Source organism: Onychomys torridus, chromosome 11 (assembly GCF_903995425.1).
Source record: "Onychomys torridus chromosome 11, mOncTor1.1, whole genome shotgun sequence".
Lineage (NCBI taxonomy): Eukaryota > Metazoa > Chordata > Mammalia > Rodentia > Cricetidae > Onychomys > Onychomys torridus.
The window spans coordinates 41,032,029-41,084,991 of NC_050453.1; the positions used below are offsets into that span (position 1 = coordinate 41,032,029).

The following is a 52,963-nucleotide window of genomic DNA, read 5'->3' on the forward strand; positions in this document are numbered from 1 at the left end:
TCAGGAAACTGAAATTGAGGCCTAATCTCTGAGAAAAGACTGAGCAGCCTGTTATAGCATCTGCCTGGTCCTTTCAGCCCAGCATACAGAAAAGGGAGCCCTGGGTTCAATCCCCGGCACTGATAAATCTGGGTGTGGTAGTACATGCTTGCAATCCCAGCACTTGGGAGACAGAGACAGCACGATCAGAAGGTCATTGCCATCTTCAGGGATATGGCGAGTTCAAGACCAGCCTGGGCTATAAGAAATCTTGTCTTGACTTTTTTCCCTTAATTTTGAAGAGGTAAGCATGCCCCCGTGTTGACTAAAGTGAGGTCTCACCGATCACCTCTGGGCTCTCGGAACACAAGCCTTTGGACGTGCTGTGTTGTGTTTTCACTGAGCCAATGTAAAAATGAAAAGTGAGATGGGCAGGCGAAAACAGAAAGTTACCAGCTAGAAGAGGTTGAAACATGCATATTTTAAGACACTATATTAGTCAAAATCTAGGAAATGGAAGATGCCACATCATAGGATGAGAAAGTAATGTGGTTTAGTTTTGCAATTTTCCAGAGAAAGGCCCCTTTCAGGACAGCACTAGATAAAGTTCCTGGAAAAGAAGACTGCTTTGTTCTCATTTTAGAAATGGAAAATCCCCTGGGCCCAAAATTCCAAAGTCCTCTACACTTGTTTTCTGACCTGCACCCCTCACCCCTTATCCCAATAATCCAATCCTCCACACAACTCTAGGCAGAGCCTAACTGGGCCTAGTTAGGGGTGATCTCCATCTCAGACTCAGGCCTTTGATGGGATGTCACAAGGAAGAGTTTCTTTCTTTTTATTTTTATTATTTGTGATTAGATATCTTTATCATTCCTGTATCGGTCAGTGGCCGTGTAGGAGACTGGATGGTACATTTATAGCAGAGCGCTTAATAAAGAGACTTAGGGGGTATGTATTGGAAGGCCAGAGGACAATCTGGGTTGTTCCCAGCTTTTGTGGATTCTGGGGACTGAACTCAGGTCCTCACAAGAGCAAGGAAAGCATTTCACCAACTGTGACATTTCCCTTGCCTTACGAAGAGTTCTTTTCTGGTTGTATAGTCTCTAAATTAAGGGTAACAATCTATCCAAGATAAACATTAAAAAGACGTCACAATCTTTGAGACTTTGTTTCGGCACATCTCATTTTTTTTTTTTTTTTTAAGTGTTCTAGAAGTCTTAAAAACTGATCTATGCCGGGGGCTTCCCACCCCCTCTGATGCTAAAACATCACATTGTCCAAGCCTTAGAGGATGCTTTTCTCCCAAACAGCTCCAACAAGGATGTGAACTCATGGAAAGAAAGCAAGGCTTCCACTAACAGGAAAAATTTATAATTCAAAGGAGAAGGAAATGGTGCCTCTCACGACAGCCTTGGGTTCAGCATTTACTGGACCCAAGAGGTCTTTGGTTCTCACCCACCCAGCTCTTCAGTCTGAAATCCTCCTTCCAGAACACCCCACACTAACACTGCTCACTGAATGGCAAGGCAAATTGAGACCACCCCAATTTTGAAAAGTAAAAATAAATAAATTAGGGACACAAAGGATTTGGGGGTATATTCTAATACAAAGTAAACCATGAGGTACTAGAGAGATGGCTCAGTGATTAAGAGCACTGGCTGCTCTTCCAGAGGACCCCAGTTTGATTCCCAGCACCCACGTGGTGGCTCACAACCGTCTGTAACTCCAGTCCCACAGAATCTGATGCCCTCTTCTGGCCTCTGCAGACCCTGCATGCATATGATCCACAGACACACATGCCAACAAAGCACCCATACACAAAAAATAAGACGAAAAACAAACAACAGCCACGGTGGTGGTGGCGTATGTCTTTAATCCCAGCACTCAGGAGGCAGAGGCAGGTGGATCTCTGTGAGTTCCAGGACAGTAAGAGCTACATAAAGAAACCCTGTCTAAAAAAAAAAAAAAAAAAAAAAGCAGAAGAAGAAGAAGAAAGAAAAGAAAACAAACAAACAAAGGTAACCATGAGTCTTGGGAAACACTTGGAAATTTCACAAAGAAACAGAAATCAGATATAACCTTACCATTTAGATATGCTGCTGCCCATGAAATATGTATTAGCAAAAATGGAGTCATGTTTTACAAGATTTTGAAATCATCTTCACTTCTTTATATATGGTAAACATTAGTCTACCTCATTAATTCTTACTCCCTAGGTAGCCTGGGGACAACCCTGAACTTAGATTCTTCTGCCTCCACCTCCCCAGAGTTGATATTCCAGGCATGAGCAATCACACCAGGTTATATATACCACTGGGGATCAAACCCAGGGCTCCTGTGTATAGACAAACACTCTGCCAACCGAACATATCCCCAGACCCCATTATTTATTAGTAGCATTTTAGTGATTATACACTGTACACTATAAATACAGGTCAGTTTATTTCAAGAGTCTTTTATTTGGGGACATTTCTGTTGTCTCCAATTTCTATTAACCATGATAATTATCATCACAGAAAAGTTAATTATTACATCCTCCAGACAAACTCCCTGAAGTAAAAACTGGTAAGCTGGCCAGGCAGTGGTGGCACACTCCTTTAATTCCAGCACTTGGGAGGCAGAGGCAGGCAGATCTTTGTGAGTTTGAGGCCAGCCTGGTCTACAAAGCAAGATCCAGGAAAAGCACAAAGCTACACAGAGAAACCCTGTCTCAAAAAAAAAAAACAAAAACAAAAAAAAAACAACAACAACAAAAAAAAACTGGTAAGCTGCAGGTTGTGTACCTTGTCATGATTTGAGGTCTATGTTCCTGAACAAAATGTCTATCAATGCCACCAGTTCCTTATGAAAGTACCTACCTAAAACCTGCTTCAAGGAATAAAAAGAATATACTTACTATTTGCCTTGAAGTATCATGTATAATGATAAATTAGTAAACAACATTGGTGTGCCAGGTGGTGGTGGCTCACGCCTTTTATCCCAGCACTCAGGAGGCAGAGCCAGGCAGATCTCTGTGAGTTCAAGGCCAGCCTGGTCTACAGAACAAGATCCAGGACAGGCACCAAAACTACACAGAGAAACCCTGTCTTGAAAAAACAAACAAACAAAAAAAAAAATTGGTGCAAAAGCAGTTTTTATTTTATTAAAAGCTTGCAACACTGCTACTTTAAACAAGGATACTTTTTGGCACATTCATGACATTATTCAGTTTAAAATATGATTTGAAATCTGCCCTGGTGGCACACACCTTTGATCCTAGCACTTGGAGGCAGAGGCAGGGAAATCTCTGTATATTTGAGGCCAGCCTAGTCTATATATTTAAAAATAAACATTTAAAAATTAGAATGGGGGACTGAAGATATGAGTCAATGGTTAAAGTGTTTTAATAAATAAATTAAGTTAAATATTATTGGGGGGACTAGGGTGATGGCTCCGTCTGTAAAGAACTTGCCACTCAACCTTGAGGACGTGAATTTGGATTCCCAGCAGCCACAAAGAGAATCCAAACACACGGCTCTCATGCTTGCGACCCCAGCACTACCAAGGCAATGACAAGAGGACCCTTGGGGCTTGCAGGTCACCCACATAGCTGAATCGGCAAGACCCTGCCTCAAAAACTAAGATGGGGAAGCTGGAGAATTGGCTCAGCAGTTAAGAGCACTGGCTGCTCTTCCAGGGTACCCAGGTTCGATTCCCAGAACTCATATGGAAGCTCTAGCCATCTGTAACTCCAGTTCCAGGAGATCTGACATCCTCTTCTGGCCTCCCTGGACACCAGGCATCCACATGGTGCACAGACATACAGGCAGGCAAAACACTCCTAAACACAAAAATAATAAAAGAACAAATAAAGAGAAGGTAGAAAATATGCAATTTTGACCTCTCACCTCCACATCCTTGCACGTGTACACACACATGAACACATATATATGCACACATAGGCCAAAAAATAATAAGATAAAATGTGATTTTAAGTTTCTGCAGAAATTTTTCTGTGGCATAACTAATATAGAACCAGTACAGAAATAAGCTTTCTCTATGTTTGGTTTCCTTTTCCTAGTGAATGCCAAGTCTCAAAGGACTCTCGTTCTGCCCTCTCTTGAGAAGAGCCATGCCAGCAACAGCAACATTCTCCTGAACTGAATCCATCTTCTACTTCATATTCCATTTCCCATCATGCCCTGGGTGAACACGGCAGGACTGACATGATGAGAAGCCTTCCCTGAAGACTGCAGCCCACACTCACCCATCCCTTCCCTGAACTCCTATTATACTTATTGTCTGTACCACACAATTAGCACTTTATTATATACTGTCTTGTTCTCTAATTGTCTGTACCACACAATTTAGCACTTTTATTACATTCTGTCAGATTCTGTAACTGTGTCATGTATTTTTGTCCTAGCTCTCTGCCTGGATTACAAGCACAGGGTGGCAGGCAGGGTCCACATCTGGCCCTGCCTTGCCATTCCCCACAGCACAGTTGCTGTGCCAGACACAAGCAAGCAGACCCCCAACACGCCCTGGCTGGTGGGAGATGAGGAGGTTGGAAGGTTGGTTGATTGACTTTCTGGTCGACTTTAAACAGATTGAGTTATCTAAACTCAGGAAACAAATGAGACATTAGGTAACAAGGGGGTCACCATTGTCACGCCAGCCTGGTCCTTCTGTCCCATCTGCCTGCCCTGAGGCTTACTAGTCATTTATTTCCTGGTTTTCTATGTATACAGAACAGGAACACCAAAAAGTATGACAATACATATGTTCCATCCAACAATTCCCCAGTATAGCATTCTCCAGATGGGGAGGTACCGCCATGAACAGGAAAAGAGATTGTTCTTGGAAGTTAGAGAGACTTCAAATCCATTGTGTGGCTGTTGAATCTTTTCCTTTGTCCCTCTGAAGGGACACTGACTCCTCATCCTGAAATGATTCCAGTGTCTGTGATTACACTTGGTGTTGCAGCGTGTCTGTAGCCTGCTGGAGTATTCCTACTTTTCTCAATTTCTGCTACAGTAATGCCTTGAAGTAAATACGAAGACTTATTATAAACAAAACAAGTACAGTTAATGCTTCTGTTTGCCTCGCACACCCCTTGAACAGTGTCTGCCTTTTCTGTGATTCACAAGTGTGTCCCACAGTAAGTGTAGAAAAGAAAGTCAGACAGAGTTATGCAATTCATTTCTCTTCCCAGCTGAGGTTGTTTCTATTTAATGGTCTGCCACATGACATCAGAGTTACTTCTAAAGTAACAGGACAGGGAACACCCCACCTCCAGAACTCACAAATCCCTGCCATAGCCTGCCTCTCGGCCTCTGCTATAAACACTTAGATGAATTGACCCTTTACCGTTTACCATGTTTCTCTGACTTGGGATGATGCAAAAAAGGTTCTGTCCCCGAGTGCCACCTGCTTTCCCCCTTTCCAATCAACATGTTTTGCCACACCACATCCTTTCATGGTTTTGTTCTTTTTCTTTTTCAACTATTTGGTACACAATAAAACCCATCAACTAGGACAATGGTGCAACACGTGATTCTTTCAGGACTGGAGAATGAAGCCAGTCCAGGAAGTGCTTTCATGGAGGGGCTTTCCCATCCCCAGTGGTCTAAGCTGACCTCTTAGGCTCTTTAGTGAGACAGAGGACCTGCTTAAGAACATTCTCCTTTGCCATGCTGTGGGTTTCCCTCTCATGAAGCTACCTGTTGCCTTTGCTCTCTATGCCAGCTGTCCGGGTTTGTTTGTTCTTTCAGAAGTGTTATGTAGGCCAGCCGTGTCACAGGCAGGGTATTGCATGCTGCAGATAGAAAAATAAACACTACCCAGCCAGAAGCTCATATTCCAGGAAGGTTCAAGCTAATGGAAGCAGACCTCCCAGTAGACAGTTCCCACACAGGAGATCACTACGAATAGAACTCAGGTTCCGGTTGAGCAGGCCTTCCACCAAGTCAACTCTGTTGGATAAGATCTAAGGGGAGGGTTGACTTGACTGTAGGTGCTGACTTTGACCCAAGAGGAAGGGATTGCTTGGAAGCTATTTTATGGTGGTCTCAGGTGAAGAGAAGGAGCGCCCTTGGTGAGGAGATGCTTGTCTCCAGCCTTGGTTCCCCACCCTAGCTCTGTAGACTTATGTCTGGACCCAGCAGGTAACCTGTAGAAGAATGATGATAAACAGGCATTAGCTGCTTTGGAATGCACGTGGAAAACAGTGGGATGCAAGTGACAAGGCTCCTCTCTGTGGTGATATATTATGCACCCCAATAAAACTTATCTGGGGATCAGAGGACAGAGCCAGCCACTAGATTAGACATAGAGGCCAGACAGTGATGGCACACACCCTTATTCCTATCATCGGGAGGTAGAGATCTCTGTGAGTTCAAGGCCACACTGGGAACAGAGCCAGGTGTGGAGGCACACACCTTTAATCCCAGCACTAGGAAGGAAGGAAGACAGCAGGGCCCAGAAAGGTATATAAGGCGTGAGTAAACAGGAAGTCTCTCTTGAGGCTGAGGATTTCATAGAGGTAAGAATGTGTCTGGCTTGTTCTGTTTCTCTGATCCTTCAGCTTTCACCCCAATATCTAGTTCCGGGATTTTTTTTTTTTATTAATAAGACCGTTTAGCAATTCATATAACACCTCTCTCCCCAGGTTTAGAGGAGGTGAGCTCCATGGCCCTAAGAGCACAGGAAGTCACCTGGGCTAAGTGGCTGAAATGAGACATTGCCCCCCAGTGGGAGGGGACATCAACCAAGAGCCCAGAGTTGAAGAACTGGAAAAGAATAGCAGACTGCTTTAGATGTACAGCATAATGAAAGGACGGTAAACAGTGCTGGAAAGGTCACGCGTCACGGTCATGACAGAACCCAGTGTTGGTTTTTAAAGAGAAAGTGCAGAAGGGGAGGGGGGAATGGAGAGAGAGGATGGTGGTGGTGGGGAAGAGAGCAGAGTAGAGAAGGGAACAGAGAGAGGGTGAGGTCTGCATCCAGCTTGTTTGTTTGTTTGTTTGTTTGTTTTTCGAGACAGGGTTTCCCTGTGTAGCTTTGCGCCTTTCCTGGAACTCACTTGGTAGCCCAGGCTGGCCTCGAACTCACAGAGATCTGCCTGGCTCTGCCTCTAGGGTGCTGGGATTAAAGGCGTGCGCCACTAACGCCCGACACTGCGTCCAGCTTTTTAAGGTGCAGATTTTGTGACCACGCCATGCATATGTAGTCACCAGCACCCCCAATGATGTAAAACGCAAGAGCCTGAGCTGTGCGTGTGCAAGAATGAGGGCAGGATCCGAACACATAAACCAGCTGGGAGAGCTGCAAGAGAGCCAAGTTCTGCCCTGGGCAGGTCCAGGCACAGCTAACACAGTGGGAGCCATGTGGGTCCCACCCAGGCCGCACAGAGAAAACCAATGACACAGAGGTTCTACGCACAGAACTCAGGTTCTGGTCAGGAGCTCAGGCAAAGTAACACCTTCTTCCCTGGTAATAATGAAATTGAGGTCAGGTAGTGAAAAAACAGGAGGCCCAAGATAAACAAGAGAAAGAGACAACTGTGGGCACTGAGTGAGGAGAGAGAGTTTAGGTAGGCCCCTCCATCCCTGGAGAAATAAAGGTGCTCAAGCACCCAGTGGAGGCTGGAGACAGGCTGACTAGGCCGACGTCAGATAAGCTGACAGAAAAGATCAGAACTAAATTCTGGCAAACAAAAACAAAAACAAAAACAAAAAACAAGATATCCTAAGCCAAATGAAATAAAATTCTGCCTACATACACAAGAAATATTTTGAACAATATTAAAATATACATTCTGCTGGGTGTGGTAGCCTGTGCCTTTAATCCCAATATTTGGGAGACAGAGGGAGATGGATCTCTGTGAGTTTGAGACCAGCCTAGCCTATAAAGCAAGTTCCAGGACAGCCAAGGCTACAAAGAAAAACCCCTGTCTCAAACAAACAAGCAAATGCATACATTCTGCCTCTAGCCCCTTTCCCAGAGAAACAGTGTTAAAAACTAGATTGCCCCCACCCAGGTCCCCACAGGGGATTAACACAGCTTGCTACTTCCCCACAGCTGTTTCAAGCCCTAGAATGCAGCCCCCAGAACCTCCAGCATCATTAAAGGGTCAAAGCAGAGATATCAAGGACCTCCAGAAATGCCCAGCTCTCAGATCAGCATCCAGGTATTTGCTAATGTGAGTGTTTTGAACATTACTCTTGACCTCCTAGACATATCAATGCATGTAGCTATATCCTGGCACCTGGCATTTTCCTTTTAGCACAGACCGGAAGACTAAATAAATACTGCTCTGTGTTTGGCTTTTCCCTGCCTTCCTGGTCCACCTTTAAACACGTCAAATATTGAATTAGGCTTTTCTTTCAGAGGAAACACAATTTAGCCTGTAGCAAGATGTCTAACCTGAGAAATGGACCACAGGGGTAAAGAGGAAGACTCTGGAATATTCTGGGAGCTTGCCACTGGCCCAGATGGACCTGGCCACAGGAGGCAGTGCCAACAGTTCTGAGAGCTGGGATCTAGTGTGCCCACTGGCTGCAGGCTGACAGTAGCTAAAGAATAGGGAAGAAGGTCAGAAGCAGGATCAACTCCATTCCCTGAAGGCCTAGGGGAGGCCTGCACGCTCCGATCCTGCAAAGTTAGCACTCAGCTGGGAACAAGGGCCAGGCCAAAGGAGCAAATTATACTTCAAATTTCACCCACTTCATACAATTCTCAGGAAAGTCTTTTGTCAGAGGCATAAAAAAGGAAATTCCTCGTAAAAATGCTAAAATATTTTTCTCCTGTCTTTTCCTTTATTGTAAATGATGAAGGATGGCATCTCTTGTTCATTTCCTGCTTCCTTCCCTCTCTCCAAGCCCTCCCATGTACCCCTCCTTACTCTTTCAGATTCGTGACCTCTGATGCACAGTGCCTACCTCATAAAACACACACACACACACACACACACACACACACACACACATACAACACACACACAAACTAAAACAAGCTTTTTACTACAAATATATGTGTGTGTGTGTGTGTGTGTGTGTGCGTGTGCACACGCACGCGAGTGTGCATGCCATGGAACTTGGAGGTTAGAGGACAGCTTGGGGGAAGTTGGTTCCTTTCTTCCACCCCTTGGGTCCTGGGGATTGGACTCGGGTCATCAGGTTCGGTGGCAGGCTTCTTTGCCCTTGAAGTCTTCCTGGCCCATAAAACATGATCATCAAAGCTGGACGGTGGTGGCACACGCCTTTAATCCCAGCACTTGGGAGGCAGAGCCAGGCGGATCTCTGTGAGTTCAAGGCCAGCCTGGTCTGCAAAGCGAGTTCCAGGAAAGGCACAAAACTACACAGAGAAACCCTGTCTTGAAAAAACAAAAAACAAACAAACAAACAAACAAACAAAAAAACCACATGATCATCAATTATCTCCTGCCTCAAGACCACTGGGGATGCTGTTTGAAGTGTTTTGTTTTGAGACGGGATCTCATGTAGTCCAGGCTTACCCGGATCTTGATGTCCTTGAACTTCTGCTCCTCCTGTTTATAGATCACAAGCACTGGGGTTGTGGGTGTTCGACATCACACCAGACACAACTTCCCTCTGTTGCATTTTAATTTGGGCTATCCTGGAGGTCCCAGCCACGGCTTTGCACACACTGGGATGTCCTTTTACCACTGAGCTATATCCTCATCCCTTGTATTCTCATCAGAATTATCTGTCTCATCTTCGTGCTCAAAACTCAGAGAGCCAGTGCTTCGGGGGAAATGTTTTATGTTATTTTATTCCTGTAGGTATTTTGCCTGCATGTATGCCTCTGCACAGGTGCTTGCCTGGTGCCTGCAGCAAACGGATTGTAAGATGCCTGCCATGGGTGTGCTGGGGATTGAACCTGGGTCCTCTGGAAGAGCAGCAGTGCTTTTAACCACGAAGCCATCTCTCCAGTCCTAATATTTTCATTAGTTGCTAAAGTTTCTTGGGAAACTTGCAGTCTATAAAAGAAAAAGCAATTTCTGCTGGTAGATTGCCATCTAGTGGTAGGTTTCTGTAATACAGTGTTGGTAATAGCCGGTGCCTAGTATGCTTTTAGAAGCTGCGGCAAACAGACTGTACCTCACCCAGCAGCCCAATGTGTGTTTCCCAGCAGCCCAATGTCCACACACACAACAGCTAGCACAAACTGAGCATCCTTCAAAAGAAACTTTTGTCTCTGTGTTTACTTGAATATTATCAAATAACCCCTGCTAATCAAAATTAATATTAACTTTCTCTTAACAACCAGTAGTATGTTGATAGTTTCCCATGCTGATGTTCAAATCAGGCCTGCATTTTCAAAGGTTTTCCCTGCTACTAGATTAGCGCCAAACAATGTATGTGACCAGTTGTCACATATGCCAAAAGGTGTTGTGAATGAATCAGAAGTCCCAGGCACAGCAGTGAAGCAAGGTTCTCCTGATCTAATCCCTGATAGGGGCTTCCCTTTTTGCTCTAAGTGTGACAGTCCTCAGAGTCCTCAAAGCTGTTAGCTTTCCCACTTAGCCACCTTTTTGTTGTGTTAACACCTTACAGGGAGTCATCCTTCTCCCACCAAGCTAACAGCTATTCTGGGAACACAGACTGCCACGTGGTCTGTTAGCCATGTCTAGTCTGCTTTCCATACCAATCCATACCAACTCAACCATGTATGGAGGGTAGGGACCCAAGTGTCCCAACAATCAGAAAAGACCAAACACACTGAGGTGTGCTCAGAAGAGAAGGTGCTGGCTGTTAGGGAGGGAAGGCAGCGCCCGATGTGGAACAAGAGCCCTCTTGCATCAGGATGAGAAGTCAGTGGGATGGAAAGCTTCCTGGGTGCTTGGAAACCCCCAACCTTGGCAAGAATTTGGGATCTAAAGAGAGGCCAGCATTTTATAAGCTAATCTACTGAATAAAGATACAACAGCATTCAGAAGGAAGAAGCAAAGCATTTGGAGAGATGGCTCACCCACTAAGAGTACTTGCTACTCTTACAGAAGACCTGGGTGTGATGGTTCACAATCATCTGTGGCTCCAGTTCCAAGAGTTCTGATGCTGTCCTCTGACATAACCAAGCACACACCTGGTGCCCATACATACATATAGGAAGAACACTCATACCCATAAGAGATTAAATGGACACTTTCAAAAAAATTTAAACCGGGCAGTGGTTGTGCACACCTTTGATCCATGCATGCACTTGGGAGGCAGAGGCAGGTGGATCTCTGTGAGTTTGAGGCCAGCCTGATCTACAGAGTGAGTTCCAGGACAGCCAAGACTACACAGAGAAACCCTGTCTCAAAAAAGAAATTTAAGACAGGAGCAAAATTACCTAATAAGTTGATGGCTATCCAGGGCTATACAACAAGACACTATCTCAAAAACAAACCACAAGGTCAGTGAGATGGCTCAGCGTGATGATCTGAGAAGTATCTCCAGAACTTCGCAAGTTGTCCACAAAATTCTAGGAGGCTTAAAATTAGCAGCCACAACAGCCATAGTAACCAAAATAGAAACAACCTAAATCCGTGGACTAACGAATGGAGAGACACCATATGGTGTATCCATATGGTAGAAAATAATCAACCATAAAGAAGAATGAAGTATGGCATACAATATGGACAACTCTTGGAAGTACTATGGGCATGGAGCTCTGTTGGCAGAGTGCTTAGTTGGTGAGTGCTCACCCAGCATGTACACACCCCAACCAACAACTCTAGAGGTGTCCCGCCTCTGGCACTGGGCTTTGCATTTGGCTTCTGGGAAGAGCATTATCCCTCTTATGGGGTATAAGGTAATTAAATCATAAATGCACACATATACATTCTCATACATGTATATCATTGTACTTTATTGATATTTCCATACACACATACCACCATAATCCCCAACCCTCCTGGTCCCTTCTCTCTCCTTTTATATTATTAAATGTAGATTCAAAATAAAATCTTGATTCCTCGTGTGAGAGATGTTCTTCTTTGTCCTTACTTTCTCTTGTTCCCTTCCCCTCCACCCCTCCAAAGCTCCTCTTCTCCCACTGTAGCCCCTTCTACCTCCATGTCACGTACATATATTACATACTAGAACACATATATATGTATCTGTATGATTCTGTAAATTAAAGGAATGTGTCTTTGTGAATCTGGTTTATTTCTTTTAACGTGGTGCTCTCCAGTTCGACCCATTTTCCCATACGTACCACAACTTCATTCTTCTTTATGGCTGAATAAATGCATCGTGTTTTCTTTACCCATGTGCCTGCTGACGTCAGAGCCTTGTCCGTAGCTTGGCTATGGTGAGGAGTCGAGCAGTAAACATGGATATGCCTGTGTCTCTGTGGCACAGTCCCAGGACTGGTACAATCGGATCATGATAGGTTTTATTTGTTTGTTTGCTTTTCAGGGGGAAGTGCAACGAGGTCTTATGTAACGTAGGCTGACCTCGAACTCATCCTCCTACCTCTACTTCCCAAGTGCTGGGATTACAGGCATGCGGCACCGCATCTGTCTGGTATTCTGTATTTAGTATACTGAGGAACTTCCATACTGATTTCACACACAATGGCTGCACCAGGATCATCCTTCTCTTAACACATCCTCAATAGCATTTGGAGTGTGTGTGTGTGTGTGTGTGTGTGTGTGTGTGTGTGTGTGTTTAAAACGCGCAAACACTTTATTTTATTTTATTTCATTTTATTTTATTATGGGTATGGAATTTCCGTGCACCGTATGCATGCAGTGTCCATAGAGGCCAGAAGAGGGCATTGCATACCCTGGTACTGGAGTTACTAAAAGTTGTCACCTGTGGGTGCTGGGAATGGAGCCTAAGTCCTCTGAAAGAGCAGTCAGTGAGTGCTCTTAACCACAGAGCCATCTCTCCAGCCCCCAATTTTTTTTTAACACTTATCAGACGTGTGTGTGTGTGTGTGTGTGTGTGTGTGTGTGTGTGTGTGTGTGTATCACATATGTCGCTGTGGGCATATGGAAGCCAAAGAACAAATTATGAGGATCAATTCTCTTCTTCCACCATGTGGGTCCTGGGGACTGAACTCAAACTGTCAGGCTTTGTCACTGAACCAGCTTGTAGAGTGTTTGCCTGGCACTTACAAAGCCCTGAGTTCCACCCCAGAACCACTTCAAACTGGTCATTGTGTCACACATATGCCTGTGACAGAGGCCAACCCAGGATATACGCGTGACCCTTTCAAAAAATCAAACAGGGCCGGGCAGTGGTGTCACACGTCTTTAATCCCAGCACTCGAAGGCATGGTCTACAGAGTCCCAGGGTAGGCAGAGCTACGCTGTGAGATCCTATTTAAAAAAAAAAAAATCCTCTCAATGTACAAGGTTGTGCTGGCTCATCTTGTTAGTCTTGTGTCAACTAAACTAGAGTTACCTGAAAGGAGAGAAACTTAATTGAAGAAATGCTTTTGTAAGATCTGGCTGTAGGACATTTTTCTAATTAGTGATTGATTGGGGAGGGCCCAACCCATCGTGAGTGATGCCATCTCTGGTTTGGTGGTCCTGGGTTCTATCAGAAAGCAGGCTGAGCAAGCCATTAGGAGCAAGCCAGTAAGCAGCACACCTTGATGGCCTCTGCATCAGCTCCAACCTCCGGGTTCCTGCCCTGTTTGGGTTCCTGTCCTGACTTCCTTCAGTGATGAACAGTGATGTGGAAGTGTAAGCCGAATAAACCCTTTCCTCCCCAACTTGCTTTTGGTCATGGTGTTTCATCACAGGAGTACAAATCCTAACTAAGACAAAGGCCTTGGGTTTGACACTCAGACTTCAGTGGGAGAGACTAAAAGACCACAAACTTCCAGACCAATGAAATTAAATTACAACACAACTACTCAACGTTTCCTGTAATGTTTGACCTTCCTTAAGTTCTTTCAGCCTCAGCTTCTGTGCCACAAAATGGAATGATTCTTCGTCAATAGAACACAAATTGTTTTTAAAGTACACACAGAACCGGATGTGGTAGCACACACCTTTAATCCCAGCCAGAGATATATTCTGAGATACTGTCTTTAAAAAAAATAAGTATGCACAGGGCCTGGAGAAATGGCTCAGAGGTTAAGAGGATTGGCTGCTGTATCTAAGGACCTGGGTTCAAGCCCCAACACTCACCTGGTAGCTAACTACCGTCTGTAACTCCAGTCCCAGAGCATCTGCACCCTCTTCTGACTTCCTTGGGTACCAGGCACACGTGTGATGCACATACATATACATGCAGACAAAACACTCCTACAAATAAAATAAATAAATCGTGTTTTGTTTTTTTTTAAGGAGGTGGGTGGGCATGGTGGTGCATGACTTTATTTGTTTGTTTGTTTGTTTGTTTGTTTTCCCGGAGCTGGGGACCAAACCCAGGGCCTTGCTCGTGCTAGGCAAGTGCTCTACCACTGAGCTAAATCCCCAACCCCATAAATCATTTTTGTTTTTAAAGGTTTTCTTTTTAAGTCCACACCACATGGGTTTGTTTTATAAATTAAATGTTAAATAGCCGGAATAGGCAGGCAAAGAAAGCGCTTGACAGAGTGTTTGATTATTGGTTATAATCCCTGGAGCTCCACGCGCACACATGCCGGGAACTACAATGGAGTCAAAAGCACTTTGCAAACGAGAAGGACGTTTGGAAAACATATTTTCCCTAAATAAAATAATAAGCATCAGCCGTGGCCTTTCATGGAATATACATGTATATTTGTATACATGTATTTGTATACAGCTGTGCTCTTAATTCCTGAGCGAAGAGCGTGGTACTGATTAAAGACTTGAAGAACCAGGCATGGGTGGGGAAATGTAGCTCCAATCGTCGGTGTACATTCTCTAGCTTGCACAAGGCCCTGGGTGTGATCCCAGGCAAGCGGCACACACCTGGAATCCCAGTGTTAGATGAGTGGAGGCAGGGGAATAGGGAGTTTAAATTTACTAGACAGAATTCGAGGCTAAACTGAGCTTCAGACAACTCTAAAAAAGGCTTGATGATCCCCAAAGTAGAGATGTAGGGGTGTTTTGATTAAAAATACTTGTTTCCCTTTCAAAAGTCTTTCCATTGTTCTCCAGAACTGGGCAGAACAGCTCCTGTCTGTGTTTACAGCTAACTCTTTGTTTGTGTCTGAGTGTATGCAGGAAGCATTGGATCCCCTAGAACTGAAGTTAACCGTAGTGTGAGACACCTTATGGAAGCTGGGGATTGATACTGGGTGTGCCTGCCGGGGATTGAACCCAGATCTTCTCCAAGAGCAGGAAGCCCTTTTAATCACTGAGCCATAATTCTTCACTCTAGCCCCTAATTCTTTTCTGTTTTGTTTTGTGCTTGTTTTTTCAAGACAGGGTTGTACAACCAGAGGACTGGTTGCCCTGTGTATATAGTCCTGGCTGTCCTGGAACTTGTAGATCAGGCCACTTTGGTCTCGAATTCAGCAGATCGCGTGCACAACCACCGATGGCCTATAATCCACTCTTTGTTTGTTTTGTTTTGTTGAGACGGGGGTTTCTCTTTGTGTCTTCCTGACTGTCCTAAAACTCGCTCTTTAGACCAGGCTGGCTTTGCACCCACAGAGATCCGTCTGTCTCTGGCTCCCGAATTAAAGGCGTGCGTCACGTCACCACCGCCCGTAATAATCCACTCTTAAAATCCTCTCATTTCTCTTTTTTTCTGGGAGTGAAGGTCCGGGCATCAGCATCAGCCTAGAGAGAGCGGAATGCCCGCTGAGCAGCCACCATGCTTCACGTGCTTGTGACTCAAGGTCTCCAACCTCATATGCAAGGCCACCACCAACGCCCTTTCTTGCAGGTCCTGGTCAGGAAGAACTCTAAGAGTAGCGGGGTGGGTGCTCACGAGGTGCAGCAGCCCGCGCCTTCCCAGGCGGCGCAGGCTCAGGCCACACCCAGTCTCGGAACTCAAGCGGTGTCTGCGGGGCCCGATGTGAAACTACAACCCCCAGGTTCCCCTCGCGGCCGCACGTGGTCCCGCAGCCCCTGAAATAAAAGCGCAACGGCGCGGCTCAGCAGAGACTGAGTCCCCAGTGCACAGGAGCGACAGGGTGAGCGCGAGCAAAGGCAGGTACGTTGGACGGGGGAGCTCGGGGACTGTGAGGGTGACCTCTATCGCCTGTTTCCAGTGACACTCGGGGATTCTTTGCAGACTAGAGTAGCCCGGCTTCCAGGAACCCTTGTCTGAATCTGTCATTTAGCCTTTGAACATAAGGGGATTTAGCCACTGACTCTAATACACCTACCACTTATTTTAGGAGAGGCTGCCTTTTTTTTTTTTTTTTTTTTTTTTTTTGCTTCTTGTCTTGTGTTTCTCCATATCCGATTTTCTAGTTTGCCAAGTATTTCTCAAGTCATTCTCCTTGTTCAGAGCTACACCAAATTCTCCCGGTCCCTTCTTAAACTTTGAGGCTTTAAAAAGAACTTTGGCACCAGGCGGTGGTGGTGCAGGCCTTTTAATTCCAGCACTCATTGGGAGGCAGAGGCAGGCTATGTCTGTGAGTTCGAGGCCAGCCTGGTCTACAAAGCTAGTTCCAGGACAGCTAGGGGTATTTGCACAGAGAAACCCTGTCTTCTGGGGCGGGCAGGGGTGGGAGGGAACAACACACACACACACACACACACACACACACACAGAACTTTGGCTTCTGTGCTCTGTTGTTCTTATGTGTGGATGCAGGTGTGAGGTTTGCAGGGAATTTTCCCTCCACAGCGTTTCAACAAGAACATTCCAAAGTCACTTGAAGTCATGGGTGTGAGAATATTGTGATCATTTGCTCTTACTTCAAACTATAAAGGATTTCAAAGCATGACACTCCCAAGTTGATTTTAAAATTTGTATTTTAAAAATATTGATTATGTTTTTGTTTTGTTGGAGGTTGTTTTTTTTTTTGGGGGGGGGGCACTTGAGACAGGATCACTCTATGTAGCCCTGGTTGTCCTAGAACTTTTTATGTAGACCAGGCTGGCCTTGAACTCACAAAGATCTGCCTGCCTGCGCCTCTGAGTGCTGGGACTAATGGCACCAGCGGCTCCACCAGCTTGTGTTTTGTTTCCTTGGAACAGTCTCTTGTGTCTCAAGGCGAGGTGGTTTTGTTTTTGTTTTACGAGATGGGTTTGTCTGTGTAGCCCTGGCTGTCCTGGAATTTTCTTGATTGACCAAAGCTGGCCTCAAACTCACAGAGATCCACCTGCCTCTGCCTCCCAAGTGCTAGGACTAAAGACGTGCGCCACCATGCCCGGCTTCTGTGAGGTTTTTAATGCAAAACAGCTCTTCAGGGGAAATTCTGAAGTTAAATAATTTTCAGTTTGGAGGACCAAGGAGTCTTTATATATATATATATATATAAACATAAGGTTTCTCTATTATGTAGCCCTCCCAACTGTTGGGACCAAAGGTGTGAATCCCTGCTGAATCCTCTGATTTTTGTTTCGATTTTATGTCCTTGGAACTGGGTCTTTCATAACCCAGGCTGGTCTCCATTCACTGTGGAGCCACAGATGGGTTTGAACTCCTGACCCTCCTTGTCTCCACCTCCCAGGTGCTGGTCCTTGAAAAGAGAGCTACTCCGAAGGGATTGGAGTGGGAGACAGATCCCATGGAGCAAAGACCAGCCCCGGGGAAGGGCAGGAGGCAGCCCCAGGAATGGGTTCGAACAGTAGGGCTGGTACACTGCAGGCATGAAGAAACCTTCCAGGCAGGCCAGGACGTTGACATCTTCAGAACAGGACAGAGACAAGATCAGAAGTGTGGGGGTTCTGGGGGTTCCACGGCGATGCCCAGCCCTCCTCCCCTTCTCCCACAGGCCCCACATTTTTAACTACTCAAACTGAATCCGAGTGGTTATTAATTTCATAGCTCTCAGACACATAAGAGCACCAGTCAGGACTTACAGAATGTTGTTACTACACGTGAAATCAGCACAGCCCAAAGCACAAGAACAGGAACGTCTGTGTGGCCGGAGCAGACCTTTTGATCTAGGATGCTTAAAGGGGACTGGCTCTCTTTGTAATGCTCTTGTACCGTGAAGGTCCTCTTGGACCTGGGTCGATGACCACTGATGCAGATAAAAGGTAGCACGGGGTAAGTCATGAGAAGGGCGGGAGAGGGGAAGGCCATCCCAGGTAAGAAGACGGCGGAGTTTAATGACTCAGGACCTCAAGAAACAAGAATGCTGAGTGTGAGCAGGAGGTGTTGGGGGGAGGAGGCACTAGCATGCCTAGACAGGACTTCACGGAGACCATGTGCCTGGCCCATCGAGCATGCTCTGTCGATTCACTTATTTTGCCCTGTGAAATATGGTTACTATTACCCCATTACAGAGGGATAAAGAAGCATAGAGAGAGAAATGGTAGAGGTGAGATGCAGGCCCATGAAGTCAGAGCTACCCTCTGTCTTCTCTCTTGTAAGGAAAGGGAAGAACTCAAGAGGCTAAGATGGCCGGTTCACTCTGGGTGTCTTGAGTTAAGATCATTTTCCTATGAGTGCTGGATGGAGATCCGCGGCAGGCATTGTGATCCTGGCTCTTTCCCAGGCTGCTCATTTCCTCGGCTCGGACTGCATTAGTATGGGCAGGTGCACTCTGTCCATCAGTTCCAGATGAATGAATGAAATAAGGTCGCCCGTGCCAACAGTGAGTGCCAGTCAGGGAATCACCATTAGGTGCCATCCGAATACCCCATTCAGTTTCCCACGTAGTCATCATACATGAATTAAAACCAAGTGTTGGCTGGGGTGTAGCTTAACTGGTTAAGTGCCTACCATGCACAAAAACCTGGGTATCCTGAACGCCGTGCCCCCCCCCACAAAAAATAAGTGTGATGGCATATGCCTGTAATGTACAGTTCACAAGAAGAGATTGGGTATGGTGATGCATGCCAGTAATCCCCGAGAGACAGGAAGAGCAGGAGTTCAAGATCACCCTTGGCTACATGGTGAATTGGAGACCAGCATGGCTTACAAAGACTCTGCCTCAAAAAAAAAAAAAGCAAAGGTTCAGCAGCTTGCTGCCAAACCTGACAAACCAGAGTTCGATTCTTGGAGTCCACGAGGTGAAAGGAAAGAACTAATTCTCAACAAGTTGTCCTCTGGCCTCTGCACCTGTGCTGTGGTGTGTATGATACACTTAGACACGTACACAATAAACATGTGTTAAAAAGAGACCAAAAAAAAAAAAAGCCTAGAGAAGCTGCAAAATAAATAAATTTAGGATATCAGAGGTCACGTAGGTTAGTTGGATGATAGTTGTATGGTTCATTGAAACCTTAAGTGCTGGGTTTGGGTGGGATTTGAGCTTAGGAGATGGAGAAGAGAATGCCTTCTTCTGACTCTATTAGGTTTAAGTAAGAGCAATTCCTCGTGTGTCTGAGGCCCCTGAGTGAAGTTTGCAGCTCCGGTCCTGCTGGCCTTCACTCCTACTCTTGAGGCCTGTGGCTTCCCCAGCTCTCTAAGTAGCTAAAGTGGAAGACCTTTCAGATCGTGTTCACCCAGGTCCACCCTCCCTGTCGCAAAGTCTCCCCACCAACGAAATTCACCTCTGAGTTTTTACATTCTTCTGCTTGCTCTGGGTGCGTTTTATCACACTAACCTGGGATTGAACTTTGGCCTGGGAGTCTGGTCATTAATTGACATTCCTTGAAGAAAGAGTAATGACACAGTGTATTTTCCAGTCCAGCAGCTCGATGGCCTTCCCTAAGAAGAAACTCCGGGGTCTCGTCGCTGCCACCATCACTCCGATGACTGAGAATGGGTAACTATGGGGGGGGGGCAGGCAGAGAGGGACCCGTTCCCATTCAGGGGGAAGGTCAGAAGCTCCAGGAGTGACTGCACCTCTGGGGTGGTCTTACCAAACGTAGCTTCTGCAGTGTGCCTGACTTCCTAAGTCAGAAAGGGCTAGCCATCATGGTGGCGGAAAAGGGGGGGGGGGCGGAGAGATGGCTCAGTGGTTAAGAGCACTGGCTGCTCTTCCAGAGGACCCGAGTTCAATTCCCAGCAACCACATGGCAGCTCATAGCTGTCTGCAACTCCAGCTCCAGGAAACCAACACCCTCACAGACACTCATCAGGCAAAACACCAATGCACATAAAATAAAAATTAAAACAAAAAAATAGAACATTTTTTAAAAAAGAAAAAGGAGGGAGAAGGGACTTTTGCCAGTGCCTTTAGCCCAGACTGGGCCCTTGGAATTAGAGGAGAATCCTACCTTAGCGTGACTACTGTCTTTATCCCTCTAAGGATTCTGTCACTTTGGATGTCTGCAGTGTGGCTCGCTGTCGAGTCTGTGCTTGGGTTTGACCCCTTGAAACTCATCCCAAGAAAGTGGCGAGAGGGTACTGAAAAGATGGCTTAGCTAGGAAAGTGCTTGCTGCATAAACGTGGGAACCTGGGTGCAGATCACCAACAGCCATGTAAATGTCGGGCCCATGTCCCAGTATTGCAGAGGTAGAGACAGATGGGTCTCTGGGGCTTGGTGACAAGCCAGACTATCTGAATCACTGAGCTTCAGGTCCGGTTCAGATATTGCCTCAAAAAAATAACAATAACAAGGTGGAGAGCAATTGAGGAAGACACATGAAGTCAGTTTCCAGGCTCCATCTATTTGTCTACACATGTAAACATGTACCCATAGACTCAAAAACACATCCACACCACAGTACACACATCCATCAACATACACACACAGTACAAAGAAAACAAAGCATGTTCATAGATGTTATCTTAGTTAGGATATAGGTGTGATAAAACCATGACCAAAGTAAGTTGAGGAATTTGTTTGTTTACACGTCACAGATCATCATCAAAGGCAGTCAGGGCAGGAACTCAAACAGGGCTGGAGCTGATGCAAATATCATGGAGTTGGGGAGGGGAGTACTGTTTACTGACTTAATTCCCCCTGGCCTGCTCAGCCTGCTTTCTTGCAGCACCCCAGGACCACCAGCCCAGGGATGACAGCACCCACCATGAGCTGGTCCTCCCCACAGCAATCAGCAATTATGAAACTGCCCTACAGACTTGCCTCTAGGCAAATCTTTTGGGTTTTGTTTGATTTTTGTTTTTGATTTTTTTTATTTGTTTATTTGTTTTATTTTGTTGGTTTTTCAAGACATGGTTTCCCTGGGTAACCTCTGATGTCCTGGAACTTGCTCTGTAGACCAGGCAGGCTAACCTTGAACTCAAAGAGATCCACTTGCTTCTGCCTCCCAAATGCTGGGATCAAAGGTGTGCACCACCACCACCCAGCTAGGTTTTGTTTGTTTGTTTGTTTTGTTTTGTTTTGTTTTGTTTTGTTTTAAGACAGGATCTCTCAACATAACCCTAACTGTCCTAGAACTCACTATGTAGACCAGGCTGGCCTCTACCTCTGCCTCCCAAGTGCTGGGATTAAAGACCCAGCTATGTTCTAGGCAATCTTATGGAGGCTTTTTATTTATTCATTTTGAGTCCTTCTTCCCAAATGACTCTAGCTTGTAACAAGCTGACAGACATCTGGGACTGATGATTTGGAAGGACCCTATGCCATGGAAAAGGGGCCAGCATCAGCAAGGTGGACTCCTCAGGCATCTTCTCGGTCTCATTTAGAAGCTGATTAAACGTTGGGAGGCAGGGGCAGAGGAGGGAGGGGAGACAGCAGAGAGAACAATTGATGATTGCTGTTTTCTCAGTAGTTTCTGAGGCAGGTGCCTTGACTTCAGACGGAGGCGGGGCAGCCACTTTGCCTGCATGGTCAAATAGTGGCCTTGCACTATACATGACTTTGTACATCTGTACACCTCCCTGGACACGTGACACAAGGGGAGCAGGCATTTCCTCGAGTATTGACCCATCAGAGGTGAATTCTGGCACCTCTAAGCTACTTCCTCCTGTAAGATAAAAATACCCCACACCTACAGTGCAGAATGGTGATCACTAAAGCAGCTAATCCTTGCAACAGCGGTTGGTCACTGCACTCAGGGCGCCAGGTTTGAGTCGGTACTGTGGCAAGAGACAAGGTTAAGAGGAAGATGAGCTAACTTGTACTCTTTCTCAAAAGGCCTTTTTGCGGGGAGTTTTATTTCTGAATTTGTAAACCTTTTTAGAACTTCGAATCCTCCTTCATAGGTGGCCACATCACAGCTCCCTTAGATATTTGGAGCCCACGACGGTATGAAAAACTCCCATCCTTCCTGGAAGTGAACTTGCTGACAGATTATTTAGATCACTCTGTTGGCTAATAGTCTTTTTTTTTTTTTTTTTTTTTTTTTTTTTTTCCTGCTACTTCTCCTTTTCCACAACTTCTGGGAAAGCCTGAAGTCAGCTGTTTCTCAGTTTCAGGTTGGATAGATAAGCAAGAGACATGTGACTACATGAGCGGGCTGGATTTACTTCCGGCTACAGAGTGCAATCCTGGCTGTCACCCAGCTCAGCACATTCCATCTTGTCCTTGCTGGGTGAGCCTCTGAAGTGGCTTTGCCAAGCAGCCTTACTTTTCATCTGGGACACGCTGAGAGCAGCCGTGTGTGTTTCCTCATTCTGTTCTTTTCTGGAAGCACAAACCCAAAGCGTTAGAGGTAACGAACAGGCCTCTGAAAACTCACACAACTGCAAACTCACCACTTGGGAGGGAGAGGCAAGAAAATCCGTTGAAGGCCACCCTTAACTGATGAGTGTAGGGCCAGCCTGAGCTACATTAACTCTCTTTTTTCTCATCCCTTGCTCCATCAAAATAGTCTTATCGAGACTGGAGAGATGGCTCAGTGGTCAAGGGCACTTGCAGCCCAGTCCTACATGTTGACTTCCAACAGTCCTTAATTCCTGACTCCAGTTCCAGGGGATCCGGTGCTCCCTTCTGGTCTCCTCAGGTGTTCACACACCTAAGATGAAAAATAAATCTAAAACAAAAACTGGGCCAGCAAAATGGCCCAGTGGGCAAAGAGCTTAAATCCCCAGGACCCACATAAAAAACAGACATGGTAGCACTCGTCTGTAATCCCTGAGCAGCAGATAGAGCCAGAGGAATCCTGGGATGTTCTGGGGCTAGCCAGCCTGGATTACCCAGCAGCAGACAAAAGACCCTGTCTCAACCAAGGTACAAAGTAAGGACAGCTAGCTGAGATTGTCCTCTGACCTGCACCGCATGCACCCTTACACACATGAACATACCCAAGTGCAAGGACACACACAAAAGATAAAAACAAGCTGTCCTTCACACCTTGTAAAGGAAGACTTCAGCCATCTCATCTCTGTGGTGTCTGAGTGTCTCCAGCCCTCTGCTTTTAGGCTGTTAGCAACTTTGTGAGTTCCTCATCTCATCTCTGTGGTGTCTGAGTGTCTCCAGCCCTCTGCTCTTAGGCTGTTAGCAACTTTGTGAGTTCCTCAATGTAGTGAGACTTTTTAAAGTACCTGCCACACCAGTCCATCTCCACCCTGCAGCCTAGTGAGCATCCTCGTAAGTCAGTCTGACAGATCATTCTCCTTTACTGGAGTCTCTCGACTCTCCTCTCCCAAAGCCTTGCTTGTCGCTGCGTGGTCCTTAGACCAGTTATCTGGGACCACATGGGAACTTGATAGGGATGCAGGCCTCAGGCCCTATCACATACTACGAGTCAGAACCTGCCTCCGAACAGTGGTCCAGGAAAGCCTGAGATGAACTAACCTGAAGGTGAAAGCGAAACTCCCAGAGACAGTGTAGGAAGGAAGTCCTGCACAATCTACCTTTTCTTTCTGGCACTTCCGTTTGTTTCCCCAAACATCACATCCTGTCTTTCTTTCCAGGCTCTGTACCTTGCCTCATTCTGTTTTCCACTCTCACTTTCTCCTTTAACATTTCTACTTACCCATGAAAACATTTGCAGGAGTGGAGGGGACGTTCTCCCCCCCTGGCCCGCCCCCCCTCGGAAGAGTTCACCTTCCCATCTGCTGAAACACTCTGACGATGGGTGCGTGAAGAGCATCCAGCACTCATTTGCCAGGCCTGGGAACGGCAACCATATAAAACACGACACTTAGAGAGACAGCATGGTTTTAGGCTTAAGTACTCTCTTTAGCGAGTGGGGCCGGAGGGCTGTGGGCGCTTTTAGAGGAGCGTGAGTGAGCCAGGAGTAAACAGTAGTTTGTGAAGGGCTCTCTAGAAAGATTGTCTTGCTGTGGTGACATTCCCAGTCACCACAGGTGATTACCTCTAGGTAAGGTTTCCAGAGGACGTAGGACAGCAGTTGTTCCTCTGGAGGGATGTCCAGTAAGAGAACTTCAAAGAGTGTTCCACCTGCACCCAGGAGGTGCACCAGCAGGTCAGAAAGTTCCGGATTCTGAGGATTGTTAACTCTTTATTTAGTTCCAAGCTCTCGGTGTGCTAAGCATCATAAATGAGTCTCATTTCCCAAGCCCCAACTCATCCTTTGGCAATTCTTCCCCATTTCTTCTTTAAAAAAAAAAAAAAAAGGCTAGAGGCTCCCTCCTATGTGACCCCCATGGCACCCTGTGTATACCTTTTTACATTGCATCAAATTTATCTGTTTTATGATGTCTATCATCGTAACTTTTCATTTATGTTATATCTGTGTGGGAGCACGCATGCCACAGTACATACATGAAGGTCAGAAGACAGCTCATGGGAGTTAGTTCCCCCCTCCTACCATGTGGATCCCAGGGATTGAACTCGGCTTGCCAGGCTTGGCTTCAAGTGCCTTTACCCACTGAACTACCTTGCCAGCCCATGGTAACATTTTTGTTAATGCCTGCATCTTCCAGCAAGCGTTAGGCTGTTTTTACTGAGGGTGGGCAACATACAAGGACCAAGTGTGTCTTCTTTATCTTTACACCTTCAGCATCTCACAGAGTTGACTTGTCATTTTTTATCAGGAACTGTACCACAGGGATGACTAATGTGGCAGTCATGAGGAGAAAGGAGATTAGAGTCTGGCTGAATAAATACTGCATGCCAGTCATCATGATGGGCATTTGATCTGTACAGTCCAATTTCAGCTTGACAACTCCACCAGGGACCTGCAGCTCTATTTCATAGCTGGAGAAATTTTAAGAAGTCTGTTTTATCTGGACACAGAAACACGTACCTTATAGTCTCAGCGCCTCAGGAGCTCAGACAAGAAGATCATTTCAAACTGAGCAACACAGCAAATGAGAGAGAGAGAGAGAGAAAGAGAGAGAGAGAGAGAGAACAGAATAGTTGGAAGGAGGAAAAATGTCAAGAAAAATTGTATTTACTCTGTCAAATGCCATTCACTGTGGCAGTGCCTTTTCCTGCTGAGCCACCGTACAGGCCCCGGGTCTATTTGTGAGTGAACTGCTGAGTGTCTCGGTCAAGAGCTGCAAACTTAACCACCTATAGCAAGTGTCAGGCAGGGATCTGAAAGCCTGAGGTGGCTGGAAGGACATGGGACCTTTAAGAGTGCAGATGCTGGGGGCGCTGGAAAGATAGCTCAGAGGTTGAGAGCACAGACTGCTCTTGCAGAGGTCCTGAGTTCAATTCCCAGCACCCACATGGTGGCTCACAGCCATCTGCAATGAGACCTGGTGTCCTCTTCTGGCATGTAGCCAGAACACCGTATGCATAATAAATCAATTAATCTTTAAAAATTTTAATTTAAAAAATAAATAAAAGAGTATGGGCACTGGTCTTCCTGTTTGAGAAATTAGCCTTAGCCAGGTGTGGCGCCCCACGCCTTTAATCTCAGCACACTAGAAGAGTCTACATAGTGAGTTCCAGGAGAGCCAGAGCTATATAGAGACCCTGTCTAGGAAGTCAGGGCTACATAGTCAGACCCTGTCTCAAGAAAAAGGAAAAAAAAAAAAAAAGCCTTGTTAGATATCTAGCTTTTCAGTCATTTGTAGGGGTTCATGGTCACGTGTGTGTGCATGCAGAAGGCAGAGAACAACCCTCAAAATATTGTTCCTCACTGCCATCCACCTTATAGTGGCTTGGAACTCCCCAAGTAGGGCTAGGCTGGCTGGCCAGGGAGCCCCAGGGACCTCTGCCTCCCCGTGGATATTTTTTGGTATATTTTTACATTAGTTCTGTACATCAGACTCAGGTCCCTATGCTCGCATGGTAAATATGTCACCAAAGTCCCCAGCCCAAAAGTCTTGTCCTATGTGAAAGAAGTGTTCACATATTGAAACTCAGAAGTTGTTCTAAAGGTAGCCCCTTTTCAGCCTGGGCTGTAGCGCCAAAGGGGCACAGGCTGAGAACCTTTTCTAGATGATTCTTCCACTGCCCTAGAAATTCTAGCATTGGTGCCATTCCTAAAGGCATTTCTTAAAAAGATAGATAATGCATCTCCTGTGAGCCCGAGGAGAATTATTAGCCAGTGTAGCCTGAAGGACTGTGGCAGGGAAGCGGGAGAGCGTAGGTGGCACCCCTTTCCACTGAGGCAAACCAAAATAAAACAAAACACATGAAGTCCTCTGAGGAGGAGGAGAAGCTTGAGTTTCACCTTCCTACATCTGCCTAAGGGTACAGCCAGCTCCTTAGAAAGAGGTGTGTGCCCAGACAGAACCGGACAGAACCAGACTGAAGGCAGCTGCTTGAAGCATGGGAGGAACTGAGGAGGCAGGGCGTTACACTCCCCACCCCCACCCCACCCCATCATCCCTCCAAGCCTCAAGACTTCTTCCCAGCCTCTCGGGATTTATCCTTCGCATTCTTTTTTTGTTTTGTTTCATTTTTTTGTTTTTTCGAGACAGGGTTTCTCTGTGTAGCTTTGGAGCCTTTCCTGGAACTCGGTTTGTAGACCAGGCTGGCCTCGAACTCACAGAGATCCGCCTGGCTCTGCCTCCTGAGTGCTGGGATCAAAGGCGTGCGCCACTACCACCGCCCTTAATTCTTAATTTAGTCATAGCTTTCAGGTTTTGGTTAATTATGTACACAGCCTCCTAATGTGATGGTGAAGTTACAAAATATCACTGGCCTGAAGGCAGAGTTGACGTAGGTGCCCACCCACATCAATATGTCTTTGTGGTCTTTTGTGGGGCAGAGAGCGGGCAGAGTTAGGATGTTGGGGCCCAAGCCACAGTAGAAAGAGCCTTCCCGGGGTTGGGGATTTAGCTCAGTGGTAGAGCGCTTGCCTAGCAAGCACAAGGCCCTAGGTTCGATCCTCAGCTGCACACACACACACACACACACACACACACACACACAAGAAAAAGAAAGAGCCTTCCCCTCATGGCCTTAAAACTCCCCTAAGGGCTGGAGAGATGGCTCAGCGCCCCTTCTCCCGACTGCAGACCAAGCTGTGTCTTCCCTCACCTTGTGGGCAATTACTATGTCTGCTGCCTTTGCTTTTAATATCTTTGCCTTTCATCTCGAAATCGGCCGGCTTCTTCTTTTCTCTCTTTGCTTCTATGCCCTTGGCTGAAATACCCTTTGATGTCTGTTTTCTCGATGTATCGGATTTTTTTTCATGTTGTTTCAGGAATAGACTAAGTAAAGATGAAAAGAATGATAATAAGGCTAGACCCCAATTGGGAGGCTCCAGTCCTACTACTCTACAAAAGCCTAAATGACAGCCAGCTAGTTCCCCGTGTTCTTGGCAAGGTGTCCATGGTTCTGCAACAGTCAACCCAGACTCCACACACAATTTTCCCTTTGAAGTTTTGCTCTCACTCACCTATCCTCCCCACCTTGATTTTTCTTTTTCTTTTCTTTTTTGTTTTGTTTTTGTTGTTTGAGACAATGTCTCTCTGTGTAGCTCTGGCTGTCCTGGAACTCACTCTGTAGCCCAGGTCTGCCTGCCTCTGCCTCCCAAATGCTGGGATTAAAGGCGCTCACCACCATTGCCCAGCGCCACCTATATTTTCCATAGTGGTAGGCCATTTAGTGAAGTTTCCGAGCCCAATTATCAACTTTTAAATTAATATGATTTTAAGGGGAAACACCCTTATCACTTTAAGCATCAGATCTTAACAAAGTCATTTTGCTTCAGACTGAAAAATACAGGCAGATCACATGGAGAATTTGTTAAAGGACGGATTCCCAGCCAGTTGTAGACCATGCCTACAATGTCAACAGTTTAGAAGCTGAGACAAGGATGTCAGGAGTTCAAGGCCAGCTGCCGCTACATAGGGAGAGGCCAGCCTGAGCTACATGAGACTGCCCAGCTGGACATAGTGGGTTCACATCTTACTGAGAGAACTCAGCTAAAACATGAAAGAATGGAGACAAGGAATATGGGCGTTATTTCCAAAACAGAGATCTCCCCAGCAAAGGAAGCATGGGGATTTGGTTTAGGGAGTCTAGACAGATTCAGTCCTAGGCATGTCAAGTTAAGAAGTAACTCCTGTGCATTCTCAGTTAAAGGTCATACTTTTTAAAAAGAAAAAGAAAAGATTTGTTTATTTGTAGTTTATATGTATGGGTGTTTTGGGGGTTGGTTTTTGTTTTCTTTCTTGTTTTTTTTTTTTTTTTTGTTTGTTTGTTTGTTTTAAGACAGGGTTTCTCTGTGTAGTTTTGGTTCCTGTCCTGGATCTCGCACTCTAGACAAGGCTGGCCTTGAACTCTCAGAGATCCACCTCCTGAGTGCTGGGATTAAAGGCGTGCGCCACCACTGACCAGCTTTTTGCCTGTGTATATGTAGTATGTATGTGTATACGTGTATGTGTGCATCACGTGCGTGGCTGTTCCCTGAGGAGGAGGGTGTCAGACCCTCTGGAACTAGAGTTTCAGATGGCTGCGAGCCACCATGTGGGTGCTGGAACCAAACCTGGGTCTTCTGCAGAGGCAACAAGTGTTACTATCCACGGAACCAACCGTCTCTCTAGTCCAAGGTCATAATCTTAAAAGAAAAGATGGTAGAAACCTTTGGAGACATGCGCAGCCCAAAGTCACGGAGCACTGAAGTAAAGTGACAGAAATCACTGGGGATGCTTGGCTTGCACCAGAAGGTTTCCCCTGAAAATAAAGGAAAGGGTACTGGGCTGGTGAGATGGCTCAGTGGGTGAAGGTGCTTGCTACATTCCCAAACCTGATGATTTGGTTCAATCACTGGGACCCACATGAGGGACAGAGAAAAACGGACTCCCCAAAAATCGTTCTCTGACCTCTACACACATGTGTCTCACACACACACATTTACACATACACATCCTGCATCACTACCACCAGCTGATGTCTTATATATACTGGGCAAGCTGTCTATCCACTGTGCTATGTACTCAACCCCAGAGTAGATTTGTAATGCTTATTTATATGAGCAGTTCATGAGCTGCAAATTGGTTGAATAATCACCTAAAAAAGACTAAATATGCATTCTTACTTTTCCCCCCTGTCTTTTAGAGAAATCAACTTTTCTGTAATTGGTCAGTATGTGGATTATCTGGTGAAGGAACAGGGAGTGAAGAACATTTTTGGTAAGTCACCTTGAGATTTCTCTGTATGAATCTAGCTCAGGCCTTTGCTAGTAGTAGACCTCACCTGACCAGGAGGTCACAGAGCATGTGTCAGAGGTAGTGGTGGAGCCTGCTGGGATACCTAACCATTCTGAGTATATAGACTCACTAGTATTAGGTCTACAGATTCCTTGAGAATATCTCATTTGGCAGTGTGCCAACAAATACATTGTTTTTATGCCCACTTAGAGACAAAACTCTATGGCTTAAAGACTCGAGGTCATGAAACCAAAAGGCAGTAAAATAACAGCAAAGCCTGCTTAAGTAACATTTTAGCCCAGCACGCCTTTAGTCCCAGCACTTGGGGAGGTAGAGATGTGGGTCTCTGAGTTCAGGGCCAGCCTGGTCTACAAAGCAAGTTCCAGGACAGGCAGGGATACACAGAGAAACCCTGTGTAAAGGACTGGAGAGGTGGTTCAGTGGTTCAGACTCTTGCTTTTCTTGCAAAGGGCCTGGGTTTGATTCCCAGCACCCACATCAGCACAAGTCATAATTGACCTCCCCACTATTTTTGAAAAGACAGGTAGGAAAAAAAGAGCCCAAGGAGTTGGAGAGATGGCTCAGAGGTTAAGAGCACTCACTGGCTGCTCTTCCAGAGGTCCTGAGTTCAATTCCAAGCAACCACATGGTGGCTCACAGCCATCTATAATGAGATCTGGTGCCTTCTTCTGGCCTTCAGGCACACATGCAGGCAGAACATAATAAGTAAATTTAAAAAAAAAAAAAAAAAGCCTGAAGTAAAAATGGACAAGTGGCACTTCCTGCTGTAGGCACCATCCTCTATTTATTCACTGTGCCGTTTCCTCTCAAGCAGGGGTTCCAGACTTAGGGTTGGAGCAACAAAAGGCACCGGCTGGTCCCACTGACTGACCTCTTTTTTGGAACAGTGAATGGCACCACAGGAGAAGGCCTGTCCTTGAGTGTCTCTGAGCGTCGCCATGTGGCAGAGGAATGGGTAAAACAAGGGAGGAACAAGTGAGTAACTGCAAGAATAAGATACAATCCATGCCAGATCTATATTGAGCAAGGCTCCTCCCACTGCCCCAGCCCTGACGTCTCCCAGTCAGCTGTGGGGGAAGATCAGGGACTCTGAGCCTCCCACACTGGGCAAGGGGCTGCCCTCCCTTCTCTGTGGAAGGGCAGCCAAACCACAGAGCACATGTGCTCCCCTTCAGAAACTCTCTCATCTACCTGGAAGGCTAATCTTCTCAGGAGTTCCTGTCCTTGGACTGAAAGAGGGGGAGAAGAAGAAGGTGGCCTGCTATTGTGTGTGTGTTGCCGGAGGCCTGCTCCGACCTGTCTAAGGGTTCTTGTGGGGAGGAGTGAGGAATGAGGAAGTATTAGATAGAAAAATAGGCCTAGATGGAGAGAAAGACAGAGACACAGGATAGCTGGGGTGGGGTGGGGAACACCTGGGTCAATACCTAGCTGCCTGTCTTTATTCATAATGGGCCTTTTATATATCAGCAAGGGGAAAGGGAAAAGACCTCCCTCTTCCAAGATCAAAGCACAACGTACAACCAAGTGTAGACCCTCCAAAACACCTGGTAATTACACCTTTGGCCAAATCATCCTACTATAAAGCCCTGCTGGGTAAAGCAAGCTCAGACTTTCAGACCTTGAGTAAAGCCTTACTAGGGAACCTCTGTGGACCGCCACAGTGTATCATCCCTCTGTCATAGTTAGGGTTTCTAATGCTATGATGAAGCCCCATGACCATAAGCAGCTTGAAGGGAAAGGGTTTATTTGACTTGTACTTCCACATCATAGTCCATCACTGAGGGAAGTCAAGGGCTGAGCCCTCCCGCGTCAATCATTCATTAATCAAGAAAATACCATAGAGATTTACCTACAGGACATTTATTTTATTTATTTATTTATTTTTGGATTTTTTGAGACAGGGTTTCTCTGTGTAGCTTTGTGCCTTTCCTGGATCTCGCTCTGTAGACCAGGCTGGCCTTGAACTCACAGAGATCCGCCTGCCTCTGCCTCCCGAATGCTGGGATTAAAGGCGTGCACCACCACCGCCCAGCTGCCTACAGGACATTCTATGGAGGTATTTTCTCATTAAGATTCCTTCTTCCCAGATGACCCTACCTTGTGTCAATTTGACTTAAAACTAGTCAGCACTCATGCTGCTTCACACTAGGGACCTGGAGCAAAGTCTTTGTCCTCAGTCTGCTTCCAATCCAATGGGGAGTTAGTACTCCCCTCTTCTGATTAAGTAGAAGCAGCAAGGAGTGGCTGGTAATGTTTAGATGGAGGAAAAATATTGGAGTTAGCAGAAACAGCTGAATAAGCACCCTCTTCCATATAGCCAAGTGGAGTGGAGAACAGGAAGATGGTGTCTACACAGGAAGCCATCTTTATCCTGTTTCAGAATGATAACACATCCTAACAGAATGATTTGTTGCATGGACTTTTTTTTAATTACTATTTTTATTTATTTGTCTATTTTGAGTTGTTTGTTTAATTTTTTTTAATTGGAGCAGTGTGAATCACCTGCCCATTTCCTTTATTTTAATTATTATTATTGTGTGTGTGTGTTATGTGAGTGTGTGGGCAACATGTGAAAGTCAGAGGACAAAAAAAAAAAAGAAAAGAAAAGAAAAGAAAAAAAGGGGTGGGGATCTAGCTCAGTGGTAGAGCGCTTGCCTAGCAAGCACAAGGCCCAGGGTTCAATCCTCAGCCCAAAAAAAAGAAAAGAAAAGAAAGTCAGAGGACAGTGTGAGGGAATCAGTTTTCTCCTTCCACTATGTGGGTGTCCTGGGGCTAGAACTCTGATCCTTAGACTTGTCAGCAAGCACCCTTACCCAAGAGTCAGCTCTCCTGTCTCTCTCTCACTTTTCCCTAGGGAACAGTCTTTGGTCACTCTGACTGGCCTGGCACAGCTCATTATGAAACCAAAGATGGCCTTAAACTTTCCATCCTCCGGTCTCCACTTCCCAAATGCTGGGATGGCGGGTACACAGTGCAGCAGGAGACTGGAGTGTTCTGCTATTTCATGTTTGCTTTTTGAGGCAGGGTCTCTCTCTACATAGCCCTGACGGTCCTGGCATTCACTTTGTATGTAGACCAGGCTGGCCTTGACCTCACAGAGACCCGCTCCCTGCCTCTGCCTCCCCAAGTGCTGAGATGAGAAGTGGGCCGCCATGCTTGATTTCTGAGGACTGCTCAGTTTTAAGATGAGGCCATTCTAACTGACATCCAAGAGGTTCCTCCCTCGGTTCTGATGCTCTTCTTCTCCTTTAGCTCAACGTTGTTTCCAGCCGCTGCAGGATTATAACTGTGCTGTCTTTAAGAGAGGTTTCTCTTTCATGGGGTGGGTTAGGGGGGCTCTGTGAGAGGACGCTGAGGTTCCCTTGGTTTGATGGGCAGAGGAAGCCCCACCCTGGTGTCTCGGCTTTGGGAAGTTGAGGTCAGCTTTCACTCTTGCCACAGATTATTTTCCTCTGCTGTTCACCTTTCTTCTCCCCCTAAGATATTTGGAAATAATATTTTTATTATTTCCAAAATAAAAAATGTTTTTATTACCGAGTCATTTTATCTGATGAGTGACCTACATGTAGGTGTGTATGTGGAGCACATGTGTGATTGGTGCCCACAAAGGTCAGAGGGCACTGGATCACTTGGAACTGAAGTTACAGATGGTTTCAATTGCTGGGAATCAAACTTTTTTTTTTTGAGCTGAGGATTGAACCCCGGGCCTTCCCCAACCCCCAAACTTTTTTTTTTTTAACTTCTTTTCAGTTTAAACAATTTCCCTCTGTTTGTTTGAGACAAGTTCTCATGCAATTCGGGCTGTCCTAACTCTGTAGCTGATGCTGACCTGCCTCCTGATCCTCCTGCCTCCCCCTCCCAAGGGCCGGGATTTAAAGCATGAGCATAAACCCGGCTTTCTGTTATCCTTTTCTCCAATGTCCACTCCCCATTTTTTTTTTCCAGACGAAGTCTCACTGTGCACCCCAGGTGGCTCTGGCTCAGCCTCCTGGGTGCCGAGATTGCAGCCATGAGCTACCACATTGGTGTCTCACGCACACACACAGACACACACACACACTCATGCACACATACTTTTTGTTAAAGTTTTTTTTAGATTGTGTGTGTGTGTGTCTGTGTGTGTTTGTCTGTCCGTCCGGCTGTCCGTCCATGAATACAGGTTTCCATGGAGACCAGAAGATTTCCCCTAGAGCTGGTGTTATAGCTGGTGTTATGATCCACTCAACTTGGGTCCTCTGAAGGAGCAGCAAAGACAGTTAACTGCCATGTCATCTCTTCAGCCCCCAGTTGTAAACTTAAGCCTCAGTTTCTTACCTGTAATATAAGTTCGCATACACTTACCCTTCTTCCCTCACAGTTTATTGTGGGTGGAAACTCTAAAACCTATAATTACAGCCTTGAATGGGAGAAGTTATTATGCTCTTAATTTTTAGTATGTTTTTATTTATTTATTACCTTATGTATGTGAATGTTTTGCTTGTGCATGTATCTGTGTACCACATGTATGCCTGATGCCCACAGAGGTCAGAAAGGGGTATCAGACTCTCAGAACTAGCGTTAGAGACAGTTAATGAGCCATCATGTGGGCACTGGGAATTGAACCCGAGTCCTCTGGAAGAACAGCCAATGCTCATAACCACTGAGTCATCTCTCCCACCGAATGTTTCAGAATCTTGCATGTCCTGGAGACTGAGCACAAGCTGCCTTGTATGCCTGCCAGTCGGGACCTGGTGACCTGATACAACCTTTGAACCCACATTTCTGCCTTCTGTCTTTCACTTGATATGAAGAAGTATCTTGAGTAGAAGAGTTCTAGCTCCAGATGTTCTGAAGAAAGCCTGTGTAAATTTGGATCCTGATAGAGCTGCCTTGCTGTGGTCTTTTACAAAAATTTCCTTTCTACATACACTTGAGTGTATTGCTTTTATATAGAACACGTGTGGCCTGTATATAGGACACTTGTAATTTTCCCAGTGCATCTGATAAAGTGGTCACTACCAGTAGCAAATGAGATTTTATAAATTGGGGGAAAGGGACAATTTAAAATAATTTTGGAAGGCTGGGTATGGTGGTATATCCCTTTAATACCAGTTCTTGGGAGGCAGAGGTAGATAGATCTCTGGGAGTTTGAGATCAGCCTGCTCTACATAATGAGTTCCAGAGCTACATAATAGAGATAATCTATCCCCAAAATAGATAAATGGATGGATGGATGGATGGATAGATGGACAGGCGGATGGACAGACGGATGGACAGACAGACAGATAAGAGGTAAAGGAAATAGCTCAGTGGGCAAAGGCACTTACAAGCCTAACAACTGGAGTTCAACACTCCCACCCCCATACACACATAGGATTATTGGATGGCTGTGAGCCACTATGTATGTGCTGATAATCAAACCTGGATCCTCTGAAAGAGCAGCCAGTGCCTTTAAATGCTGAGCCATCGCTCCGGTGCTCAACTAACTTGACTAGGGGCCAGTTTGCTTGCTAAATGCAAACAGACATGTCTTCATGCACTTTTTAAAGTTGCAATGCCAGGGATCGAATCCAGAGCTGCTTCCTACACACTAGGCTAGCGCCCTGCCACTGAGCTGCATCTCAAATATCTCTAGCCCTTTTGTGTTTTTCACTTTGAGACGGGGGCTCCATAAATTCCCAAGGTTTACTTGAACTTGGGATCCTCCCGCATTAACTTTACCAATAGCTGGGATTGATCATAGGCCTCCGGCCACTAGGGGCTATTTTTATTCATTCTTGCCTACTTTTTCGTTTTTTAAATAATACTTTTTAAAATATTCTTTCAGAGTGTCATATAATATATTTTTAATTTTGTTATGCTTTTGAAGACAAGTAAATTCCCCAAGTTGGCCTTGTATTTGAGGACCTCCTGCCTCAGCTTTGGCAAGTATCAGGGATTAGGGCCTGGGCCGCTAGGCTATGTTTTCATTCATTCTTGCCTACTACTGGGGTTTGGAGTTTTAGTTGTTTAGTTTTTTGTTTGTTTGTTTTGATTTTTTTTTTCATTACACTGTGTGTGTGTGTCATATATATGCCCGCACGTGCACACACGCACATAAACTCCCGTGCCATGGCATGTCTATGGAGGTCCAAGGACAACTTTTGGGAATGGGTTCTCTTGTTTCATGATGTGGGTCCCAAGAGTAATAGTAGAAATGAGGGGTTGGGGATTTAGCTCAGTGGTAGAGCGCTTGCCTAGCAAGCGCAAGGCCCTGGGTTCAGTCCTCAGCTCCAGAAAAAAGAAAAAGAAAAGAAAAAGAATTGATTCAGCTGTTGTATTGGCCTCGAGGCTGTTGAGCCAGCACAAACAGGATGGTGCAGCCCTTCTGTGTTCTTCTAAACGCCCAGTGGTTCACACTGCTTCTCTCTTGCAGGTTGGACCAGGTGGTGATTCACGTGGGAGCACTAAGCTTGAAGGAATCCCGAGAACTGGTATGTATGTGAGACCGCTGGAGAGACCTCTGTGTTTGTGCTAGAATTAAAGCCAAGCCTGTATTTGGCTGGAAGAGATCAAGTGTGGGACCACCGAAGCAGGCATGGGACCATGACAGGCAGAAGCTCAAAAAGATGACAGCTGGAAGACTAGAGACCAGGGAACTTCCTCCTGGAGAGCTGAGGTTGGATATAAAGGTAGCTAAGTCTGCATCTGTCTTCTCTGGGAAATGAGAAGCAAGGCCCTCTGCTGGACAAAAAGGGAATAGGAAATGGGGCTGCTCTGGAGAATGGGGTTCTTCAGAGGTTCAAAACCAAAGCTGTAGCCAGTGATGGTAGTGCATACCTCTAAACCCAGCACTCAGGAGGCAAAGGCAGGAGGATCTCTGTGAGTTCAAGGCTAACCTGGTCTACAGATCAAGTTCCAGGGCAGCCAGAATACACAAAGAACTCCTTTCAAAAACATAAAAAAAAAAAATAATAATAATAATAATAATAATAATTTTTTTTTTAAAAAAGCTATAAACCAGAAGCATCAGATCCCTGTTCTGCAGAACTGTAAAGACTGGATACAGTCTTCAGGGCCGTGGGATCAAAGTTACTCTAGGCTTAGTAATTTGGCTAGATGTGAGCAAAAAGCCAGACCGGAGCCGGGCATTGCAGCACACACCTGTAATCTGAGTTCTCCAGAGACTGAGGCAGGGGACTTGGGAGGTGGAAGCCAGCCTGGGGCATATAAGAGAAAACAAAACAAAAGTAAAGGGTGTGTTCAGCAAGTACAAGAACCTAGATTTAGACCCTCAGAAACCACATAAAAAGATGGGCGTGGCTACAGTGCCTATAACCCTAGCCTTAGGCCAGGCGGGAGACAGGCAGATCTCTGAAGCTCCATTGTCAGCCAGCCCAGCCCAATGGATGAGCTTTGGGTTCAGAGAGAGACTTCTAAAAAGTAATAAAGGTAAAAGCTAGCAAGGTAGTTTATGCCTTTAATCCCAGCACTTGATGGGCAGAGAGAGGTGGATCTCTGTAAATTCCAGGCCAGCCAGGGCTACACAGTGAGATAATATACAATACCAGGCACACATGGTACACAGACATACATGTAGACCAAACACCTATATTCATAAAATAAATGAAATATTTTTAAAGTGTTATGAATGCCCAAGGAGAAGAAATATCCTTTCATTGTTTCCCTGGAGGAATTCAAGAAGCTGTCAAAGCATAGCACTCTGTGTCTTTTGTGATATGTATAGTCTTTTTCTTCTTAACCTTTCTCAGCCGCATTCCCAATCTGTAATATCAACTTAGAATATGACGATTATACCATCCCATGGGAAAGATAATATCATTAAGTAGGCAGAGCAGTGGAAGAGAAATTATACATGCAGGGTTCTCTGTTAACAGCTATAAATGAACTGCTCCTGTCCTAGCAAAGTGGCTTTGGTGGGCGGTAAGATTTTTGTCATATGTGTGTATACTGACAAAAATCCAAACAAGTAGCCAGGCATGGTGGCACAGACCTCTAATCCCTGTTTTTCAGAAGGTGAAAGCAGGCAGCTCTTTAGTTCAAGATTAACCTAAGGGTGTGGCAAATGCCTTAATCCCAGCACTGGAGAGGCTGAGAAAGGTGGATCTCTATGAGTTCAAGCCTGGTCTACATCACAGCTCGAGGCCAGCCAAGGCTACATAGTGAGACCCTACCTCAAAAAACAAAAACAAGCAATGTATATCTGGGTTGACCAGAAAGATGACTCAGAGGTTAAGAGCACTGCCTGCACTTCCAGAGAACCCAGGTTTGATTCCCAGCACTGACATGGAGGCTTACCACTGCCTATAATCCCAACTCTGGGGGATCTGACACCCTCTTCTGGTCTCTACAGATGCCTGTGTACACACATAAACACACATAAATAAAAATAAATCTTTAAAAAAATCAGTGAGAATGAATCAAACGGAGCCAGTGAGACGGCCTAGTGACTTGAGGCACTTGCCAGGCAAAGATGAAATTAATGCCTCAGCTTACCTAAACCAGGTGTCGCTGCTCTGCAACCTGGGGCATTTTAATTCAGCGATGACATTTTAATTCAGCAGTTCTCAACCTGTGGGTCTCAATCCTTGGGGTTGCCAAAGACCATCGGAAAACACATATTTGCATTATAATTCATAACAGTAGCAACATTATAATTATGAAGTAGCAATGAAATAATGTTGTGGTTGGGGGGCACCACAGCATGAAGAACTATATGAAAGGGTTGCAGCCTTAGGAAGGCGGAGATCTACTGTCTTAATTAAATTGGCTAATCTTTCTGTTCTCCAGCTGGGAATCGGTTGACAGGTTTGAAGAGGTTGTTGCTGAACTCTGGTGTCTGTGGGTGAGTATAGGTGATGATGATCACTTACTCCATTACGCTCTTGTCTTCTTGGACAGGCCCGACATGCAGCAGACATTGGAGCTGATGGCATCGCTGTCATGGCACCGTTCTTTTTCAAGTCACAGAACAAAGGTAAGGAAGTTGGTCTGAATGCACAGCGCTTTGCCCCATCCGCCTCTTGCTTTCATTAAAAAAAAAAAAAAATTACGCCGGGTGGTGGTCGTGCACACCTGTAATCCCAGCACTCGGGAGGCAGAGCCAGGCGGATCTCTGTGAGTTGGAGACTAGCCTGGTCTACAGAGTGAGATCCAGGACAGGCACCAAAACTACACAGAGAAACCCTGTCTCGAAAAAAAACAAACAAACAAACAAACAAAAAGCCCTTGAATTGTTGCCATCATCTACTGAGCACCAGTTGGTAGATGCCTTTGTTTGGGTTAGGTGTGTACTCCTGATGAAATACATTATGAGGTTTCAGAGCCATATGGCAAAGCATGAGCCTATTCTTCTCAAAGGAGAGGTGTGAATGATGGTCATTTTGAAAATTACGTGTCCTACTTAGAATTGATGGATTGTGATGAAATGAAAATGAATTTCACAGAAATGTTCATTGTCAGCCAGGCATGGTGGAACATGCCTTTAATTCCAGCACTTGAGAGGCAGAAGCAGGGGGATGGATCTCTGTGGGCTCAAGGCCAGCCTGGTCTACAGAGTAAGTCCAGGACAGCCAGGTCTACACAGAGAAACACTGTCTTGAAAAACCAAAACAAAAAAGTCTATTATCTTCCAAAACAAACTATTGTTTTCTCCTTCCATGATGCTTTCTCTGCAGGAATTCTTTGTGTCCAAGTGTAAGAAGATTGTGTGAGTGTGTGTGTGTGTGTGTGTGTGTGTGTGTGAAGATAGGCTCTCAAATAGCTCACCCTTCCCTTGAAGTCTTGTTTGCTCGTGTGGGGAAGGGGTTGAGACAGGATCTCTCTGTATATCCCTGGCTATTCTGGAACTCACTGTGTAGACCAGGCTAGATTCAAACTCACAGAGATCTGCCTGCTTCTGCCTCCTGACTGCTGGGATCAGAGGCATAAGCTGCCACTCCTGGCCTTGGAACTCTTTACATAGCAGGAAATGTTGAATTTCTGATCTTCCTGCCTCCACCAATAGAGGACTATGACCTGTTACTCCTATTGATTAGTAATTAACGTGATGTAGAGGGGTATTTGGGAAGTAGTGTGGTTTGTAGACTACTTGCCTATATGCACAGAGCCCTGGTACCCCAGGTTGGTGCTGCATACCTGAAATCCCAGGCCTAAAGAGGTCAAGACGGGAAGATGAGAAGTTCAAAGTCATCTTCAGCTACATGGGAAGTTTAAGGCCATCTTAGGATATATGCTATCCTGATTTGAGGGAGGATAAAGGGAGATATCTGTGCAGAGGATTAAAGCCATAACTAAATGCATAAATTGTCATGAAATGTCATCCATTGTTGGCAGATAGAAAACCATCACTCATGTAAGTAAGTGTTTACTGGTAGTTTGGGAATTTAGAATGGACTTTTTATGCTATTTTGAGCATTTTTATGTAAGCAGTTTTTCTAAAAAATGAACAAAGAGATAAATTATGCAAAACAATTTTATCCAAAGTATTTCCCAAGTGCTGAACATGTTTTCACAGTATGCAGAGAAGATATGACACATAAAACTGTCTCTCCCACTTATGGACCTCATCCACAGTGTAAGCCAATTCTCTGTCATCTGCAGTAGTGCAGTTGAGTTGACCAAAGGAAACCCACTTCCTTAGTAAAGCAGAGGCTTGCTTCTGCTCTGTCCAGATCAGTCCCAAAAAGGAAGAGTGCCCAACTCTGCCGGCTTTATGGTGTAAGCCACCACTTTTTTTATTCTTTTTGGTTTTTCAAAACAGGGTTTCTCTGTGTAGCCCTGGCTGTCCTAGAACTCGCTCTGTAGACCATGCTGGCCTCGGTCTCCTGAGTGCTGGGATTAAAGGTGTGCGTCACCACTTGGCTGAGCCACCACCCATCCCCAACACACACACACACACACACACACACACACACACACACACACACACACACACTTTTTTCTTTTAAGCTTTTTTAGCTCTAGGAATTGAACCCAGGGCCTCAAGTATGCTGGGTCTTCTTCATGCTACAACTGAGCTATACACACCTCTCTTTTTTTAAATTTTTGAGAAAATGTCTAAATTACCCAGGCTGGCCCTGAGTTTATTTTGTTGCCCAGGTAGACTCTGTGTGTGTGTGTGTGTGTGTGTGTGTGTGTGTGTGTGTGTGTGTGTGTTGTCTACATGCATGTCTGAACGTTAATGCTTGCCTGGTGCCCTTAGAGACCAGAAGACAGTGTCAGATCCTCTGAGACTGGAGTAATAGATGGTTGTGAGTCACTATGTGAGTGCAGAACCCAGATCTGATCCTCTGGAAGAGCAGCCAGTATTTGTAATTGCTGGGCCATCATCCCAGCTCCTTGTTTTGACCTTGAAAAATAGAACTTTGGTGAAGTGACATTGTAATCGCACAGTTGAGAACGGGTAAAGACAGTCGGGGGTTTTCGGCTTCTGAGAAGACAGCTGCATCTCATTGAATGGTTCATTTTCTAATGTGGAAAGCCACTGGTCTCTTGTTCACTCGACTCCTGTTCTTTCAGATGACCTGATCAGTTTCCTGAGGGAGGTGGCTGCCGCAGCCCCCGCTTTGCCATTTTACTATTATCATATTCCTTCCTTGACCGGGGTAAAGAGTAAGTATTGCTTTAAAACTGTCTCAGTTTAACTCTATGTATTTATTTTGTGTGCGTGTATGTGTGTGTTTTGCTTGCGAGCACCATGTATATGGGGGCCTAGTGATCATGGACCTCAGAAGAGGGCATCAGATCCCCAGGAACTGGAGTCAGAGATGGCTGTGGGCTGCTGTGAGTGGAGGGACTCAAACCTCTGTCCTCTGAAAGAATCATCATCGTGTTCTTCCACTGAGCCATTTATCCAAAACCCAAGTACTGCCTTTTTTTTTTCCTTTTGCATTTTCTCCAACTCTCACATCCTACTTATTCCATCAAGAACCTCCATTTCATCCCACTTTACCCAGCGACACAGGCCACTGATCTGACAGAGGCAGTTAACGTTGCTCCGAATGGGACCCTTCTAAGACCTCAGCCCTCGTTAGTCACCCACATCACTTTATCTGGCGGTTCTTACACTTACAAGAAGAGTTCGTAAAACTGGGTGTGGCCGCACACGCCTCTAAGTCACGGTAGAGGCAGGTAGATCAGGAAGTCAAGGCTCTCCTCTGCTACACCATAAGTTCAAGGTCAGCCTAGGATTGGTGAGACTGTGTCTTAAAAGAAAAGGACCAAGGAAATTTGACAGGCAAGCTGGGCCATGGTGACATGCTCACCTTTGATCCTCTGGAAGTAGAGACAAGTGGATCTCCATGAGTTCAAGACCAGCCAGGGCTGTTATACAGAGAACCCTTGTCTCAAAAAAAAAAAAAAAAAAAGAGAAAATTTGACAGGCTAAAGCAGGAAGATTGCCATGAATTTGAAATTAGCCTGCAGGGCTACGTAGTAAATTAAAGTCCAGCCTAGGCTATAGCATGAGATCGTAGAGATATAAGTATATATATATATATATATATATATATATATATATATATATATATATATAGCAACCACTTTGTATCTCCATATTCATTTAGTCGGTTAGTTTTGCGCCCAAGGTATCATTCATACTGGGTAAGTATTCTATCACTAAACTATATCCCCAGCCAAAACTTTAGGTTTTTTTGAGGTTCCAGATCTTCCCCATGTTAGGCAAGTGATCTACCGCTGAGCTACACGCCAACCCCTCTGCATCTTCCATGACTAGATAAGAGATTGTGAGCCGCACTGAAGAGGAACTGTGTACCTCTCCTGCTGCACGCCCAGTGCCTAGCCTGTAGGGAGCATCTGACCTCCCTGACTTTCCCTCTGTTTCTTTCCCCTTTTGGTGTACCAAGAGTAAAGCCTGGGGTTGTGTGCATAGGAACAAGTGTTCTGCTTCTGAGTTTCAGCGCGCGCGTGTCTGTGTGTGTGTGTGTGTGTGTGTGTGTGTGTGTGTGTGTGTGTGTGTGTTGGAGGTGAAGTGCTGTCCAGTGGTACCACTTCCATTTAACACAGACCACCTGGAGATAGCCGCAGATCCTAGAGGTTAGGGGGCCAGGCCCGTGAGACTGTCTATACTTCAGATGACAGCTGTGGCCTTCACTCTGACCAGTGGCAAAGTGGGGTTCCCAATAACTCTTTCCTTGAATTCGAATGATTTGCTAGGGCAGCTCATAGAACTCAAAGAAATCCTCTGACCTATTACTACAAAGATGAAAAGACATACAAGGTGTGTACTATGTCATCTCTAGGTGCAGAGTGGCCTCCACGTATTCAGTAACCCAGAAACTCTCTGAATCCTATTTTGGGGCTTTCTAAAGACATTCCTAGAGAGTCATAACTGATTATGTCATTGGCTGTTGGTAATCAATTCAGCTTTCAGCTCCTCTCCCAATCCTCTAATCGCCCAGTTGGTTCTCCTGTAATCAGCCCCCATCCAGAAGCCTGGCAGAGGTCACCTTGTCAGAACACAAGATGGGTTGGGAGTAGAGAGTTAAGTTACAGTGCTCACCTTGGATGTGCAAAACACCATGTGAACAAAGCATGGTGGTGTATACCTATAATCCCAGAACTTTCAAGGTGGAGGCAGGAAGACCAGACATTCAAGGTCATCCTCAGCAGCTATGTAGAGAGACCACCTATGTTATAGATGACCATGTGTGTGTAGGGGGGGGATGACCCATAGCCCTTTCTCTTAGTAGCACTGGCTGTCCTGAAACTCACTATATATGTCAGAGATCTACCTGCCCCTGATTCCATGTTTTGTTTTGACACAGTCTCACTATGTATCCCACCCTGGCTGGCCTGGAAATGTAGGCCAGACTAACCTTAACCTCACAGAGACTGCCTACTTTTGTCTCTTTTTTTGTTTGTTTGTTTGTTTTGTTTTTTTTTTTTTGTTTTTTTGTTTGTTTTTTGAGACAGGTTTCTCCGTAGCTTTGGAGGCTGTCCTGGAACTCGCTTTGTAGACCAGGCTGGCCTCGAACTCACAGAGATCCACCTGCCTCTGCCTCCCGGTGCTTTTGTCTCTTGAATGCTGGGGTTAAAGGCATGCACCAGCATACCCACCCAGCCCGTGTTTGGCTTTTCAAAGACAGGCCCCTGCTGTGTAGCTCAGGCTGACTTCAGACTGGCCCCAGAATCACCTTGCCTCAGCCTCAGAGTGCTGGGAACCAGAGTATAGTCATGTGCCCAAAGGCCAACTCGAGAGGTAGTTGATCGCTTCTGTTGCCACGTGGGTTAATGGAGCATTTGTCGTTGGGAAGTTCGTGCAGAGGAGCTGCTGGAAGGGATTCAGAACAAGATCCCCACCTTTCAAGGGCTGAAGTTCAGTGACACTGATCTCTTAGACTTCGGGCAGTGTGTCGACCAGAATCACCAGCGACAGTTTGCTTTGCTGTTTGGGGTGGATGAGGTAAGTTACCCCTGGGCATATCCCAGCTTCACAGTGATCCATTTTAGCTGTTTCTGATATAATGATCCATTTTATGTTTGTTTTTCGTTTGTTTGTTTGTTTTGGGGGTTTTGTTGTTGTTGTTGTTTTTGTTTTTCAAGACAGGGTTTCTCTGTGTAGTTTTGGTGCCTGTCCTGGATCTCACTCTGTAGACCAGGCTGGCCTGGAACTCCTGAGTGCTGGGTTTAAAGGCGTGCACCACTGCCGCCCGGCTCCATTTTATGTTTATGATATAGCAGCTCTTCTCTTTCTCAAAAAACCTGAATCTCTTGTCTCTTTCTCATCAGCAACTGTTGAGTGCTCTGATCATGGGAGCAACTGGAGCAGTGGGCAGGTAAACATGACTTGTCTTTTCCTGGTGATTACAAAGTGAAAGTAACTCATTGCTGGACTAGATGGGCTTCTTGCATATTTATCGTTTCTAATAGAAGTCACTTCCACACACATTCATTGAAAAGGGACTGAGTGATCTGTTTGACTCAGTCTTGGAAACATGGACCCTAACTGAAAAGGAAAGGCTTTCCCTCCTCCTCTTCATCCCTCTCCACCCCTCTGCTCACTCTGGTTTTTCTCTCAAATGCTAGTGAAATGATCCTCAGGCCTTAATAGGAAGGGAGGGTGGAAGGGAAGAGAGCATAAAATAGTGACACAAACCTATAATCCAACACTTGAGAGGAAGAGGCAGGAGGATTAAGATTTCAAGGTCATCCTCAGCTACCCAGAAAGTTTTGAGCAAGTCTGAACTACAGCAGACCCTGTCTCGAAACTGACAAAACAAAAACACAAAGTCAGTAGTGTCGCTAATAGGTTTTCTGTCCCGCCCCCCTCCTCACAGGTTTCTCCACCCACACAATAAGCCAGATTAAGCCAAATTGAAAAAGTATAACTACAGGTTTATTTGAGCAAAGCAACTCCTGGGCCGGCTCTCCAGCCCCAGAGATTCAGGCCCGAGAAGCTGCACCCACAAACGGAAGCAGGGAGACTTTATAGGTTGTAGGCGAAGAATGATGACGTGTCCTCCACAAGCTGGGTTTGTGCCCAAGTATGGTCAAAAGCTGAGCGCTTTAGGCGGGGACTTGGACTGCTAGAAGTTTCTAGCAGGGGATGAAGCTGCCTTAGCTGCCAAGAATGCGGAACTGGGTTTTTAGGCACCTTTCTTGTGTTCAGAGGCTCTCTGAGAAGGCAGGGTTTGGAGAGAGGGACAGGAATGGGGTTTTGCAGATCATGCAGGGCAAGCTGGAGGTTCCAACTGAACAGTCACATGTGATGATCCATGCTTGTAATGCCAGCATTTGATGGACTGAGGCAGGAGGAGAGCCATGAATTTGAGGTTATGATAGCTAATAGAAAGACTCTGTCTCAAAAAAAAAAAAAAAAGAAAAAGAAAAGCACAATAAGCAATTACTGGCCGCTCTTGCATGTCTCACCTCTGTAGGCTCCTACACACACAATGCACCTAAAGTCATGAGGCAAACACACATAATAATAATAAACAAAATTGTTTAATCTTGAACAGGAAAGAAAGTTGTGTTATGTGATAGTACCTGTTGTAGGCCGGTGAGGCTGGTGAGCATGGGGGTGACTGGACCTGGGCCCATGTATATGCAAATGAGCCTCTACCACAGAGCCAATCTGCAGCCCCCATCTTTTCCCTTTTAAACATCAGGTATCAAGGACGAGGATCTTTCCCACTGAATTATTAAGCTTGGAACATTTTTCCATTGTCTTGCCAGTACCTATAACTATTTGGGGAAAAAGACAAACCAGATGTTGGAGGCCTTTGAACAGAAGGACTTCACTTCAGCACTCAATTACCAGGTAAACCTGTTCTCCCCTCACATAAGTCACTGGGCTGCCTTCTTCCTCTCTGAGAATCCCTTGTCCCCCCCTCTCCTCAGCTGGCTTGAAGGCCACCCACCCTGATGCCTCTTTATCTGTCTTCTGTTAACTCTCCTTTAAACTTGCCATTGGAGCCTAGAGGCAAGGGCAGGCGGATCTCTGTGAGTTCAAGGCCAGCCAGATCTACAAAATCAGAGTGGTTACACAGAGAGACCCTGTCTCAAAAAACCAAAAAAAAAAAAGGGAACCTGCCCCATCTTCCTGTCCCCATATCTAAAGGGACACAGACCCATATGGGACAGAATCCTCCTTTCCTCCTACAAAGAACCTTATTTTTATTCTATCTTGAAAGGTTTTTTTTGTTGTTTGTTTGGTTTGGTTTGGTTTTTCGAGACAGGGTTTCTCTCTCTAGCTTTGCACCTTTCCTGGAACTCACTCTGTAGCCCAGTCTGGCCTCAAACTCACAGAGATCTGCCTGCCTCTGCCTCCCAAGAGAGGCTTGCACTGTATTGTAAAGACTGTAGCTGTAGATGGGATTTTGATGTGTATTGAAGTTACTGTCTTCAAAGGGTTGCACAGAAATTTCAATGAGACAACAGGGTGGTTCCTGAGAAGCGCTGTTTAAAGGGAGAGTGCTAGGTGTAGGAAGTTAGGATAGCCTCACTGTAAACAAGACACAATAGTTTTCTGTATTTTACATTTATGTATTTACTTGTATCCATATGCACACGCACATGTGGCGATCAGAGGACGGCTTGAGGAAGTTGGTTTTCTCCGGTCCTAGCCTCAGCAGATTTTGCTGATCCCACTGGCTTCTTCCGTTCTGATAGACTTCTAGAAAACTAAGGTGGCTAGACTTTGCAGAGCTTCCACCGTTTGGCTTCTGAACTATATAGATGGTTTTCACAGTGTGGCGATGCTGACCACGGACTTCTCTCTTCTGCCCTAGTTTCGTATCCAGAGATTTATCAACTATGTGATCAAGCTGGGTGAGTACCCTTGCTTGCTGTTCTCTGCTTTGCTGCTGACCAAGCCAGGGTTACCTGGGAATGTCGTCTATCAGGCATGGGTCAGAGGGGTCACACAGCAAGACTGAGACTGTGACAAGTTTATTGAAAGCCATCAGACTTGTATACCCTCATCAGAGACAGAATATAGACTAACGTCTAAGAGCAATTGTTCTGTCAAGCTTCTCTATGCTTCGCTGACTCCTAGAGAACGCAGAGATACACAGGCAGCCTGAATGCTCCACTGCCCGAGTGCCTTGGTTTCTAAGGAACTGAAAGGCACACAGTAACCCAGGAGCCACAGACTCTTAATGTGAAAAACCTGTGATACATGCCTCTTAAGGCATCTAGACAGGGCCAACTCCACGATTCCCCCGAAGCTGACCAGGTGTAAAAGATGGATTTCCATCACTCCCTCTGAGGGTTCACCCAGCACACCCATAGTGCTCAGTTAGCCCCCCCCCCCCATAGTCAGTACTAACTGAATAACACAGTGAAATCCACTTTGGCAGTGTCCTACGAATCTCTCTCCTCCACCTCAGCATGTTGCTCTCCAGCACATTCACCATTTTCTGTCCCTTCCTCCTCATAGCATTGGCTCTCCCCCCCTCACCCCCATCCCCCGGTTATTTGCCTCTGCTCATTAAAATTCTACTGCTGAACTGTGGCTGACTTCCTCCTCAGTACTTGCAGGAAGGCATCTTACTAAATTATGAATGACTGGCGGTTCCCAAGAGTATTTGAAATTTAAGATGAGTTTATTAACACAGGTAAATTGAAGCGGATGGAGGTTTGGATGACAAAGGAAAATTAGGGGGAAACACCGTGAGTCTGAGTAGAGGAACCTCTGCAAAGTGTCTCAGCCTGGTGCACAGCCAATGGCAGGTGCCCCATTCATCCCAGTCCTGCAAGAGATGGCCCTCTGGGACAGCTGGCCGTGGGTCAAGTCCAGAAGTTCTCAAGTGTGTTCTTGGCAGGGCTCCCACCTCCCTTTCAGAGCCTCTCTCCTCGGCCCAGGCACCTATTGTCTGCTTGGTCTCATTCCCACGGTTTCAGCTAGCTTGCCCCATCCCTCCAAGACAGAATTTCCATTTGCTTTCCCACTTTAGGAGCGTTGTCATAGTGAGGTGCCACCGGTTCTGTTCATTGCCGTTATTATTCCTCCTTTGTCCTACCCAATACTTTTCACAAAGCTTGTGATTTCGAAATAATAATTATTTGTTTCTAGAGTACATTAAGATAGAAAAGTAGGGGCTGGAGAGATGGCTCAGAGGTTAAAAGCACCAATTGCTCTTCCTAGAGGTCCTGAGTTCAATTCCCAGCAACCACATGGTGGCTCACAACCATCTGTAATGAGATCTGGTGCCCTCTTCAGACCTGCAGGGTACATGCAGAATACTGTATAAATAATAAATAAATCTTAAAAACAACAACAGCAACAACAACAAAAAACCTTATCCTTAAAAAAAAAAAAAAGAAGATAGAAAAGTAACTGGGGCATGGCAGTGCATGTCTGTAATCCCAGCACTGGGGAAGTGGAGGCAGGAGGACCAAATTCAAGATCATTCTTATTAAGGCCACGCTGGACTATAAAGCCTGTCAAAATAGATAATAAAACGAAATATAAGATAAAATACCGGGCTGCAGAAGTGGCTCAGTGGTTAAGAGCACTGACTGTTCTTCCCTAGGACCCGGGTTCAATTCCCAACACCCACATGGCAGCTTACAACTGTCTGTAACTCCAGTTCCAGGGGATCTGATACCTTCACACAAATGCACATAAAATAGTTAAATACATTAAAAAAAAAAAAGATAAAATACCTATAGCTGGGTAGAGTAGCACACGCCTGTGACCCCAGCCCCGTAGAAGCGGTAGCAGGAGGGTTTCCACAAGTTCCAGGTCAGCTGGTCTACATGGCTCAGGACAGACAGGGATGTGATCTCTGAAAGGATTTTAGGGGCTGGAGAGATGGCTCAGTGGTTAAGAGCACGGGCTTTTCTTTCAAAGTTCAGGTTCAATTTCTAGTACCCACAGGGTGGCTCACAACCATGCTAACACCAGTTCCAGGGGATCTGACACACTCTTCTGGCCTCCATGGGCACCAGGCACTCATGTGGTAAACAAACATATGCAGGCAAAACACTCATATGCATGGATAAAATTTAAATTTTGAAAAAAAGGCAGTGGCAGGGAGAGGGGTGTTAAAAGCCTGGGGTGATGGCTCACTGGTTAAGAACATTCGTTGGCTGGACCGTGGTGGCTCACACCTTTAATCCTAGCACTCGGGAGGCAGAGGCAGGCAGATCTCTGTGAGTTCGAATCCAGCCTAGGCTACAGATCAAGTTCCAGGACAGCCAGACCTACACAAAGAAACCCTGTCTCAAAATAATAATAATAATAATAATAATAATAATAATAATAATAATAATAATGTTCTTCCAGAAGATCAAAGTTCAAATTCCAGCACACTCTTAGAGTGTCCCACAACAGCTCCAGAGGACCCAGCACCCGGTATTGATTGATCTGTAAGAACACCCTGACGCAATGTGGTGTGTACTCACACATGAGTAAATTAATAAAAATATACTTCAAGGGGAAAGTATATTGAAATGATGTAATGAATTGAGTTTGTTTTTTAATTAAAGCTAGATTAAAAACTAGAGAGAAAGAGAACATGGGGCAGATTCCTGTATTCTCAACAGCCCTTGGGTAGCTGAGGCAGGAAACTTGTTGTAGACTAAGGCCAGCATGTAGTATATACCATTATCAATTTATGCAGTATGGGGGATGGAACCTGTGACTTCTTGCATACTAGACAAGCCCTCTACCAAATAAGCTACAGCCTATTTTTAGTATTTCTACTTTTCTTTGAAAGAAATCTGCCCATTCCTTTTCTTTGAACCCTTTCCGTAGTGTGTGCCTCCTCTGACTTTATCCTCATAAAATCTTCGCGTTTCCCATCTTCTCAGGCTGTGAATTGAGTCACCTGTACCTTTGCTGGCTGTTCTGTTAGCCTTTTCGTTGTGTGTTTTGTAACATCGAGCTCCAGATTCATTCAGAGGCCAGAGTTGTCTGAGGAAGCAGCTGTCCCTGAGGCTGTGACGTGCCTCTGTGAGTGGATTTCCATTTGCCCCCACTGGAACACTTTAGCTCCACTAGTTCTTAAGTGATCTCAAGTTAGTGTCTTAGTCTGGAACCTAACCAAACTGCGTGATGCAAACTCACATCCAGCAATCACTTGTGGTAAAGGCCTGGGATATCAGCATGTCTGTATGTCTGTGTGTCTGTATGACATGTACTTGTTAGAGTGGGTAGAGCCAGTGTCTATCTTTCTACACTTTTCTTTCATTCTTTCTTAATTTTCCCCCCCCACCCCCCACCCCTAAGACAGGGTTCCTCTATGTAGCCCTGGCTGTCCAGGAACTCACTCTGTAGACCAGGCTGGCCTCCAACTCAGAGATCCACCTGCCTCTGCCTCCCGAGTGCTGGGATTAAAGCATGTACCACCAGCAGCCAATTTCTTTCTTTAGAAAGCCAACCTTCAGACAAAGAGAAAAGCAAACAAGAAAATAAATAAATGAGTGAATGAATAAAACAAAGAGAGAGCACACACGCACAAACAAAACCTATTAAAAAAAAAAAAAACATAAATTGTGAACCTTAATATACAAGCAAAAGACAGAGAAGACAAATGCCCGAACAGCAATATAAGACCAAAAAAAAAAAAGTGACAGTTGCCTTTGTTTTGTGTTGGCCATCTACTGCTGGGCTTGTGACTACCCTTAAGTGTAGTTTAGATACCCACTGAGACTCCAGTGCACAGAACCAGTTCTTTTCTTTGCCAGTGGGTGTTCACTTCCCCCTCAGCACACCTGACTTGAAGCTCTACAGGTCTCTGCCTGCTGCCACAGTCGCCGTGAGTTCATGTGTGCGTCAGCCCTGCTGTGTCTGGAGAACACTGCTTCCTTGACATCACCTCTGCCCCATAGTTCCCTGAGCCCTGAGTGGAGGAGTAAGATGGAGACGCCCCTTTTAGGACTGACAGGTCTTCACTTTTAATTGACACAGGGTCACCAAGCCTGAAGCTCACTGTTTTGGCTTGACTTGCTGGCAAGTGAACCTCAGGGATCTACCTTGAACTCTTTTTTTTTTTTTTAAGTCAGCTTTATTATTTTTTTTTCCAGAGCTGAGGACCGAACCCAGGGCCTTGCACTTGCTAGGCAAGCGCTCTACCACTGAGTTAAATTCCCAACCCCTATTATTTATTTTAAATTTATTCTTATTTCTATTTTATGTGTAAGAGTGTTTTGCTACATGTATGTCTGTGCACCACATGTGTCTGGTACCCAAGGAGGCTGGAAGTTGGTATTGGATCCCCTGGAGTGACAGATGGTTGTGAGCTGCCATGTGGGTGCTGGGAATTGAACTCGGGTCTGCCTGGAAGAGCAGCAAATGCTCTTAACCACTGGGCCAACTCTTTATCTGCACACCCACCTTGAATTCTTGACCCTCACATTCCACCTCCTAAGTGCTGGGATTATCAATGTGTTTGTTCCATCATGCCTAGCTCCTTCTTGCTTGTAAAGTTGATTTTGACTCTGTGGGTTTTGTGCTTTTTTGTTTGGGGGTTGTTTGCTTGTTTTTCATTTATTCATTCATTCATTCATTCATTCATTCATTCATTCATTTGAGTGTGTGTATGAACTTACAGGTGTCCCATAGCCCACGTGTGGAGATCAGAGGCTAGTTTGAGGGATTCAGTCCTCTCCTTCCTTGTGGGTCCTGCGGGGGTGAACTCAGGTGGCTTGGCAGCATCTGCCTTTACATGCTGAGCCAATATTGCAGGCTCCGGCTTTGACTCTTTGTATTGTTTTATTTAGTTTGTTTATTTACTTGCTGTAATTCAGGAATGTGAACCCAGGGACTCTCGTATACTAAGCAAATACTTACCATAGAGCTACGCTCCCAACCTCTTTGTTTTACAGTTTGTGTATTTATTGACACAAGCAAGAGGGGTCTATTTTACCATTCATTCATTTATTTGTTTATTGAGATCTATTTATTTATTATGTATTCAGTGTTCTATCTGCATGTATACCTCTGAGCCATCTCTCCAGCCCTCATTTATTTATTTGTACACGTGTGTGCTCCTGTCACAGCGTGAGTATGGTAGTCAAAAGGAAACTTGTAGAAGTCCCAGATTTGGCTGCAAGTGCCTTGACCAACTGAGCCATCTCATAGGCCCAAAAAGGTTGATTTCTTTTTCAAAAAGATTGTATTTCATTTTTAGTTATGTGTTTTGGGGAGGGAGGTGACTATGGGTATTTGCATATGAGTGCAGTGCCCACAGAGGCCAGAAGAGGGTATTGGATCCCCTAAAGCTGGAGTTATGGGGGTTCCAAGCCAACCTATATTGGTGCTGGGAACCAAGCTGGGGTCTTCTGAAAGAACAGGGAACACTCCTAATTGCTGAGCCACCTCTCCAGCCCTGAGAGGAGACCTTCCTATTCTGCTCTGTATGGAGCCCAGACTGACCTTGAACTCCACCTCCCTAGTGCTGGGATTACTGGTGTGTGCTACCATGCCCAGCTCAGTCAATCTGACTACAAGTTTTCTTTTCTGTTTACCATGTCTTATTGTAGGTTACTTTGGCATATAACCTCCTCTTTGGGGATGTTTGCGGGAAAGCGGGCAGTGCCAGATACGTTTCACTCTTTATTTTTTCCCATCTAGGTTTTGGAGTGTCACAGACCAAAGCCATCATGACGCTGGTCTCTGGGATTCCAATGGGCCCACCCCGGCTTCCTCTGCAGAAAGCCACCCAAGAGTTTACTGCTAACGCTGAGGCCAAGCTGAAGAGCCTGGACTTCCTTTCTTTCCCTGGTTTAAAGGGGGGAACTTAGGAGCCTGTAGCTAGTGCCTGTTCAGTCTGAGTGTGTTTACTGAGACTTTTACCCATCTTCAGTAGTAACCATCCTTTTCTCAGGGACTTTTTGAGCTAAGCTTTCTTTTAACAAGTGGAATCCCACACCAATAAAGAAATATTTAAATATCAATTTTGTTCTTTGTTTTTCGAGACAGGGTTTCTCTGTGTAGCCCTGGCTGTCCTGGAACTCACTCTGTAGACCAGGTTGACCTTGAACTCAGAGATCTACCTGCCTCTGCCCCGGAGTGCTGGGATTAAAGTCATGCACCACCACCAATGTCCAGCCTAAAAATCAATTATGAACCTATAAATTTTGTTTTATAAAGGAATCATAAACCCTAAGTCATTCATTTTACAAGATTATTATAGAGAAATCTGTT

The 52,963-nt window shown here is 45.5% G+C and overlaps 1 protein-coding gene across 3 annotated transcripts; it reads left to right on the forward strand.

The window, feature by feature from the left end:
- The first annotated feature begins 15,934 nt into the window (after positions 1–15,934).
- On the forward strand, positions 15,935–52,734 carry Npl (N-acetylneuraminate pyruvate lyase). Of its 3 annotated transcripts, none has more exons than XM_036201749.1 (12): positions 15,937–16,058; positions 19,658–19,737; positions 29,255–29,328; positions 30,255–30,342; positions 35,762–35,819; positions 38,248–38,323; positions 40,867–40,959; positions 43,623–43,771; positions 44,098–44,144; positions 45,544–45,628; positions 46,599–46,638; positions 52,391–52,734. In XM_036201749.1, exons 2-12 carry the CDS (start codon positions 19,670–19,672, stop codon positions 52,558–52,560), a joined length of 948 nt encoding a protein of 315 aa, XP_036057642.1. In that variant the 5' UTR covers positions 15,937–16,058; positions 19,658–19,669; the 3' UTR covers positions 52,561–52,734. The 3 variants fall into 3 exon arrangements, with proteins under 3 accessions (XP_036057644.1, XP_036057642.1, XP_036057643.1); XM_036201750.1 differs by having other exon boundaries at positions 19,663–19,737; XM_036201751.1 differs by lacking the exons at positions 45,544–45,628; positions 46,599–46,638; positions 52,391–52,734 and adding an exon at positions 45,477–45,537 and having other exon boundaries at positions 15,935–16,058.
- The last annotated feature ends 229 nt before the right edge of the window (positions 52,735–52,963 follow it).

Bases quoted from the DNA above. Each gene is read 5' to 3' on its own strand.
- Npl (XM_036201749.1), top strand. From the start codon at position 19,670: ATGGCCTTCCCTAAGAAGAAACTCCGGGGTCTCGTCGCTGCCACCATC. The intron at 35,820-38,247 runs GTATGTATGTGA...CTTCTTGGACAG, and splicing joins TGAAGGAATCCCGAGAACTG to GCCCGACATGCAGCAGACAT. The intron at 38,324-40,866 runs GTAAGGAAGTTG...CTGTTCTTTCAG, and splicing joins TTTCAAGTCACAGAACAAAG to ATGACCTGATCAGTTTCCTG.